This window comes from Pecten maximus, chromosome 8, assembly GCF_902652985.1.
Source record: "Pecten maximus chromosome 8, xPecMax1.1, whole genome shotgun sequence".
NCBI lineage: Eukaryota > Metazoa > Mollusca > Bivalvia > Pectinida > Pectinidae > Pecten > Pecten maximus.
This window is the reverse complement of record NC_047022.1, coordinates 33,532,576-33,601,407: the sequence shown is the minus strand read 5'-3', so window position 1 is coordinate 33,601,407 and position 68,832 is coordinate 33,532,576. Positions and strand designations below refer to the sequence as shown.

The 68,832-nt window shown below is 35.4% G+C and overlaps 4 protein-coding genes and 1 long non-coding RNA gene across 9 annotated transcripts in view; 3 read left to right on the top strand and 2 right to left on the bottom strand.

The window, feature by feature from the left end:
• LOC117333272 (arginine/serine-rich coiled-coil protein 2-like) overlaps window positions 1-6,789 on the top strand; it is a 19,259-nt gene extending 12,470 nt beyond the window's left edge. For all 5 annotated transcript variants that reach the window (XM_033892489.1, XM_033892488.1, XM_033892491.1 and 2 more), the window contains one exon: window positions 4,012-6,789. In XM_033892489.1, coding sequence (XP_033748380.1) covers window positions 4,012-4,347 — 336 coding nt within the window. In that variant the 3' untranslated portion in view covers window positions 4,348-6,789. The remainder of the gene's footprint in view (window positions 1-4,011) is intronic.
• A 2,597-nt stretch (window positions 6,790-9,386) lies between these two features.
• LOC117333271 lies at window positions 9,387-11,338 on the top strand. The gene is made up of 2 exons (XR_004533868.1): window positions 9,387-10,060; window positions 10,098-11,338. It is a non-coding gene; the product is annotated as an uncharacterized LOC117333271 (long non-coding RNA).
• A 4,871-nt stretch (window positions 11,339-16,209) lies between these two features.
• LOC117333269 lies at window positions 16,210-29,268 on the bottom strand. Its single transcript, XM_033892485.1, has 10 exons — window positions 29,121-29,268; window positions 28,479-28,678; window positions 27,514-27,617; window positions 26,755-26,900; window positions 25,758-25,873; window positions 22,822-22,966; window positions 21,260-21,417; window positions 19,489-19,620; window positions 17,408-17,645; window positions 16,210-17,246 (listed from the first exon to the last, which is right to left on the bottom strand). Exons 2-10 carry the CDS (start codon window positions 28,666-28,668, stop codon window positions 17,108-17,110), a joined length of 1,368 nt encoding a protein of 455 aa, XP_033748376.1. The 5' UTR covers window positions 28,669-28,678; window positions 29,121-29,268; the 3' UTR covers window positions 16,210-17,107.
• Window positions 29,269-29,302: 34 nt separating this feature from the next.
• LOC117333270 lies at window positions 29,303-35,459 on the top strand. Its single transcript, XM_033892486.1, has 4 exons — window positions 29,303-29,598; window positions 31,154-31,866; window positions 32,515-32,666; window positions 34,527-35,459. The coding sequence occupies exons 1-4, from the start codon at window positions 29,410-29,412 to the stop codon at window positions 34,706-34,708; spliced, it is 1,236 nt and encodes a 411-aa protein (XP_033748377.1). The 5' UTR covers window positions 29,303-29,409; the 3' UTR covers window positions 34,709-35,459.
• Window positions 35,460-56,874: 21,415 nt separating this feature from the next.
• Window positions 56,875-65,481, bottom strand: LOC117333268. Its single transcript, XM_033892484.1, is given in 3 exon segments — window positions 56,875-58,414; window positions 62,925-64,428; window positions 64,430-65,481. Coding segments are annotated over 3 exon segments (2,451 nt in total). The 5' UTR covers window positions 65,069-65,481; the 3' UTR covers window positions 56,875-58,106.
• Window positions 65,482-68,832: the final 3,351 nt, after the last annotated feature.

Here is a 68,832-nt window from a genome sequence, read left to right as displayed (position 1 = left end):
CACGTTTGCCCCTGGGGAGGGGTAAACTTTACTATAGTTTATATAGGGAAATCACACTTTTTGACTGATTTGTTGGATTTCTATTGGAATTCATTCTTATTCGGTCAACATTATCAGCTTGGGATGGCAGTTTGATGGTATGCACATGTTGACCCTGACTGACCCCCAGGGGCTGATTGGCAGGGCCAAAAAAGGGTCAAATTGGCTGAAATTTCAAAATCTTCAGATGACCTAAATAAGGTAGAATCAAACACTCTTCATAGGTGGAAGGGTCTTAAAGTGCTTTACTCAAATTGTGAATTTCATGACCCTTGGGTCACACGTTTGCCCCTGGTTTGCTATAGTTTATATAGGGAATTCACATTTTTGACTATGATTTGTTGGATTTCTATTAGAATTCATTTTAACTTTGTTAACATTATCAGCATGGAGTGACAGCTTAATGGTATGCACATGTTGGCCCTGCCTGACATCTTGGGACTGATGGGTGGGGCCAAAAAGGGTCAATTAAATTAACTGAAATATTTCAAATCTCAGGTGACTGTTAAGGCCCATGGGCCTCTTGTTTCATCCTGTCCCATCTTGTTCTGAACCATAGACATATTTTGAGGACCACTCAACAGATTTGGTGCATATTTTTTTACATCATAGTATCACAGCATCCAAGTTATGGTACATCCAAATTGTAAACTTGATAAATTATGGTGTTTTATTGGCCAAGGTAAAATGTAATCTGTGACCCTCTCTGCATTTGATGCATTTTGCCTGTAGCAGCTGGGGGCGTTCATATCTTACAGATGTTTTTTAGTTTTAGTTGATTAATTTAGCTTTTCGAGATTGTCAGCATTGAAGGTTAATGATGACAGCATGAAAAAGTCTTGTGTGCAAATGAATTTTATGTACAGTGGAACTTCGTTAACTCGAACTCGGATAACTCGAATACCCCGCTTAACTCGAAGTACCTCGCCGGTCCCGGCCGAATTCTCTCTTTATCTTAGTAAAATAAACTCGGATAATTCGAATTCGGATAACTCGAAAAACTCGGATAATACGAAGTAAAAATTTGGTCCCAACAATAAAAATCCTACTTGAAATGTTCGAATAACTCGAAGTATAATTTTCGTCGATCGGTGGCAAACGCCGACATTTTTTAAGAGCTAAATTCCGTTTGTAATACTGAACATATCAGCACTTGACGCTATTATAAGTGTTTCATAAATTCAAAAAAGAAATTGTCGGTTGAATCTTATAACAACAAGTCTTGGTGATAAAAAGTACTGCTTTACTTACATCAGGTAATTTCCCAAGGCGGTCGCCGATATCAGTACACACGATAGTCAACAACTCATCTACCCGTTCGCTCAAGCGGAACTAATCTCTGACACACCGGTAGATCTACCCGGCTGATGTTTTTACAGGTGTAGAAATGACACAGTCACGGCGCCTATTAAATCTTTAAACTGCTGAAACAATAGCGTAATTACTGCCGAGGTGTTCAGAGTACAACTGTAACGGTCAGTGCTGTCTATTAAATCGGATAAAACGCCAGCTCAGTTACAGTAACATTTTATACGCACATGCGCAGCCCAACTTCCGGTGCTAATACACATGGAAATGGCGTGGTTATCAATAAAAAGTAAGTAGGCCGATCAAACAGTATTTTATATATGTCCAATAAAAGGTTATGGTTCTGTTACGTTTTAAACTTAAACGGTTATTTGTTTTGACATTAATAACTTGTTATTTTGTCGAATTCCGTTTTATCGTTTACCTTTTGCAAACATGACTTGCACATCAGATCGTTATTGAAGTGACTAAGTAAAAGAAACTTTATCGTGACTGTATATCGGCAAAACTACACCAAATTACAAGTGACATAACGAAACATTACATATATATTTACATGTATTGACCAGTCTTCATACTAAACTGATGAGCGACAGAGCGAAGTTATAATGATTATTAGGTCATCTGACCCGAAGGGTCAGGATGACCTATAGCCATCATGCTTCGTCCGTCGTCGTCCGCCGTCCGCCGTCCGTAAACTTTTCACATTTCAATCTTCTTCTCAAGTTCCACCAGTGGGATTAAGATGAAACTTGCCTGAAATGATCCTGAGATGGTCCTGACCAAGTGTTGTTATTTTTTGGGTCGGTCCGAAATCCAAGATGGCCGCCAAAGCTGCCATTTTGAAAACACATTTTAAACTTCTTCTCAAGTTCCACCAGTGCTGTTGGGCTGAAACTTGCCAGAAATGATCCTGAAATGATCCCGACCAAGTGTTGTTATTTTTTGGGTCGGTCCGAAATCCAAGATGGCCGCCATAGCCGCCATCTTGAAAAACACATTTAAAACTTCTTCTCAAGTTTCACCAGTGCTATTGAGCTGAAACTTGCCTGAAATGATCCTGAAATGATCCCGACCAAGTGTTGTTATTTTTTGGGTCGGTCCGAAATCCAAGATGGCCGCCATAGCCGCCATCTTGAAAAACGCATTTTAAACTTCTTCTCAAGTTCCACCAGTGCTATTGAGCTGAAACTTGCCTGAAATGATCGTGATATGATCCCGACCAAGTGTTGTTATTTTTCGGGTCGGTCCAAAATCCAAGATGGCCACCATAGCCAACATCTTGAAAAACGCATTTTAAACTTCTTCTCAAGTTCCACCAGTGCTATTGAGCTGAAACTTGCCTGAAATGATCCTGATATGATCCCGACCAAGTGTTGTTATTTTTCGGGTCGGTCCGAAATCCAAGATGGCCGCTAAGCCGCCATCTTGAAAAACACATTTTAAACTTCTCAAGTTCCACCAGTGCTATTGAGCTGAAACTTGCCTGAAATGATCCTGATATGATCCCGACCAAGTGTAGTTATTTTTTAGATAGGTCTGAAATCCAAGATGGCCGCCATAGCCGCCATCTTGAAAAACACGTTTTAAACTTCTCAAGTTCCACCAGTGCTATTGAGCTGAAACTTGCCTGAAATGATCCTGATATGATCTCGACCAAGTGTAGTTATTTTTCCGGTCGGTCCGTAATCCAAGATGGCCGCTGAGGCCGCATTCTTGAAAAACACATTTTAAACTTCTTCTCAAGTTCCACCAGTGCTGTTGGGCTGAAACTTACCTGAAATGTTCCTGAGATGATCCCGACCAAGTGTTGTTATTTTTTAGATTGGTCTGAAATCCAAGATGGCCGCCATGGTAGCCATCTTGAAAAACACATTTTAAACTTCTTCTCCAGTTCCACTGGTGCCATTGAGCTCGAAATTGGTGAGGATGTTAAGGAAGGAGGGCCAACAAAGTGTTGTTATTTTTTCGGTCTCGTAAAAACTTTGACATGGCAGCAATGGCGGCCATTTTGTAACATGATTGCGCAATCATGGTTTTCCTGAACAACACCTATTTCAAACTTCTTCTCAAATTCCACCGGTGGGATTCAGCTCTAACTTACCAGAAATTATCCTTAGATGGTCCAGACCAAGTGTTGTTATTTATTGGGTCGGTCAGAATTCCAAGATGGCCACCATAGCCAACAGTGCCACTATATACTTGCTACAGAGAATGCATACTACAATAATATAAGGGTTTTAATTTAGAGTCAGATGACCGTTAAGGCCCCTGGGCCTCTTGTATAATGTTGACAAATATTGACCAAACTTTTCACCAAAAACGATAACTCGCTTAATTCGAACACTCGGATAACTCGAAGTTTTTTCGTGGTCCCGTCGACTTCGAGTTAACGAAGTTCCACTGTATTTAATATTATGATATTGTAGACAGGCTTTATCACTAGCCCTCTGGAGTTTGAAACCTACGTGGGGCAGTTGCCAGGTACTGACTGTGGGCAGGTGGTTTTTCTCCGGGTACTCCGGCTTTCCTCCACCTCCAAAACCTGGCATGTCCATAAATGACCCTGGCTGTTAATAATAGGATGTTAATCAAAACAAACCAAACAAAACAAAACAAATTGTAGACAATACCAGGTATTTCACCAGAGGTTTCTCATTTTAGGAGACAACAGCAACACCAGCAGCATCAGCAGTGCCATCAGCAACAGAACTACCAGCTGCAACATTACACAAGGGCAATGAATGGCAGAAGACTTCTTTTGCAGCAGATCAAGATGGAAAAATGGCTGCAAAATTCCGAAAGTTAATGGGAATGAAAGAAGGAGACAGTGATGAAGGCACATCAGCGGAGTTATCGGAGGAACAACAAAGGAAACAGCAAGAACTGTTTTCCAGATTAGACAAAGAATATGAATTCGCTCGTATGGCAACTCATACCCATCGTGGTGTAGGACTTGGTTTTGCCTCGCAGCTAAATCCTAATCCTGGTGGCACCTAATGATAAGAAATATATATGTGTAAGTGATGGTGAATGTTTATTTGACAGCAGAAGTTGCTTGTGATAAGATGTGTGTTTGTGATGAGTATGCTTTAGATTTGCCTGCATTCATGAAAGTTATTTATGTGAACAAGATATTATGATTGAGAGTGAGAATGAGCAGGAATAGTGATTATCCACTAGTAAATCATATAGATTGCTGAGGAGTGCTTCTTTTCAGATGTGAAGATGATTCCAATATTCAGAAAATAAAAATGCTGAAGACGTCAATATCCATGTATTGGATGTTGCAATACTATTTGGAGCCAATTGTGATGAATCTGAAGTGGACAACCTCTATATTTGGCAATATTTCATATATCAACTGATTGTGATGTAGTTCAGTATTTCAGTGTTATAACCTAAGTTGAACCTAAAAAAAATCTGAAAACTATACAGTCTATGGTTTATGTTCATTGTATTCATTGTCAAAATACGATCTGTAACATAATTGAACTGACCTAGATAGATCCTATCATTTATGTCCACTTCTGGTGGATTTGATTCTTTTTAGGCCCATGGATGGGCCTCTTGTTTGCTTTCCAAGCCGTGTGCTTTTATTACTTTAATATAACTTTCAAAGATGTTGTCTTTGTTTAATGAATTGATATGTTTGAAGATCTGAAGCACAATTACATTTAAAAAATTAGGTTAACTTCGAAACAGTTCAGCTTTTGTTTTGTATTGGTTGGAGATGGTGCATCTGCCAATTACATTTGTCTTTTTTTTTCACTACAGACAGAATTGTTAAGGATTAAGAAAAAATATAATGCCTTATTTTATAGATCTCCCTTTGAACTGTAAATTATTTCAGAATATGTTTAGTATTCATCAAATAACAAAATCTGTTTGAATATTTGCTTCCTGTTTATTTTATTTTATTTTTTTTTAATATTTGTAATTGTCTGAAATGGACACAGTAACGATTTGAAAAATGACAGTGATAAGATTTCACAAAATATTTGTACTTTCTAAACTCGATGAACTCTTTGACAGAGTGAAAGTAAATACATAAATGAAATATTACTATCAGTTGCTGATATAATATGATATTGTCTTATACAAGTGTATATTTCAAGTGATGAGATGTGGGTGTATCGGTTGGCCAATGGCTTATTGTCTTATACAAGTGTATATTTCAAGTGATGAGATGTGGGTGTATCGGTTGGCCAATGGCTTACACTTGTACATTTTGTTGATCTTAACAGTTCAAATATGACTCTCGGGGTAAGAGAACTTGAGCACAAAAATTCAATAAAAAAACAACTCTAGAAATATATGAAACCTTATGCTATTGTTTACATAGACATTGGGATAACATATGAACAGCTACAAATACTGGGTGTCAAAGTCATAGGATAATTGGTCTAGGAATGATAAGTTATGAGAATAGGAATAGAAACAGCAACAAAATTAAATCAGTTGTGTACATTTAGGCTTTTCTGCAGTGATGTTAGATAGAATGCTTTAATTTTCAGAGTTAATCCAAAATCATAGGGCATATAGCTGGTTGGAGTTGCAAAGTAAGCATGATCTTTATCTAGATGATTTAGCAATGGGAATATTTGGACTGTCAGGTGGTTCACTCATTTATCAACAGTTTCTGTCCCTTCCTTGAAAAATGTTTAACTTCTAGTACAGACATGAATCTGGTACAAGTTGAGCATTACAGCATCATGATTGGGATGCCAGTCTGAGTTGTGTTAGCCTGGTAAACCAATGGACCACCATGAGTAAGACTGTATTGCTGGTAAATCTTATATTAGGTGATTGTTAGCGTCTTTGGTTGAATGTTTGTAAAGGAATGGACAGATCTTGTTTGGATGATCTGAATACACAGTTGATGAAAATCTTCCAACATGGTCTTTTGATACGAAAGAATTTGTATTACAGTAATAAATTGAAAAAAAATGACCAAATATTTTTGTGTGATTTGATGATTTTCCATTTTCATGAATGTTTATCAGATGTAGTTTTTACACCTTTGAAAAAAACTCCAGATACATTGCTAGTTTTCCTTTTAAAGAAAGATATGCTATTTACTTAGTCAATCTATGAAAGTGAACATTCTTATGAAAGAAATTGCTTTTTTTTTTTTTTTAGTTTTTTAACCATCTGTTTTGTATGTTAACAATCAATTCTGATCAACTATATAGTTTTCTTTCAATACTATCATGAACTAATAATGATTCTCCCAGGTCTTTCAAATAAATGCGTTTATTGTCATATTTTTCAATATTTTGTGTAATGATAACATTCTTGATTTTTCAACTAATTCTTTGAATAAACCTCAGTGATAAGTTAATGATACTTCTCCACTATTGGAGACTAACTTGTATAACCTGTGTCCTTCACTGGACGTATTGGAAGATATGCAATCAAAAATAAAATCTCCAAAGTGATTGTAAATGTTTTGTCTTTTATGTCCAACCCAGGAAACGATTGAAGATCTGGCCCAAGTTTCATCAACTTTCATTAACATAAGGAAATTTCTTAGTTGAAAAAATCTTCGGGAAATTTATTTTTAGTAAGAAACCGGAATATTTTGTTGAAGGACCACACACATCTGCACAAGAAATCTCCATATGACTTAAGAGCTGATAAGCGTTATAACTGCTTGCATATGTAAAGTGAAAATTAATAGTATCTGCTTAACTGAAATAATATTTGATTTTAAACGCTGGAGACTTTATATTTTGGATAGCAAAAACTATGATTGATCAGTCTTTACTGATTAACAGTTTGACAGATGACCTACAAAAATATTAAATTTCTTGCTTGGTATGTAAATAAAGTGTACTATGTTGATCAATAATGATAGGGACCATTTCTCCTGTGAACTTGGATTACCCATGTACATATACGGCAATTGACAAAAATAACTTAACAAGATGCGTAAATGCATGGTACACTAAATTGATATGAGCTGCATTATTAAGATCTATGACGTGTTCATATGTATAACCTTTCGCAAACGAGAAGTACCAATTTATGAGAATTGATCAATAATTTGGTCGGTGACACATGACCTTTGTCATCACAATTCATGGTTTCTAAAATAAGGAAATGCACCTATCTGTAACCTAAATATTTTTCTTTCCAATGTTTGACGTGTAACCTCTGTTGACCTTTCAAGTAACTAGCATATAAAACGTTTTAACAGAAAAAAACAGTCTTGATAATAGTCGATGATTAGTTTAACCCGTGACCTTTGATGACCTTTATGTAATTAAAAAGCATTACGGTAATAACCATATTCCATGTTGATGACCCTAGTCGACATAACATGCAAATGTGTAAGTATGTACAAAACCAATTATATACGTTGAACTATGATGGAACATAGATTAATGATTTTGCGACTGCCATTTAAACAATGAACAGTGGTTTTAATGTTATAGTCGATATGGCAGCAAAATGTATGGTGGGCAAATGTCATGGGAACCCCATATCGACTATAACAACATTAAAACCACTGTTCAATACTTATATTTACACTGTCTTACCATTTTCGTCATCTTTGAAAAAAACTAAACCAAAACAAAAAAATCCCGCCTTTTTTAAAGTCACATGACCCACTGGGTTAACCCTGATGCACTGGGTATTATAGGCGTATGGGGGCAACTGCCTCTTAGCATTGTGTCAGTGGGGACATGCGGAGCAAATGTAAATATTGAAACTTAAAACATGCGGTCGGTTAAAATGGATGAAAGAAAAAAGAAAAATCCGAAAGTATGTTTCTTTGGAAGAAATTTTCACTCGGGGGGGGGGGGGGGGGGGGGGGACAAGAACCATCAGCATCAGAAACAATACTCCAATATTATTAGAGGTTTACACGACAGGAAACTTTTGACAGGCTGCCATGTTTCCACCAATGTAATCAGGTGGAATAAGAACTCGTATACGTATAGGAGTACAGAAACAAGTCAAAATGATAAACCTGATGTAACAAAGCTCCCAGCTGGAAGTCAGAATTGCAAAATGCTTAATCTAACAGTTCAGCAACATTTAGACATAAAAGATCAATGCCAAATTTATGCATTTTTTATATAAGCTAATTTCAACAAGTTATATGTATACATGAGAAGTATGAAACAAGTTCCAAAACTAACACGAACAAATTTTGTTTGGATATCCGACGGTTTCACAAAATAAGGGAAAATAAAAACAAATCCAAATAATTTCGTTGTTATTTTACTACAGAATCGGATCTACTTAAAACTCTAATATGTCAAATAATTGTGGGATACATAATTATAATTAATAATAACTTAAAAGCTTTTCGATGACTTTAAAATGAGCTTTAATGCAAAAACGGTAAGTCCTAAGCATGGGCAAACTCTGTTCCTATGGCAAACCAAGTTGTCATTACATTGATCCAGGGATTACCCAAATTATATAAGATATCTTATATGTTTAAAATATCTTATATGTTTATGAGATATCTTATTTAAAGTTGAGATATCTCATATTATATAAGATATTTAAAAAAAACTTAAAAAAAAGATATCTCATAAACATATACTATATCTCATAAACATATACTATATCTTATAAAGTTTATAAGATATCTTATATAATTACCTCCGTGAAGTTGATTACATATTCCTTATTCCTTATTCCATTACTTAATCGATTTCTCTTTACAAATTAACACTTTAAATGGTTCAAAACTAGTTAATAAGCATTCCCAATGCACATTCCACAATTACATTCCATATCCATACATTATTACTTGTTCAATTCCCCCATTACTTATTCGATTTTCTCATTACTTATTCGACACCATGTTAATAAGTGAAGAGAAAACGAATAGGTAATGAAGGAATCGAATAAGTAATGAGAAAATCGAATAAGTAATGAAGGAATTGAAGAAGAAATTAGGTATGGATAAGGAATGAAATGGTCGACTGGATGATGGGAATGCTTAATAATTAGTTCTGAACCATTTAAAGTGTTAATTAGTAAAGAGTAAACGAATAAGTAATGGAATAAGGAATAAGTAATCAACTGCACGGAGGTTATATAATTTGGTAAAATATCAACATTGCTCCGCGAATAAATGACAACTTGGCTTGCCATATGTTCCCCTTACCAGGGATGCTTCTTACTGAAATGGGTTCAAATCCATACACAACTGTATGACCAGTAGCAGTTTAAAGGAATTCATATTTCCTCTATTGGGCCCCGCCTCTCTGGCCCCTTATGGGTCAGAGTCACCGTTTATGCAAGATCTATTCCACTTACTCCAAGGATGTTTCTGACTAGATTGGGTTAAAATCCATTCAGTACTTTATGTTAAGTTTCCCGTATTGGACCTTACCCCTCTGGCACTAGGGGGTGTCAATCACAATTTATGCAAAAACTGTTCCACTTCCCCTAAAGATGTTTATGACCAAATTTGGTTCAAATCCATTCAGCACTTCATGACAAGTAGCAATTTGGGCCCCGTCTCTCTGGCCCCAGAGGAATCAGAGTCACCATTAATGCAAAATCTATTACCCTTACCATAAGGATCTTTTGGCCAAATTTACTTAAAATCTATTTAGTATTTTATGACTAGTAGCGATTTTAAGCAAATGTTGGCGAACGACGGACGACGAATGCCGCACCAAGGCATGATTAGCTCACCGGTCCTTTGGGCCAAGTGAGCTAAAAACTGAATTTGTAAAGGGTACGTATTTCTCTATCCTTCTCACGAATACTATAAGGATTTCCATTATTTTGTGCTACACAGATATACAAGGTACATGGATTGACCCTTCATACCATATTTTACGGATAGAAAAAATACAGAAAATAGTAACTCAGAATCGCTGAGACGACGTGGAAATGTAGATTTGTGTGGGGACCTTTGAAGTAGTACAAGGAGAAGAAGACCAGGTGTTCCGGAATGGTAAGCTGTTTTGCTTTGTTGACATTTAACAGCATCCGTGCAAATCTAGGTCAACAAGTAACCATAGAAAAATATAGATTTATTTGCACAAAAAATTCATAGAAATTCCACCATCACCCTTTTAGATGGTGAGCTGTTCAAGTTGCACTTCCCACGTCTCTAAACAATGTTTTCAGTATTTCTTGGGAGGCACTTTCTCAAATTTGATGACTACATAGATGGCCTTCTGTTCGTACGCAGATGAGTTCTATTTATTTTTGATTGACCAGGAAATTATCTCTCATTAAGGTATGGGCCTTTCTCAAATTCCATTTCTATATTTTCTGTTTCCATTCTTAATAGAAGTGCTGTTCAAAGATTAAGTGACCCTTGCTGTTAATAGGACGTTCAACAAAAACAAACCAAACCAAAATCAAAGATTAAGTGGACGTTGCTTTGAATGATTTTCTTTCTAGGGGAAATACTAGTCCTAATTTTAAATGGTTCTACCATTAGAAATGAAAATCCAGGCTTCAAAATATGATCAGCACAAACTGAGACTAAACAAATCATTATTTTTATTATTTTATTTTTGAAACAAATTACCTTAATCTACCATCCCTAACACATCAATGCCTTGTCTATGCACATACATATGGATACATGAAACAACCCCAAACTATAAAGTAATGTCACGATCATTTAATAAATAATATTGCAGTACATTTTGCCCCCCGTTTATCAACATTCATTAACTTAATATGTTCCATGGGAAAACATAATTGGATTTACGTTTTTTATAATGTTAAGGAGCTTCCCTTAAATTCTGTTATGCTTTTCTATTGAATATTTTGAGTTAAGGAAATATTTTTACAAGTGCTTAACACAACTGCCATACAGACATCTCGTTTTAAACTCTTTGAGAACCCAGATGTAGTTATTAATGTCATCGACACATGTTAAAACACCATACATAGTATAATTCAAAGTGCAGTTAGTTTTAGCTTCATGGGCGGCCCAGTTTTGTTGATTTTGTCGTGAGCTTGATCACTTGACCCTATTCATCTAGAGGTAAAACCCCAATATGCTCCAAAACTATAAAGGGTATCTTTTTGTTAAGCTATTAGTATCCATACTTATTACTTTTTATCATTTCCTATATGTGTAGTGAGACGAGTTTTAGCAGTAAATAACAAACCTATCAGTGTGGCTAAACTTCAAACATACATGTATATATATGAAGGATACGGTGTAATATTTACATTTGGTGTGGCAGTGCCCTTATATATTACTAGTAAATCCCTACCAAAAGCAGCTTCATCTATGAGAGTATAACTGAAGTTGCCCTGAGGGCGTATGAATATCTCACTTGCAAAAAATGTAAACAAAGATGGCCGCCATACATTGTAAAGTCACATTGACATGAGATTTTGATAAATTCTGAATAAATATGTTGTGGCAACCATCAAATAGAACGTAAATATAAGCGATAAACTGCCTAGATGCGGCAGACCTACTGGTATAACTGCCACATGTGTCACAGACAAACAATCATGGTGCGCTAGTGCGCACCATACAGTTTGTCTGTGACACATGTGGCAGTTATACCAGTAGGTCTGCCGCATCTAGGCAGTTTATTGCTTAAATATCATGTTTAATTTGATTATGGTCTCTTCTAATAGAGCTTAACATACATATTTATTAAACAGGAGTCTAACAATTAAACAGGAGTCTAACTATTAAACAGGAGGATAACTAATGATGTTGATAACAGCAAACAAACGTGCAAATCATCACTATGTCCGGTATACTGTTACGTGTAAGAAACATATTTTTTGCGTGCGATTAGTTTTCACGTATTTCACGGGCGATTAAAATTCGCGAAAATTAATCGACGCCAAGTAGTTTCAATCAGAGTTACAATAGGCTTTGTCAAAAGACGTATGCGTGAAAACGGAAAATTAAGCCGCCGCAACAATAAGTTTGTTGACAGTATAGGCAGTTTGGTATGTATCCATGCATAACGAATAAATCATTTTATGCACATTTCCATTATTCACGTCCACAACTTACAGAAAAACATACATTTCCTTCTTAGATTTATATACATATCTATAACAAAATAGATAAACAAATGGTATGGAGTAAGTACATATTATGCCAGCAAATGTCTTTTTTTATTTTTTACCAGACAAAAATCATGTTGATAATATCTCAAATCAAATCAATATATGTATATGCTTTTAAAAACTCAAAAAATAATCTGCATGCCTACTATCTAATGTCTGCCAAAAGGTAAATAAAGGGCTGCCATTATGTTGTTTTGAGCAATTTAAGCAATGCACATTGCCATAATTTTTTGACTGTAGATGAAGTCTTTTCACAAAATACAAACTAAAACAAGAAACAACATCAAAACTGTCAGATTGTAAATTTAAATTAACGTTCATGAATGAATGGGTTTTCTTCAAAAGGAAATAGATATATCAAATGAATAAATGCACTTCAGTAATCTTTAATTGAACTATCAACTAATGGTGCCATATTTTTCGGAAGACATGAGTTTTTGAAATCATCCATTAAATTCTTAGATTCATCTTCTACAAAAGGTATTCAACAGGTAGATAACAACAACTAAATAAAAAAAAAACAATTGAAATATATATAACAAAACCAACAAACAAAAATATATATGATTTAACACAGGAGTAGAAACTAGAAAATTGCAATACAATATTCATTTTAATTTTTAACAAAAATCACTTTTATTTCAGTTAGAGTTTACATGTCTAATAAAACACAAGACCTCTTTCCAAACTCGTCTGATTTTATAGATATAAAACTATTATATAATAAATAATATGATTTTCTGAAGTTTGAATAAGATTCATTTCGTATCAGTTTGAGTACATTAGACGGCTCACATTCTTCTCATTACCTTAATTGTTTTCACCTGGAAATGGAAAATATGTCAGATACACCCAAACACAGGTGTTCTCAGTAACAAGGTTTAAAAACCCATTGCATACTTTCATCTGGGTGAATAATAAATGAGATTAATGCAGGTTGAAAAAAAAAATTCTCAAAGACTGAAAAAGATTCCAAATGTTGAAAAATTGTGGTACATGTTTTCGATTAGAAACTAAAATGATTTTTCACGTAAGTCATAAAACTATGTGATGCATCTATTTTGGCTATATTTTTACATTATAAATGAACCGTCATTTTCATGCCATTAATAGCAAAGCCACAAAGTACCAGTAGTCTGGCATAAACACCCAAACCATCAGAAGACTGTCTTACTCTCGGTGATCTCAGTTATCATCAATCAACTTGTTTCAGCACGCCCCTATTCTGAATCGAAACCAGAATATTCTACACATTTTAAATACATTTAACAATTGAGATTCATTTCAAAATTCAAATTACATAGATCATTTCATATTGCTTATTAAAAGAATTCAAAGTAAAGAGCTTTTGACAACAACAACAACAACAACAACAACAAAACAGAAATATAAGATATGGTATATAATTTCTTATACAAATATCATGCAAAAGTTTTGCCTATTGAAATATATACAGTTGTAAACAAACATTACATTTTGACTGCACAACATCAATAATGAAGCATGCAATGTTGAAGGGATCCTCTATAACAAATAAATCGTCCCTTGCTGTATAAATGCACACTTAATTTTAACCCTTTTAACAAAGTTTTAAACCCCATCTCCTCGCCTCATCTGAAGGGAAATAATTGTACAAAATGTTTTCAAAATTGAACAGATTTTGTTGTTAAATTTTAACCATTTTGGTTATAATAAATTCCTGAGCAAAAATTAGAATTTAAACAATATGAAGAGTTGATTATCTGTTATTCAGCATCACAGAAACAGCATATCATACATTATTATAACTGCATTGCATCTATCACATTAATTTAATATATCAAAGAAGAAATTTACTGTAAATAACCAAAGAGCACCGAAGTGTCAGTTAAGTGCTGACACATTGAAAAAACTTATATTCATTAAAGATGAATTATTATACATTGTATGGGTATACATTGTATGGGTATACATTGTATAAATTGTATGGGTATACATTGTATACATTGTATGGGTATACATTGTATGGGTAAATTAAATAAATAATTTGAATTGGAGAAATTAGGACTAGAAGTGTCCTGCTGTATACGTTTAATTTCTTAAAATATCAATTGATTGAAAAAATACATCTGAATATTCATATCTTCACATTTTCCAAACTGACTATAATAGTACAAAAACTCAACCCAAAATTGTAAAATTTGTTAAATCAAATAAGTTGATCACAAATTAAGAAACAAAACATTGAAAATAAATTATTAGATTATAATAATCAATATTTATGTAACTTAAGTCAAAAACGAATTTCAAACTACATTTGTATACTACTAGATATAAATTCTTGTACGATTATATTTACAAGTAAAAATTCTGCAGCAAAATCTCTGAATATATGTGTACAAACATACAATTTTTGCAAAAATGAAAAATGTTTCATATGTATACTGTCCGCTTATTAGCAGACATATTGTGATCCCATACAGAATATATTAACTCCATTCGGAAATAACTTAATATAATCATTATTCATATTTAAACAAAACAAATCCTTACTCAATCAGTTCATAAAATCTTCATGCATTTATTTTTAGAATTTGAGTAAGCAAGCAGGTAGAAGTCATACAAAAACTATCAAAGGTTTAGTAAGTACAGATGTGCAAGTCATGACGAGATGCCAATAAACAAGTTGGAATGTGGAGAGTTAATTGATGTTATGTACAACATTCAATTATCACATAAAGGTTAACTATCACTTATATATATATATACATTGTAAATGCATTTAACAAGTTAGTGTGTATATGGAATTCTCTAGTATAAAAAAGATAAGTTTTTAATAGATAGGCAAGTCTTACAAATATTCAAACATAGATTTATAATACGATTTGAGCACAAGAAAGCTTTGATATGTTAAAACCGCATATATAAATATATCAATACATGAACACTGTTTATACAAATAATACACAAGGTGGTTATATATATTTCTCAATATCGTACCATCTGTATTAATTATTGGCTAATGTGAAGTATATGCTAACATGACTTTGCACAATATCTATAGGTCAACATGTACTTACGACATATCATATAAAGGAATAAAAAAAATAGCTTTATATAAGTATTTAATGGATAGCTTTAACAGTGGCTTCACAAGTGAAAATCCCTAATACCAATTACATCACCAATTGTGAGAACTTTAATCAGTAACAGTTGAGTTGAAGGAGGTTGACATTTTTACTGACATAACATCATGTTAGTACATTAGTGTATCTATCATTATTGGTGAAGGACGATGCTCCACTATGTATAATAAATGGAACTCTGGTTTTCTCCTAATGGACTCGCACAACTAAATAATTTACTATGTGTTATTACTAGTGACCCCATATCCCTTCATTCCCTCGTTTGAAGTTCAAATGATGTGAAATTTATATCAAATTAAAGTTTTTTCTATCGGATAAACGCCGTTATTGTGTAGGTTTAATGGCATGTAAGTACAGTGCACAGGGGAACCCCCATCTGGGGAATTCCCGCCTTTTTACACCTCAAATCCTACATCATTCTATTTTCAGTAGGAGTGTATATTTTTGATTTTCCAAATCTCAAAACCCTACTCTTTATTCTCGTATATATAGAAAGTAGCTATTTCATATGTTATATACTCAGGAAAACAGCTACAAACCTAAGAAACACATTGTGCTCTGGGACTTGTTTCAGGTGAAACACCAGCTGATTTAGTTGTGCGAGTCCTAAATTAAGCCAACTGCACACTTTCATCCGGACCAACAAGAGTTTTAGAACAAGTTTCATACCTGTAAAAACTTGTATAGTAGTATTTCCAGCCACTTTTCTTAAAGCCCATATAAACCCAATGCCACACCTCCCAAGACTTCCAATTTGGAACGAATTAGTACATAATTTATTTAATTGATTATCTGACGTAATTTTTGCCATTAGTGTTCAAATTATTTGAGGAAAAAATCGTTTTTATCATTACCATTTAACTTTTTGTTATCATGTACAATTGTTTTTAGAATAGTTACATACATAACTGGAAATACAAAATATAACTACAAACTATCGTTTTCATTTCAAATACAAAATGTACATACATATCAAGACCAATTCATTGCCATTATCCATACATATTTTTGCCTGCTTCATCCTATAACTTAATTTTATTCCATCCTTTAACTTGATTTAATAAGCTCGGTCTAGAAATGTCCAATTGCTTTTGAGAAAAAGTTTAAAGAATAGAAAGGGGATGTTGGTACATGGCAAAAGCTTTGAGCATGTTTGAAATAAGTTGTCATTGGGGGCAACAGATGAGTAAAACTATATATTCTCATAATCAAGATCTGAATTATGTCACTTAAATCGGAATAAAAATATTCTTATTATAGAAATTAGACCCCAAATAATTACTGGCATTATGGTTTATTGCTTTCTAAAAAAAAATCCTGTTTTCTACGTACTGCTATAATTTACTCAAGTTTAATAATGAAAAATATCACTTTAATTGTTCATATGTGCTACTGATATATATATGCGTGTCTATTGTTATTACATGTATATACGTGCACCAAGTTCTGCTAATCTCTAACTACGGATGATAATAATATATCACAGAATGCTCCCTTAAAGAAGGCTAACTTTTCCTGAGTAAGAAGCCTGATTTCGTCTGCTAACACCTTCGTAATATGCATGGTATTACAGAATGTTTCCTTACAGAAGATTAATTTTCCTGGGTAAGAAGCCTGATTTCGTCTGCTAACACCTTCGTAATATGCATGGCCTGTTCCACTTCCTCCCCACCGATCAGTTCCAGAGCAGCTTTGGCCGCCTCTCTGACGTGTGAAATAAAGTCATTTCGCCTACAACACACAATATTCAGAGGTATAAGAGCAAATTTATAATACATATACCAGTAATATGACAGATTTTCTCTTACAACCCCCATGGAAAGAATTTGTTTATTGCAGGAGTCCTCTCATATGATACATTATATATTTTACTACAGTACAAAGCTTCTTACCAAATACGTAGTAGTGTTGGTACAGCTTCCTTAGCTTTGATGTGACCAAGAGCTAGGCATGCAGCCTCCCTCACCAGACGATCTTTGTCATTGAGAGACTTCATCAATCGTTTGATTGTTGACTTGTCAGAGTTGCCCGTCTTTGCCAATGATACACTCGCCACTGCACGCACATTAGGGTCTTCACTGTACAGCAGATCTCGTAGGGATTCAATCACCCGAGGACTTTGAAACTGCCCTATAATAGTAAAACATCTCCATAATTGAATCACCTGATAGTTGAGGTTAATAATTCCCACGGAGGCTTGGCACAAATTTTTGACCCATGATCCATATAAACGTATATTATCACTACAAACATATGGACCATGCTTGGGAATTTGTGCGAAGATCCAGTGCTATTAGCCTGTAAGATACAAATATTCTATTACAAACACTGTTATCTTCCAATGCCCACAAGAGATCAAACATACATTTGTATTTATCTCTGACTCAGAATACATTACTTATACATGTACTCAAATAATCCTCTCCCTTGTAGAAAGCTTGTAATAATTAAAGTTTAGGAGGGCATATTTGTGAACCACTTTTACCTTACTATTTTGAAATAAATGATTCTGCAAAAATGAAGAAGGGAGATTACTTGCAGACAGTGGTTTATTTGTGGAAAAATACAGTAATTGAATGAGCATGATACGATGGTCCAATTCATTTGGGATAGAATGCAGCATTGATGGGCAATTGAAAATAATTTGTGGCAGTATAACTGGTAGCTATTATATATTGTATACGACTTTCTCCATTAAATGATTATAAAGCATATTATCAGCCAAATCGACACCACCAATGCCACCAACTGACCTTTAAAGTGACGTCATGAGCATAGCATTAACTGAACGGTCAGTGAATTTTTTTGGTGTTCAGAATTCTAGATGAGTGAATAAGATTTCAGAGAACCCAAGAAAACAAAAAATAATTCTTTCATTTTTCAGGGCTTCCAGTAGGTTCTTAAGAACTTACTTTTGACTCCTGTTTGGATTTAAGGGACTAATTAACCTATACTTTGACCCTTCAGACTTCAGAGAAATGGCGACTTGATTTCTGATATCGCCAATAACCAAGATTTTACTTGTTGTCCTATTTTCGATTATTTATACTTCGCTGAATTCGATTGAGAATATCCCTACTTCACTTTTAAATTAGCGACAGTATAATAATAAAAAATATCAAGATTGCCCCCTTGATTTATAGCCGACACACAATTGTTATGAAATATTTTTACCCAATTTCTAATATCAAAATCAAAATTAAGTAAGTAAGCACTTTATCAATGAAGGTCGTACTGACCGAATCAAACGTATTTTCAAATTCAATAATTAACAGCATTCCTGGTACATGTATATAGTTTTCCTCTGCAGAGTGCATGATGTCATAAATTTATCTAGAATTTTCTCCTATGAATCTACCATAAATAAAACCAGTCTGGTCTGTATTAATCAACTTGTCTAAAACTTCTTGCAATCTATTAGCAATGGAACCAGATGCAATTTTGTATATGATATCAAGCAGACAGATATGTCTCCAGTTTTTCAAAAATGTCTCCTTTAGGTAAACATGTGATAATTCCCTGTCTTTGTGTAATGGACAACATTCCATGTTTATCAGCATACCTAATAGATCTTGCAATAAATTTGCCTAAGTATTTCCAAAAAATCAACAGTGAATCCATCTGATCCTGGGCTTTTGTTATTTTTCATATTTTTAGAAGTTTTTGAAGCTACAATGAATGATGTATTTCCTTCTAGTGACATAGACTCTGTATGATTTTTTATGGTAATATCAGGATCAGATAAAAACTGGTGAAGGTCCACATCCACAATATTGCTGTTGCTACAGTACAATTTTTCAAAAAATAATTTTATCTCTTCTAAAATATCCTTTTGTTCCCTTATAAACCTTAATACTAAACTTGTTCGCTAAAGGAAGGGGCTTATTTGAGGGTAGATATGGCAGTGTAAAGAAGATATCCAGGATAAACTTTTAATTTAAGAACTGATAATCTATATCTAAAAAAGATATACCTAGATGATCAATAGCTTGCACTCTAACAGAAGAGTCCATTCCAAAAACTTCATGTATTGCAAACATTTCCTTGACAAAGACCTCAGTGCTCTCCCATAGGGATAATGTGTCTCCATACCGAGTTGTAAAACCTGAAGGAAAAAACATTTTAAATCAATTAAAAAATGTTTATCATCTTACTGTGTCTACTTCAAAGTAATAGCTCTGTTAGAATCCCTAAATGCAGGTTTAGTATTTTCAGAAAAAGTAACCACCTTGTCAGATAAAAAACAATGATAGAACATCTTACACTTAAACCTATGAGACATTAGACACACTTTATATTAAATTATTTGTAAGTAGAGCTGTCACCGATGGGGTGACAAGTATACCCCCACTTTTCCATGATTTGTTTGGATACTTTGTGAAGCTGCCTATTTATGGTATTATAACCAAATCAAACATGTTCTTTGTTTAGGTAAGAACTAAGTGAATGCATAGCCGAACAAAATTTGGCTCGTTTTTAAAGAAAAAAGGGGCAAAACTCTTCTAGAACAGGTAATTCGACAAAATCTTTGCATAGAGCACAGCCTCATAGGGTCCTCTAACTATATACCAAATTTTAGTAAAATCCATTGAAAACAAAGCAAATGCATAGCCGGACAAGCTAGTAACCATTTTTTACATAAAGGGGCATAACTCTGTAAAAAGTGTTTTTTCGGAAGAAGCCATTACTGGAGACACAACTTCATGCCATCCTTCAACTCTGTATAAAGTTTCAAGAAAATCCATCAAAAACTAAGTGAATGCATAACCTGACAAATTTACGACACATTTTGTATGAAAAAGGGGCATAACTCTGTTAAAAAGGGCTAAAGTGGCATAATTTGTTTAAAAGAAATACTTGGGAAAAATCACAACACCATATGGCCTTTTAACTATACACCAATTTTGTGAAAACTGAGGAAATGCATAACTGGACAACATTATAACCATTTTTCAAATAAAGGGTCATAACTATGTAAAAAGCATTTACTGGAGGCACAAGTGCATGCAGTCCTTCAATTGTGTAAAAAGTTTCAAGAAAATCCATTGAAAACAAAGCAAATGCATTGCCGGACAAGCTGGTAACCATTTTTTTACATAAAGGGGCATAACTCTGTAAAAAGGGTTTTTTTCGGAAGAAGCCGTTACTGGAGACACAACTTCATGCCATCCTTCAACTCTGTATAAAGTTTCAAGAAAATCCATCAAAAACTAAGTGAATGCATAGCCGGACAAAATTATGACACATTTTGTATGAAAAAGGGGCAGAACTCTGTTAAAAAGGACAAAATTATGACACATTTTGTATGAAAAAGGGGCATAACTCTGTTAAAAAGGCTAAATCGCAAAATCACTGCAGGGGACACAAGTTCATATGGTCTTCTAACTATATACCAAATTTGAGTGAAATCCATCAAGAAATGAGCGAATGCATAGCCGGACAAATTTTGTGACGGACGGACAGACAGACAAGGTGATTCCAGTATACCCCCCATATCCTCGTTACAGGGGGTATAATTATAATAACATAATTACAGAAGGAATTATGGCTACATGTGTAACTATAAACACAAATGATATTATGATTAAAACGAGGAACTATAACTACATGTGTAACCCTAACTACAGAGATTGAATTACAGGAGTAACTAAACTGTTTAACCATAATTACTGGTCAATGTTGCTATAGTTATGGGTGGGTCTATAATTATATGCATAACTATAATTATTGGTACTGCTAATTACCGATCAGATTATTTTTTAACAACATATCCACAGAATCTTCATCATTGAGTAGTTCTAATTCCTCTCTCAAGTTTGTCCAAAGGAAGTCGAACTCTTCAGTTTCAGTAAAAAGGTTGGCAATCTGTTCTTGGAAATACTTTGAAAAATCCTCCTTGAACCTAAACAAAGAATATATTTTATACAAAAAATCATATACATGTATAACTACAATGGGGAATGTCTGATAATAATGATATTCTTCAAAATGGAAAAAATTCTGATAAATATAAAGCTTTTTAACAGAAAAAATATCTGATAACATTCAATTCTCCCAAATAGAAAAAAAATCTGATATAAAATAAAATTTTCCATAATTGGAAAACTATTTGATAATATTAAATTCTTCCAAATTGAGAAATTTTTGATCAACATAAAAATTTCTCTAATAGGGATACTGTCTGATAATTACAACTTTCCATAAAAAATATGTCTGACAATAGAAAATATTACCTTATAGGAGATATTGATATTTAAGAAATAATTAACGATGATTCGTGTATTATTGTAGGATATACAACGAGGACGAGGATATTTTGCAATTGAATTAATAACGAAGGCCGCAGGCCTGAGTTATTATTTAAAATTGCAAAATATCCTCGTCCTCGTTATATATCCTGCAATAATACGTTGCATAGCAAACATGGTAGAATTACTATTCTACCATGTTTGCTTTGCAATGCCAGTTTTGATTGGTTTAAAACCATGTATCATTTTCCAATAATACACGCTCGTGCCAATAATACACGCTCGTGAGTCACGGCTGTTACAACTTTATATATCTAATATTCACTTATTTCTTATAAGGTTACAATAGCCGAGTGGGCTAATGGGTTAGTCTTTCATTAAATTTTTATCACGACGCGAGTTCGAATCCTACGGAGGCCCCCTTTTTTTCTTTTTTTTTTCTTTTCTTTATCCCCTTTTTTTCAAATTTTCATAATCAATGCCATATTGCTCTTGATCGTAGTACTGTAGTGCCTGTAAAGAAATGTATTTTATCAACAAATAATGCAATACTCAAGAAATAAATTACAAGGTTTTCCCGGGGTTTCTTTGCTGTTTTTCTATTAGAAAGAGGTCAATCTCAGAATTAAACAGTACATGGTAGAATAGAAATAATCAATTTTGACTCGTGTATTGTTGCAGGATATACAACTCGGACTCAGATATTTTGCAATTTTAATTAATAACTCAGGCCTGCGGCCTTCGTTATTAATTTAATTGCAAAATATCCTTGTCCTCGTTGTATATCCTGCAACAATACACGAGTCATCGTTAATTATTTCTTAAGTAATTCTCTCGAATAGATTAATTGTCTGATAATATAAATTTTTGATAATAAAAAAACTCTCTGATAATACAAAATTCTCCTCAATGGAATTGATTAAATTTCCCTAAAAAAATATATGATAATATAAAAAGTCTCCAATAAGAAAAATGTCCGAAAATATTTTTATTCTTCCTAAATAGGTCTGGTGTCTGATAATATAATAATTCACCGATTGTTTTTCAATAGTACCAACCTCTCCCATGCGACCATGTCCTGTTTATTATATTGTTTTTTCCAGAAATCTTCAGCGTCTTCCTTCACCTTTGGGTCTTTTTTCTTTTGAGTTTTACTTGATTGACGAGAAATAAAAGGTTTAGCACTGACATCAGTTTTCTCATCTGTAATGACAGAGTTGTGAATTTTCTTACCTGAGTATGAAGTAATTATTCTTTCACAGCAACTAATTCAACAGTTTGTAAAATTATATTCCTTTTTTGATTCCTAACAATATGTATTCTTATTGAATTCATGTCATGATAAAATGTACATGTTATTCTGAATGTAACACACACATTTAAAAAATTAAGAAAACAAACAATTTTGTCAATATCATTTCAGATTTTTCTTTAGATTTAAATTTCAACCCATAGTTTGTTATGCTCACATAAATATTCATGAAATGATTGCAAAATATTTTGTATTTAAAGTAATATTGCAACTATACTTTCCACATTTAAGCTCTAGTTATTTCTTTCTATTGCCACAGTGATTCTTCATAGTAATTTATATATGTATTGTACAAGTTCCAATCAATGCAATTTACTGTAAATTGCATTGATTGGAACTTGTACAATACATATAAAAGAGGATATTGAATAGTTCCCAGTGAATATAACAAATATTTTACAAGTATTGCAGAATATCGCGCCCTTGAAAATTATCGAAATATTCTGCCATACGACTGAAATATAAGCTATATTTAATGGGAAACCATTTTCTTTTTATTGCATTTTAATGCTAAAAACCAAAATGAAAAACATCAAAAAGTTAATAGTGTCAAAAAGTGCAGGAACCAGTAACATAATTCATGACGTCGTCTTTTTGTGACGTTACTCTACGTCGACTTGACAGAGCCATTTTGAAAGGACTGATGAACACAAAATTAAGTGTTTTCTGCTATTATCAGAGAATCTGTGCATGAAAAGTTACTGTAAAGTGAGTATTTTGTCAAAAACAAGAGGCCTAATGGCCTTAACGGTCATCAGACTCTAAATTAAAGGCCCTTATATTATTGTAGTATGCATTCTCTGTATTGTGGCACTGTTGGCCATGGTGGCCATCTTGGAATTTGGATCAACCCGAAAAATCAAGACTATCTCAGGATCATTTCTGGTAAGTTAGAGCTGAATCCCACTTGTGGAATTGGAGAAGAAGTTTGAAATAGGTGTTGTTCAGTAAAACCAGGATTGCGCAATCATGTTACAAAATCATGGCTGCCGTGGCTGCCATGTTCAAGTTTTTACGAGGCCGAAAAAAACAACACTTTGTTGACTCTCTTTCCTTAACATCCTCACCAATATCCTGCTCAATGGCACCAGTGGAACTGGAGAATAAGTCTAAAATGTGTTTTTCAAGTTGGCTGACAGGGCGGCCATCTTGGATTTCTGACCGACCAGAAAAATAACAACACTTGGTAAGGACCATCTCAGGATCATTTCTGGTAAGTTACAGCTGAATCCCACACGTGGAATTTGAGAAGAAGTTTGAAATAGGTGTTGCTCAGGAAAACCAGGATTGCGCAATCATGTTACAAAATGGACACAGTGGCTGTCATGTCAAAGTTTTTACGAAGCCGGAAAATAACAACACTTTGTTGGCTCTCCTTCCTTAGCATCCTCACCAATTTCCAGCTCAATGGCACGAGTGGAACAGAAGAAGTTCAAAATGTGTTTTTTGAAGATGGCTGCCATGGCGGCCATCTCGGATTTCAGACCGACCCTAAAAATAACAACACTTGATCAGGACCATTGGCATCATTTCAGGCAAGTTTCAGCTCAATCCCACTGGTGAAAAGTTTACGCATGGTGGACGGCGCACAACGACGGACAAAACATGATGACTATGTGTTTTCAAAATGGCGGCTATGGCGGCCATCTTGGATTTCGGACTGACCCGAAAAATAACAACACTTGGTCCGGATCATATCAGGAGCATTTCAGGCAAGTTTCTGCTCAATAGCACTGGTGAAAAGTTTCCGCATGGTGGACGGCGCACGGCGCACAACGACGGACAAAACATGACGACTATAGGTCAGATGACCTTACTAGTCTGAATATTTCAGAATTACAGCAAAATAACTCAGTTATCTATCTTTGCTTCGATCAGAAAAATCACTAGCACTGGTGGAACTTGAGAAGAAGTTTAAAATGTGTTTTTCAAGATGGCGGCTTTGGCGGCCATCTTGGATTTCGGACTGACCCGAAAAATAACAACACTTGGTCGGAATCATATCAGGAGCATTTCAGGCAAGTTTCAGCTCAATAGCACTGGTGGAACTTGAGAAGTTTAAAATGTGTTTTTCAAGATGGCGGTCACGGCGGCCATCTTGGATTTCGGACCGACCCGAAAAATAACAACACTTGGTCGGAATCATATCAGGATCATTTCAGGCAAGTTTCAGCTCAATAGCAATGGTGGAACTTGAGAAGAAGTATAAAATTTGTTTTTCAAGATGGCGGATATGGCGGCTATCTTGGATTTCGGACCGACCCGAAAAATAACAACACTTGGTCGTGATCATATCAGGATCATTCGGGCAAGTTTCGGCGGCTATGGCGGCCATCTTGGATTTCGGACCGACCCGAAAAATAACAATACTTGGTCAGGACCATCTCAGGATCATTTCCGGCAAGTTTCAGCTCAATCCCACTGGTGGAACTTGAGAAGAAGTTTGAAATGTGAAAATGTTTACGCACGGCGGACGGCGCACGACGACGGACAAAGCATGATGACTATAGTTCATCCTGACCCTTCGGGTCAGATGACCTAAAAACTGAAGGAAAATCTCATGTAAGGTATAAATCTTTAAATAATTTCTCGAATCTGGATTTAGTTGACCTTGAAAATTTAATCATATCTGAACAGGTAATCATGATATCACTTAATTCACGATTGAAAAACCTTAATTACCTGCTTTCTGTGCCTCTAGTTCTACTTTCAATCGTGAGAGTAACTCTGCAAAATCATCCTCAAATGTTTCCGATTGAAGAGAGAATGTCCATTCAATGCCGGAAAGTTGTAGCTTCCTGTAGAATTTGATAAGCATGTATATATTGCAAAACAATTGTCATGTTTTCAAACTCTAAAACTGAATTTAAAATTTAAAAAATAAAGACATGCTAGGGGTCTTCTATTGACTACAATTTAAAAAACAAGAACACAAAAAAAAATTGGCTTGCAATATTTCCAAACACATATACATGTACATCAAATAGTAATGATGTTCATGAAAAGGATTATATAGATATGTTGTGGATATACATGCAGTCATTAAGACAAAAAAAATCAGCCCCAAGTCTACTGTCTCCATTTTCCTGGCATATTAAACTGATTTAAGTGCTCCCTTTCCCACTATATCCACCTTCCCTGCCCACTGACATGATATTAGTACATGTACTACAATATATTTTGTTTTGATATTTCAGTCTTGTGTTTTAGAATAAGGAGTGTTCTAGGATTGTCTCTAACATTCTCAAATAACCTTATACACACCACAGGCGCCTGCTTCAGGATAGTATTAAAAGAAAAAACTATTTGTAGGGATTAATATTTTTTTGATCAATACTTACCAGAAGCAGATGCCTGTGTACATTCTGACTGTCATAACTAATGTTCTATTGTTTTAACAAACACACAGTCACCTGTCATTTTTTCCTTCAAGCACCCAATGTGTGAATTAAGGAGATGATACAAATCACTTCTGAATATACAGCATCCATTAAATAAACACAATATAGCCCAACAAATAAAACAAAATGTGCTTTTTAACATTTTTTTTACAGTATCATGGGAGTAAGTGACATGTTTCTCCATACCAAAAAAAATCCCATGAAACTAGATTGTTATAATTTGTTTCAATTTACCCATGAGCTCATCATCATTCCAGATCTCTGTTAATTATACTCACATTCCTGTCCCCATGCAGCCATAGACCTCCTGTTGTGAGTGGATGGCGAACGGGAATATTGCTTTCTGTGATACATATGCCAATGCAACCTCGTCTTGGCAGTACTTGGACTTTACAGAGGATGTACTCAGTAATGATATGAATAACTGTACAAAAAAATACAGTATGTCACATGTGCATGCTAATTAATACTTGACTGACATACTATATATATATAGTATACTCAAAATGATTAATTCATTAGACTAGATTTATTTACATTATAGGCTCGTAAAATGTGTTTAATTTTCCTTATCCATCTTAATTTAGATTCATTTTTTATTATACTTGATACCAACAAAATAGTAATATGTTGTTCAAAATTACATATCAAATTAAGTTGTTGACTCCATGGAGTAAAATGGTATAAAAACAACTAAATATTGAAGATCTAAATAACTTTAAAATTAAATTTGATGTAAAATAATTTTGGTATACATGTATATAGATATGTAAATCACAGGCTATATCAAGGCACACAAAACATCTTATATTTGACTGAATAAGGACTGTGGTCTATAGTATAGTAGTATACTGTTAAGATTGGTCTCCTAGGAATACCTTTACTCAATACTCATTCTTTTGACAGATTATTCAATGTATATATATACTAAAGTTAAAACTTTCATAGTAATATTTTGCAATCAACCTTTTTTAATCCCTACAGACCATTTCACAATTTTTTTATCATACACATATAAAAAGGTATGTGAGATTTACTTTGGCATCAAGAATAGCTTGTCCAATTTTGCCAAGGAAATCTACACCAGCTTGTAGCCCTGCAACATCAACCCAAACTGTGATTCCATTGTCTTCTAGCCTCTCTGTGAAACAGAATATAGGAGAAAATATTAAAAGTAGATTTTACTGGTAGACCTTTAACTTAACTGAAATATTTTAACTGAGATAACTCTGTTTAATTAATTGACTTACTAGAATCATATACATGTATGTACATGTACCATAAATCTACGGGGTATTTTTTCTGGATACATTCAACAGATTTTGAAGTTTTTTCCATGTTTTGTCGAAAATTGTACAAAATCACCAAAAGTAATCTTGCCTATAACCCTCTCCATACTATTATTTTAGATTGAGAAATTGTTGATAAAAGAAGATATACATGTATATGTAATTGAAAACGTCACACAAAGATTTAAATCCAATTATGAAATATCACAATAAATTAGAAGTGGCTGTACAGTGTCATTGATTGATTTTAAAATTATGATTTATCACAAAAACAACACTTAATAACATCTGAATATCTTTTGCAGCATTTACCAGAATTACCAGGTATAAGTAAAGTTGAATCTCAGAGGTATTTTTTAAAAAGCAGATGTCCATGCATTTTTTTTTTTTTAAACCCAAAGTCGGCTGAGGGAAATTAACTTTTAAGGAACATGCAGTTAAATAAATCTGACTGAATATATATACCTTGGATTACAATGTTATTTATAATTGAAATCATATCTTATTATTAACTAGGGTAGATGTACGTAATATAATCCTAATTATGCTAGTTTTGATCTAAAAGAAAAAAAAGAAACAGAAAATCAGATCCACAAGACTAATTACACTTAAAAGCTATATTTTTTGTATTCATAAATAATTTGATGAAATCTTTATGATTTTTTACTTAGATTACACCACTTCCTTTATTTCCTCTATTTAGAATTCCTTACCTCTGAGTTTGGCCATTATCTCCTTATCTTGGTGGCTATAACTGATCATCACATCCTTTGGACCATCACTTGATGCCTTTTCACTTCCTTGTCCTTTACTATTTTTGTTTTTGTCATTTTTCACATCAACAGTCGATGTAGGCCTATTTGCGTTTTGTTTGGCTCGCGGAGTACTTGGTTTTGACCCCATTTATGTTCTCCTGAAATAATAAATTACAGAATGTTTAATCAGTGTCTCTGGTTTAATATGCTGAGACATAAACCTCAATATATTGTTTTTGCATTTTGTTTCTCACGAGAATGTCCGTCTATGCAAAATTCCAAGTCCCCAATACACATACGGCGTAGGAAAGACTTTACAATATTCTGTAACAAATTATTTCCCAATACCTGTATGTACGCCTAGTGAATATTGATGACATAATATCGCTCAGTGATTTAGGTAATAAATGCAAATACAATTACATTCATCAATAATAAACAGGCCAAATTGAAGGTTTACAAATATGATATCACACACATCAATTGATAATGTTTGAAAGATTATTTCTGTCAATGTTTTTTTTCTGGATTAGATTTTAAGATCTCAAGCTGTTTAGGAAGGTGTTCGTTTCTTTATTTTAGTAAAAATATGTCACTCACGTTCTTCCCTTCTTGGTTTACCTTTACCACTGTTGTTTCATTATATATTCGCTATATAAATATACAATATAGACACGTAATCAGCAAATAAGTTCTTTAACACATATTTTGAACTCTTCCTTCCATTTTTGTTTTCCTTGGATATGGATTTTTCACTTCCGGTTTAAAGTAAATCAGAGTTATCCCCCTTCCAGACACGTAATTGCTTCTTCTCAAGTAGCTAGAGCTTGAAGTCATTGGAAATATTTTCCAATGAAAATCATGGATGAATGTCGTGTATATGTGAATAATGATTATCCCAAACGCAGTCACATTTACAGAAGCATCGGTGAATGTCGTTATCAGACTTTTTGCAATTATATTCTTTTGCCAAAATTCACTGCAACTTATCCAAGCAACTAATCATCAAAGTGAAACTAAATCAGCAACAACTTCCGACATAAAAACTTTGGACAGATTACACCAACTGCGAATCCAGGTAACAATGCAACTGACGGTTTAAAGACGGGTCTGTGAAGTACATTTAGTTTGTCTACATGCATGAAATTTCAGAATAATTTTAATCACCGATCTGTGATCATGAACGATTTTAAATTTAATCGTTTGGTTTGTTAAAGAAAGTGGGGTCCAATTTTGTATGCTTTGCGTAATAAAAGTTATGAGTAACTTTTTATTACCAATTAGAATATATTTCAATTTGTTTTCAAATATATGACTGAACTTCTCCATTCCAAAGAATTGTTTTTCTTTTGTACTGAACAAATTCTATTGATTAAAAGATTTTAAGGACAAATTAAAAAAAAAAAGAATATATACATGCAGCGGGACTGGACTGGGTCGATCATCGGTGACCAGGTAGCTCAATTGGTAGAGTATCTGGCTAGTGTTTGGAGGTCCCGGGTTCGAACCCCGGTCTGGCCGCTACATTTTCTCCTCTCCTGTTACAAAATTAGCGCCCAACTAAAATACCCCCGGTGGTGGTATAAGGGTCTCGTGTGTCTTCGAGGGCGAAGACTTGGAAATAAGGAGGGAGGTGTGTAGCGGGACTGGACTGGGTCGATCATCGGTGACCAGGTAGCTCAATTGGTAGAGCATCCAGCTAGTGTTCGGAGGTCCCGGGTTCGAACCCCGGTCTGGCCGCTACATTTTCTCCTCTCCTGTTACATACATATATAATGTTAAAGCTTTGAATATATTAAATGTTAATGAACATTAATTGTCATCTCCTTAGTTACTCCAAACTGTTTGAGGATCACACAGCGAGAAATTTATGGCAAATGCTTTTGTTGGCATAATGTGACAATTAAATGTGTAAATGTAGCTGGTGGGTGTGGTTTGTACATGTGGTCATTTGCTGGTTACCTGATGGAGAATGCTTTGTTGGCTTAGGAGGTAAAGCTGTAGATTAGCATGCCAGAGATTGAGATACCATGTTTGTCTGGGTACTCGGCAGTTATATGTTTTTCCTGGAGTTATTTTACATTTGTGCCAAAATAACATCCCTTGGTGTTGGTATTGGGAGTCTCGAGTTTAGATTTAGGAAATCTCAAGAAAAACTGAAAGTAGTGTACAAGGAGTAGGTTGGTTTGGTTATTATAAATGTACATAGTGTTAAATTTGATATCTAGTGTCACTCAGCATGCTTCTTAAATAATGGCTCAGGAGGTAAAGCAGTGTATAAACATGATGGTATGATGGTTACTGGGGTTCAATTCCTGTTGGGACACTCAGCAGGAATGTGTTTTCCCCTGTTTTTCACCATAATTAAATATGTCGCCTCCTACATGTAGTTTTGTAATAGAATGAATTTTCATAATGTAGTGCAGCAGATTAAAGTGAAGCTGGTTGGGGGTGATTTTCAATGGAAGCCACCTATACTCCTGTTGCAATATTAATGTAGGATTTGTTATTGAAAAGTACGATAGATATCAGGTAAAATTTGGTCAGAATGGCTATAGCTAATTAGCATTAGAGTTTGGAAATGTGCACCTGGGACTCTGTATTTGATATTTTTGTTAATTATTATATTTCAGAATTTTGATAAAAGACCTCAACATGATGGCAGTAAGAAGCATGATATCAATGAAACATTATCCATCAAGCAAAGACCATCGAAGATCCAAAAATGGAAAGAATTGTACACAAATAATCTGGGCAGGACAGATAAATATTTCAACAGTCAACATAAATACTTCACCATCAGACCAGTTAGATCAGATGACAATACAGTTATTGTTGACGTATGGAAAGGATACTGTCCAACACTGATGCCATGGTTGATTAAGGCATTTAATAGAGCTACTTACAGTACAGAATCAAGGGAAGAAGTCATTAAAGTGATTTTACACAAAAGAAAAGAGCGGACTAAAAGCAATGTTTGCATCAAGAATAGTTGCTGTATTTTTTCAAGTGTTGCATCAATGGAACTTTTGCTAGCATGGTTGATGAAAGATTATACATCTTTCAACTCAGCTTCATTATGTTGTAATATGTCGGTGCTCTCTTTTGATGAGCATATGCTCAGATATGACTTGGATATTCCTAACATAGATTTAGACAGATTTGAAACGAATATGGAACTTGGACATGTACGAATAAAAGTAAATGTTTTTAATGAATTGGAGAAAGATGCCAGCACTTTCAATAATTCAACTAACTTCCATGTTAGGAACAAACGGGATGTGTTCATCTTCAATTCTAGTAGAGATTTCAACACCACTATTTTTCATCAAATTTCAATACAGAAGTAAGTTTATGATTACAGAGTGGTTGTATTCAATATTAAATTATAAAGTCAATATTTTTATTTTTATATTCCTCAAAAAAAATATCAAATATATATGTATATTTATGTACATGGACATTGGATACTTATTTTTTTCCTATTACAAAAGACAAGTATGAATAATGCATGAAATTATGTAATAAAGGATATTAGTAATAGATATGTTGTTACAATAAAACTATTAACAAGGTAAAATTCGTTATTGATAAATGACTATAGTGATGATTATCGGGACACTGAATGTGACCCCTTCATGTAGTACCTTACCTGAAGAACTTACGGTACATGTACACTGTCCTCATTTTGAAAAGTACATGTATGTTAATGCCCAGCATCATGACCCTGGACTTTTAGCAATTTCAGAAGTCAAATCACTATTTCTCAGATATCTGCAGAGTCAAAACATCTCAAATAGACATGTTCCTTAAACCCAAGAGTCAAATTGGATTTTGGGGAGTCAAAAAATAAAGGGTCTGCTGGATGTCCTGTTCATGATTTACTAAAACAGTGCCGTAGAAAAATCAATAGGAAAATAATGAAAACCAATCAGGTTGTCATTCAAGTAGACATACTGAATTATTTATTGATTACATGTTTTCTTGGTTACAGCAATATAGATGCCAGTTGGGGCGTGGTATGTATATTTGTTGTCATGATGTTTGTGATTGTGGTTGGCTGTTGTTTGAGGATGTTTGACGTGAAGCAGAATACCAAAGTACATTTCCAGTATCATGACGGGATTCATCTCATGTATGTGAATGGTAAGTTGTTTTCAAGCTGTTTGAATATCCAAGGTTGTAAACTTTATTTATTTTACAATTGCGACACCAGATTAATCACTCTTGTTTGCCCAATTAAAGCACACAAGGAGTTTTATATAATTACTGTGGGAGGAACCGGGAGTACCTGGGGGGAAAGCCCACGTGGTCAGACTGGTGACTTATACCTTCTCATGTCCTGTCTGGAAATTGAATCCTGGTTACCTAGGTTAAAGGCATGCATGTACTACTGTGCCACCCGACCACCCAATATCCAAGCTTCAAAATGTTGTACTGCTTAGCTTTGTCAAGTTGTAACATTTTATAAGAAGTATTTATTAAATGAAATATATAAGAACATGGTACCAGGTAACTAAATCTTACTTGTTCATTCTTTGATAATTTCATTTTACTTCAAAGAAGAGGGAGAGCTTATGTTGTCACCCTGGCGTCGGCGTTGGTTTTTCAAATGTTAATTTTTTGGTGCAAGTGTTGAAAGGCATAGTAATTTATGGTAATATGGTCCCTATGAAGGTTAAACTATCCCCTGCCGGGGTCAAACTAAAAGATTTTTTGGGGAAAAAAACAGATTTTTCAAGTTTTTGGAATATTTCTGCGTTAAGTTTTAGGTGCAAGTGTTGAAATGTATTAATACATCACTTTACAATTGTACTAGGGTGCTGATATTTGGCAATATAGTCCAGCTAGAGTAAAACTAAAAAAGGCATAGTGATGCATGGTATTAGGGTCACTGTGGGGATTAAACTATCCATTGCCGGAGTTAAACTGAAAGATTAAAAAAAATATTTATTTTGTGTAAGTGTTGAAACTTACTATTAACACATCACTTTATAATTATACTAGGGTGCTGATATTTGGTGAAAGAGTCCCTCTAAAGTTACACTATCCGTTCTTGGAGTGAAACTGAAAAAAAACAATGTGAAAATGCTCATGTTAGACAATTGATACTGTTACTCATTTTTACAAGGGTGACAACTCTAATTAAAATAAGTTTTTATAAAAAATTAAAAGAAATAGGTCTAAAAGAAATTATTTAATATATGTATTCAATTAACAACAGCATAGCTTGTCTCCTGAATATTTGTCAATAAATAATTTACATATATATATATATAAATTGGTAGGGTTTTGAAAATTGCATGAATACACAATACACCATCTGATCAAGTAAACAATATAGATATTATTACTGTAAATTTGCGAAACCATACCAATTCATATATTTTAATTATTTATTGACAAACATTTGCTGACGAGGTATGCTGTTCTCCAACAGCTCTTGTTGTAAGTAACTATACTATAAGAATTGACATCATTGTTTATCAAACTGAAATTTTGTGAGGTCAGTAGATCTGTTAAATACTTTTTTTAAGAAATTAGCTTAAGTCTGTTAATAAAAGTCAATTTTGTTTTGTTAATAATGTCAATGTTGTTTTCATAAGCTAGGTAAAATATAACATCAACTTAAAATAAAAATAATTTCTTTAAAACTAAGAACTTAGAAGGCTCAACCATTTTCTAATTAACCAGGAAAAATCCATACAACTCTTCTCACATACAAAATGTAGTCAGTGCATATTCAATATTAATTTGCAGATGATTTTATGATAGTATAAATTTAATACATTCTTATGAATTAATTTTTTGTAAAAAAACTCAAATAAGTGGGTTTTTATTTTTTTTTTTTTTTTCAATTTCCTTCATTAGTAGTTTAATATAGTTTTTTTTCTTGTATTGCTCCATATCATAGAAATAATTCAAGTTTATCTTAAAGTGTTTGTGGCTTTTTTACCAATCTGTTGGACACTATTTATGTTAAATTGTTTCATGATGTATTTACAGATCTGATACGACGAAAAGCAAGGCTTTTGCCAATGTTCCAGTCTGCCTGGAGACAGCACGATGAAGAAATATTATTCCAGCGAGGAAGAAAAGGTCAGGTGCCTTTGGCGTCGGTTGTTGAAGAAGATGAGGGGAACCAAGTAGAAAATTCCAGTGAGGAGGAACAGTATTTAGATTATTAACAGACAGTATTAGTGTCATATATTTCACAAATTTGGCTTGGAGTACTTAAAACAGTTCTGTTTACCTATGTACCGGTATGTATTTACCGTACATTCAAAATGCTTTGTGAACTTGATTTCAAAAGAGAAGGTTAATGGTGCTATCCACAAGGACGGCAAACATTCCGAACCCACAGTCCAAATATACCCGGTATATATATATATGTTTATTGGATTGTTGGGTGTCATGGATGTCCCTGTGGTATTGTTGTACCTTTTAAGTTCTTAATCCGCTCTTACTGGTACTCTTAAACATATGTGTGTCAGAGTTTTGGAACTACAAAGGTTTATTGATTTAATAGAAAGTTAAAAATGAAAGTTATGAATGTTAAAAAGAAGACAACAAAGTACATTCCATTTGATTACTCTTATAACAAAATTCTACATATTAATTAGATTCTAATTATAAGAGACCTGGATAAGCTTACCTACCTGAGTAGTCTAATACTTCTATAGTTTGTCATCAAAAGGTAAACAGAGGGATAACCTTCAATGTCAGAGGAACTGAAGGATATTAACTGGAACATAAAAACAAACTGATATTTTCCTATTTGCCTTTTTACAATTTCACATAAAATCCTAACAGATAATTACAATGCTGAAACAAAATCATTTTCTTTTCTTTTTTAACCAGAACCTCTGAGTTTCAGCTGTTCAACTTGTTTTTGTTCTGTTATACACCATGACCATGTCATAACGGAATCAAGCTTCCTTTTTAGGTCATCTGACCCAAAGGGTCAGGATGACCTATAGTCATCGTGCTTCGTCCCTCGTCGTCCGCCGTGCGCCGTGCGTTGTGCGCCGTGCGCCGTCCGTAAACTTTTTCTTTCAAAACGCTACTCCTCCTTAACGCTTGGGTGGATTACTTCCAAATTTGGTTTGAAGCATCATTAGGGGAGGGCAATCATATTTTATATAAATGAGGCTGGTCTGACCCCTGGGGCCAGAAGGGCGGGGCCCCAAAAAGGGAACTTAGGTGAATATTGCTATAAAATCCTACTCCTCCTTTACCCTTGGGTGGATTACAACTAAATTTGGTGTGAAACATCATTGGAGGAGGGCGGTCATATTTTATATAAATGAAGTTGGTGTGACCCCTGGGGCCTGAGGGGCGGGGCCCCAAAAGGGGAACTTTGATGAAATTTTGCTATAAAATCCTACTCCTCCTTAACCCTTTAGTGGATTTCAACCAGATATGTTGTGAAACATCATTTGGGGAGGGCGGTCATATTTTATATAAATGAGGCTGGTGTGACCACTAGGGCCTGAGGGGCGGGCCCCAAATGGGGAACTTTGATGAAATTTTGCTATAAAATCCTACTCCTCCTTAACCCTTTAGTGGATTTCTACCAGATATGTTGTGAAACATCATTTGGGGAGGGCGGTCATATTTTATATAAATGAGGCTAGTGTGACCCCTGGGGCCTGAGGGGTGGGGCCCCAAATGGGGAACTTTGATGAAATTTTGCTATAAAATCCTACTCCTCCTTAACCCTTTAGTAGATTTCAACCAGATATGTTGTGAAACATCATTGGGGGAGGGTGGTCATATTTTATACAAATGAGGCTGGTGTGAGCCCTGGGGCCAGAGTGACGGGCCCAAAAAAGGGAACTTTGATGAAATTTTGCTATAAAATCCTACTCGTCCTTAACCCTTTGGTGGATTTCAACCAGATATTGTGTGAAACATCATTGGTGGAGGGTGGTCATATTTTATATAAATGAGGCTGGTGTGGCCCCTGGGGCCAGAGGGGCGGGGCCCCAAAAGGGGAACTTTGATGAAATTTTGCTATAAAATCCTACTCCTCCTAACACCCATAGTGAATTATTACCAAATTTGGTGTGAAACATCATTGGAGGAGGACAATCATATTTTATATAAATGAGGCTGGTTTGACCCCTTGGGCCAGAGGGGCGGGGCCCCAAAAGGGGAACTTTGGTGAATTTTTGCTATAAATCCTACTTCTCTCTAACCCTTGGGTGGATTAATACGAAATATGGTGTGAAACATCCTTTGGGAAGGGTGGTCATATTTTATATAAACGAGGCTAGTGTGACCCCTGGGGCCTGAGGGGCAGGGCCCCAAAAGGGGAACTTTGGTGAATATTTGCTGTTAAATCCTAATCCTCCCTAACCTTTTGGTGGATTACAGCCAAATTTGATGTGAAACATAAGGTGACGGCAACCATATTTTTTAATGAGACAGGTTTGACCCCTGGGGAAAAAAAGATGGGGCAAAAGGAGCGCTTAGGTTGAACATTTCTTAAAAATGCAATTCCTCCTTAATGCCTTAATTGATTACAACCATATTTAGTATGAAACATCATTGGGGAAAGGCAATCCTAATTGATATAAATGAGTCTTGTCTGACCCATTGGGACAGAGGGGCATGCCCCAAAAATGGGAACTTGGCTAAAATTTTGCTTTATGATGCTGCTCTTCCTGGACAAGCTAAATGGATAAAAACCAAATTTGATCTAAAACATAACTGGCTGCGATAAATAATTTATGGTAATAATGCTGGATTGGGGTGTGTGTCCCTGCTGTAAGTGTAAGTGTTTGTCAGATGACCGTTAAGGCCCATGGGCCTCTTGTTATTCATTAGTAAGAATTTTCCACAAAGTACTATCATATGTTTTTCTTTTATGTATACTGGTATCTACTTGTGTATGTTAGTAGTATTTGCCATTTGTTCATATATCAAACAAACATTTAGTTTTGTCATGGATAAACATTTGTTCATCTAGATCAGGGATTTTTAGTGTAATATGGAGACAGTATTTATATTTAGAATCTAATTTGATGTACATGTAGATATATACAGTATATATACACTACATTAGGTTTTGTGATAGCACTTTAATGTATTTGTATCCAAATTTATATCCTGTGTATAAAGATATACGTTAATATACAAAAATGTAACAAAATATAATAATGTATATTCATTTACACAAATGTAGTTGAATTACACTCTACACACACTAGGTATGAATGTGTTACCTCCCCTTAAATTTAAAATTCAAAGTAGATGTATTTACTACTAGTAATTACTGCTAATGACTTTTATCTAAAGGGAAATTGCTTACAGTTCAAATTCAAAATAGCTGTATTCACTAATTAATGACTATTGTCTAAAGGGATATTCCATGCATGACTGGGATAATTTAAGATTTAAAAAAGAAACTAAGAAACACAGGAAAGATTTTTTGATGCCGACATTTTTTGGAAAAAAATTATTAGCAAGGGTTCTTAAGAGGTGTACAAAACAACTAGGAATTTTCCAGTGTGCAGGATATCCCTTTTCAACTGTCAATACATAAATTTTGTGTTATTTCTTATTATATGTACCAAAATACTTTAGGTTTCCTTCTATTCTGTCATAGATAAAATTTACCAAAAATGTTTTTTGTTCTTTATTATATTAAGGGTTGTCTAAATATTGATACATATACATCATACTGCAAACATGGTTATTTCCGCTGGGATTATAATAGGTAAACTAAATTGGTTATTTTTCCACAAAATTTTCTGGTGCACCTGTTCCATAAATACCTCATACATCAACTAGGCAACTAGGCAAATCCCCCCCTCTAATAAATTTCCATGTTTACAGTACTAAACTAGCATATCACTTATCCTTCATATTTCATGTCAAAGTTTTCATCGGTATTCCATTTTGTTCATGGCGTGTATGCATTGATGTTATAGTAATTTTAAATACAGTCACCAAGTGTTTTGCAGACATATAGAAGCATTTTATCCCTGCATGACTAAATATTCTTGTGAAATTGACTTTAGTCCTAGCTTGTTCACTTGATTCGTTCTGTAAACTTCATTTATTTCACAACAATGCAAAACAAATTATATTGGATTGGATTAATTCTTGCTGGCCTGCAAAGAATTGAGTGAGGGGTCATGTTGTAGGAGAAAATCAAGTTATTTACCCTGAGAATGTGATCAGGCAGGCGAGTTGTATACATATTCCACATCAGAACAGCAAATCACATCTATCAACTTGGTGAAGATGAAGTGTATTACCACTGTGTCACCCGACCACACTCTGTTCTACTTAATGGCATCTTGTGTGTGAAAGGAACAAATATGTAGGTATTATGGGATGATATAATATTTTCCAAAATGTTCTCATATTTTATTTCGTCTACCTAGTCAAATCATTGGGAATATTATGTGTTCAGGTGTTTGAGATTACTACAGAGGGAATCAATAAAAGGATCACAATTATGAGAAATCTGGATGATTTTTTTTTCTTTCATAAATGTTTGAATGTCATATCCTGAGATATAGAACTTGGTTGTTCTGTGAGGTTCATTTGATTTGTACTTTTATCTATTGCATATTGTTGATGAATGGATCAAATATGTAATATAAGATGGTATACTATGTTTACATTTTGCATCTTAGTATACACAGAAAAACTACTGAGGTGTTCAGACGTTGGGACTTATTATAGAGGGAAAACAAAAAAATGTGTCTGTATTATGGGACAATTTGAAGAAAAAATTTGTTATTATAAATATTGTTTATTGAATGACATATTCTGGAGTATTGAAAATGGGTACATGTATTTACCAACTTGGCAAACTTATGTTTAAAGTACAATGTATATGGTTACTTTATGAGGTATTTGAAATAAGGCACCAAATAGAAGTTGTCATTTTGTAATGTGAATGTCAAAGTATTGATGAATGGTACAAATTTCTAGCATATCAGAAGAATCACAATACATATCACTATTCTTTATTTGCATACGTAAGATTATATATATTGTTTGGTATGAACCCTTTATTTCAGAGTCAATATACCCGAGTATTCGATAATAGACCGATGGTTGGTAATTTTTGCCCAGCCCGGTGAATAGTAAGCCTTTTTTGTTTTGATTTTATACGCCCATTAAGAGGAATATTATGGTAAGACATGGTATGTCCTTCCCTCGGGTGTAAACTTAAGTTTGTCTGGAGATCTCCTCCGACATTTTTGACCAATATCTTTTAAACTTGGTACGCATTATAATCAATATATATGATACGTAATGGTGTTTCCCTGTACCGAATTTGAATACATCTATTTTTTGCAAGAGTTATTCCCCTTTGGTAGAAATCGTGATTCTGTTTTATTCAGCATTTCATTTTTGTCCCGAGATCTACATCTTTTTATTGATTTCATAAAAAAAAACTTAGAAGATTTTATAATTATGATACATGTGTATAGTTGTATTTTTCTGAGTAATTTTTTTATTATACTTTTTTCATTGAAGAGAGTTCATGATATATGCCCAGTAAGTCTTGTTTTATATCTGGCTATATATCTTGATAAAACCAAAATAAATATGAACGAATCTACAGTAAATGAAGATGAGATAATTTGTTCATAGCCCCATCTGTCTGTAGATGTCCGAAGACCTTCATCAACAATGTTACATAATTGCACAATCCTATTGGTATTTGTCCATATGCATGTGTTCAAGAAATGAATTGAAGATGAAAGATGAAGAGTGTCAGTATATATGCCTTTGGTAGGTGTTGTTTATGCAAAATTTCTAATGGTTGAATAATGTCAACATTTATGTGTACATGTATTTTGTTATATAGAAGTATGGGTTTTAACCTGAGGTGAAAATCGGAGTGCGTTGTTTGACGATCCCTACCGGGGTCAGTTTATAGTGTTTGTCAGGAAACTGAGAAACCGGCTGGTCTGTCCTGTCGTGGTTGTGTCCATAGGCAATACACTTTAACCTAATTGCTTTGGATAGAATGCGACGGGCCTCCAGTATGTTGTTCAGTGAAGTAGTCACCAACTACTACAAGGAGACCCCACCTCCAAATGAATCTGGCTATTCATGAGGTGATAAACCCAACAAACTAAGAAAGTATGGATTCCTGATTGGTTCACAGCTACACAATATTTGTTTTCTTCAGTTTTTGCAATGCGGTTTAGGTAGGTGCTATGCCATCCCTAGAGACATGAGATAGATCTATATTTCATTCTTGAATCTTTATCTTTTCCATGTCCCAATTCACAGAAGAAGAAAAATATATATTTAATTACAATTCGATAGAAACTGACATTCTGTCTATTTATTTTCTTCCTCTTTAAGACTGTAGATAAGTGTTATTCCTCTGACTTGTTAAAACATTACCTTGTTTGGAAGTTTTTCCTTTTCTATGAAGCAATGCATAGCTTGATGGACATGGTGTTCACCCGGGTGTAATATGTTTATGTAATGTAATAGGTGCAATATATAGTTTTGTAGAGGAAACATGACATAAGTTTGTACATATTGATTCAAATAAAGTGATTTTGCATACTGGTTATAGATACTTATTGTCACATATTAAGAGGTTTGTAAATATCAATTGTTACTTTTAATTTGTTCTATGATATTAAGAATTATTTTAAATATTACTAAAATTATTAAAAAAAAACAAACTTATAAGAACTATATTTGTCTTTCTTATTTCAATTTTTAGGTCATCTGACCCGAAGGGTCAGGATGACCTATAGCCATCATGCTTCGTCCGTCGTCGTCCGCCGTGCGCCGTGCGCCGTCCGTAAACTTTTCACATTTCAATCTTCTTCTCAAGTTCCACCAGTGGGATTAAGCTGAAACTTGCCAGAAATGATCCTGAGATGATCCCGACCAAGTGTTGTTATTTTTCGGGTCAGTCCAAAATCCAAGATGGCCGCCATAGCTGCCATCTTGAAAAACACATTTTAAACTTCTTCTCAAGTTCCACCAGTGCTATTGAGCTGAAACTTGCCTGAAATGATCCTGAGATGATCCCGACCAAGTGTTGTTATTTTTCGGGTCGGTCCGAAATCCAAGATGGCCGCCATAGCCGCCATCTTAAAAAACACATTTTAAACTTCTTCTCCAGTTCCACTGGTGCCATTGAGCTTGAAATTGGTGAGGATGTTAAGGAAGGAGTGCCAACAAAGTGTTGCTATTTTTTCGGCCTTGTAAAAACTTTGGCATGGCAGCAATGGCGGCCATTTTGTAACATGATTGCGCAATCATGGTTTTCCTGAACAACACCTATTTCAAACTTCTTCTCAAATTCCACTGGTGGGATTCAGCTCTAACTTACCAGAAATGATCCTTAGATGGTCCAGACCAAGTGTTATTATTTATTGGGTCGGTCAGATATCCAAGATGGCCACCATGGCAAACAGTGCCACTATATACTTGCTACAGAGAATGCATACTTCAATAATATAAGGGTTTTAATTTAGAGTCAGATGACCGTTAAGGCCCCTGGGCCTCTTGTTATACACAATACAGATATTTCAACTTTAGAAAGGTAAGGTATAATTTTCCTGAATTTGATATTTTTGGATATTAATTATATGTTAATTCTGAACTTATCTCCTGTTCAGGGGACGCTGAAGAGCCCTAGAATAAGGTCCACTGTATCCCATAAAGAATCAGGTTATTTTTTCGGTGTCTTCTATTTCGGGGACATTTAAGAAATCAAATAGATCTTCTGCCCCCATTGCAACATTGGGATCTTAAATGTTTCCTTTGTTCCGCTTTCTGTACTTTTTCTTCTATAGATTCTATATAGTTTCAGGAAATTTTCTGCCTTTGTTTCATAAGTGAGTTTTTTTGTTTTGTTTTTTTTTTTTTTTTTTTTTTAATTTAGTCACTCCCCATCTATTTCTTCACAGATTTCTGACTAAAATCTTGAACTTGATGGTATGGTAGAAGTTGAGGTATCTGTCCCACTTTGTGTAACAGCTCATATTCCTTTTCCGTATATCTTCATGTCTTTCCTCTTTGATTTAATTTCATTTCATCAACTTTTATTGACGAAGTGGTTTTCAGTCAATTGGATATAGACCTATATAAATTCTCACTAGAAATGGCCAAAGTATTATTAACAATTATATGATGTTTTAGACATACAGGTTTTAGAAATGAAAAATAATATATACATACTGTACTGTATATATAAGACAAACTCATAACACAGGGCATAGGTGCTTAGCACGTTTATAAGTCCAAAACCGATTATAGACTACATGTATATTAGTCTATAATCGGTCTTGGACTTATAAACGTGCTAAGTACCTATGCACAGGGCAAGGGTAAGTAACTCTTGATGGAACAAGTACAGATCAGTCTATATACTATTATAGAAAGTTGTTGGCAGACTTAGAACATAAGCTTGCTAATTTCAGATAAACTGGTTTTGTATTGTTATTTGAACTTCTGTGGTTCTATTTCAATTTCTTAGCAACATGATCGTCTGGTGAGATGGAAACCAGTAATTGATGGTTTCGAGAAAAACTATAGCTGGAAAGGAACAAGCCGTCTAAAATATGATATATATTGTGATAACACAATAGATACACCATTGAGTGAGGTCGGAAGAGATTTATTTGAGCACGGGTGCCTGACTCGTTTTATAAAATAATAACATATAGAGTACATATAAATGAGAATATGTACTCTATATGTTATTATTTTATAAAACGAGTCAGGCACCTGTGATTTGAGGAATCGATTTTCTCAAAACACTTGTTTCTGACAAAACACGTTGGAGCATATAGATCCGTACTGAAACGCCAAATAATTATATAGATATATAAATCAACCAGGTCCGAGGGGAAAACGACAAAATTTGCCGACACTAAAATATCCAAATTTACGGTACATAATTCATCAGAATATTTAAACACACATTTTTTCATTTGTATTATATTAAATGTGCTTATATTCTATATAATCATTTGTAAGTTAAAACATATGAGGATGATGAAGTTATACTCTACATGTATTTGGTATGAAAATGTACTGATACAGTAATGATGAGATAATTATAACTACTTTAATATATTTTAATGATTAATAATGATATACAACAAATAGTGCGCTATCTAATTTGTAAAATTACTCTAATGCGCTTCAAATTACATAAAATAATAATACATTTATAATTTCAAGTGTATATACAATGCACAGAACATATATACATGTATTGACTCGAGCAATTTAATAATAATATATACAGGTCGTCTCCGATCGTAGTCATCGTGACGGCTGTTAAAGAGTGACAGGTGCCTGTAAATACTCCGGAACTATGCCATATATTACATTTTACCTGTACATCAAAATCTTGTACTGTGAATTGTAATGCAATAGTAGCCAAAGCAATGAATACAACACCGACGTGAGGTACCCCCAGATGATGACGACGACGACGACGACGACGACGACGACGATGATGATGATGATGATGATGATGATGATGATGACGACGACGACGACGACGATGATGATGATGATGATGATGATGATGATGATGATGATGATGACGACGACGACGACGACGACGACGACGACGATGATGATGATGATGATGATGATGATGATGATAAAAAAAAAGTAACGAAATCAAAAGCATTGAAAAATCCACAGAATTCCACAACCATTCAACCATATCAAATTCATCTTGATAATGTAATATTTCCTTCTACACGACAGTTCTATATTGTTGAAGTTGTCTCCCATGGTAGCGACCATATTTGTCAAATTCCTCCTGAATATGAAATAATAACATATAAGAGTCTATATAAATTATATGTACTCTTATATGTTATTATTTTATAAAACGAGTCCGGCACCTGTGAATATACCGACTACAAAGACCATACAGAATTTATTCTCGGCAGACTGTCGGAAGAGGTGAATTTATCGGAAAATAAGTTATAGAAGTGATAAAATGCATAGCAAAATCGATACCCAAAATGTACTTGAAAATTGACGCAATATTATAAGAGATGATTGAAACATAAATTATTCTATCACTGAATTGTTATGTGAACTTTGTATATTTAAATTAAATACTGATAATTTTGACTCCCCTGTACCCAACAAGGATTGTACCCTGTACTGGGCTAAATAATTAAAACTTCTCAAAATGTGCTATACACACTAGGGAAGGTCCAATACATGTAGAATGCCCCCTCCTACAACATTGCACACGGTATGCTAATCTATATATGCATATACTTACATGCACAGGATACACATATATATATTGCAAGGTGAAGGAAGTATATCCTGACAAACGATCTGATTTTGGAATTCGGAGGTTTTTTGTGACTTGTAATTTACATATAGAACACTATATACATGTAGAACTGTGACAGAAATTGTCTTCATATTGTACACCAATATGGAAATCAACAACACCTATCCTCTCTTGTTTGATTTTAGCTACCAATTTTGAAAGTAACTGCGTAAGGGGTAAACTTAGACTGGCCACCAGCCCCTAAGTTTTTTGTTAGAACTGCTTCACTAAATTTTAATACTAGATTATCTCCCCTAGTTTCAAACTTAGTCTAGAATCAGACATATCCTACAGGGACCAAATCATAATGCTCAATTTTATTTATAGTTTTAATATTCTAGAGACAGGGGTCCAGTCTAGGGGTAAACTTAATACAAGCCAAAGCAACAACCGGGAAAACCCGGTACAATTGACAGAAAGTTAAAACATAGGATTATGTAGATTGCAGAGGACATTTCCTATAAACTACTCCTTAGATTTCTGATGTGTTTCAAACGTCAATAAAGACGGCACAAGGCAGAAGTTTCGTGATACGTTATCTATAAAATTATGAGTATGCTGGTTGTGCTCTGATTAACTATAACAGGTAAGATAATGAGGCAACGGAACGCGTATAGATATTATTAAGAAAGACCTGAAATAATATGAGCAGTTAGAAATGTGTATTAGCTTTGCGTTTGATCTGAACCATTTAACATACATTTGTATGTACACTAGAGATCTTCCTTCCTTGATACTATTAGCAGGTCACATACCCATAATCGTCGTCTGGTGGGGTTCCCTATGGGGGAATTTATACGGGATACTAGTAACTAATTATTTTTTAAATTTTTCTTTGTGCAGAACGGCGTCGGTCAGGTAGCTCAACTGCCTTGGGAAACCGGGGTCCCGGGTTCGAGTCCTGGTGTAATCGTTGCATTTCCCTCTCTTATTACACTATTTCTTGTTAATTTAGGTCTACCATAGCAATCTAGATTATCAATTGGAAAGAAGAAGGAAGAAGAACAACCTGTCAGTGCCCCATTCATTGCAGGGAGATAATCTGCCTTTGGCACTCTGTGAAATAAGAGAAATGGGAATACAACTTTCAGGATAGAGAGCTAAATAACATTGTAATGGAATTGACTCTTAAATCCTTAATACATTAAAGCAACAATCCTGACAGGATTTCAGTATAAATTCAGATATTTTGCAATATGTTAAAGAAATATTTTATGACAAGGTTCGAATTTTTTGTTTGTTTGTTTGCATCATCCATACACACCCAAATTATTATCATAGTCATACATCGTCACCATTTTCATTGCATGAGCAATTATGGTTATTTTCTAAAATAAAAACTTTATGATTAATATTTTATTAGTTGCCATGGAAACCTGATTCTGGCGTACGTAACCTCTCTCAGTTACAGCACATAAAGGCATTTCAAACTTGTTACATTTTGTACTTCATATTTGAAAGTTGCACAAGAAAATTTGACATTGGCATGTTGAAATGACAACCTATGTATATACTGGTGCTCCTACTTGACCGCCTTATATTGACGACCGTCATAAAATATAATGGACATTATTTCGATAGCTTGAAAGAGAATGTAATAAAATATACAATAAATAAAACACTACTGCTTTTATGTCAGGCTTTTAACTTATGTACACTCGACCCCGTCGAAACACAGTTTTCTTGATTTACGATAACGGTTATATAAATGTCGGCTTATTCGGACCGGATACAGTCCCTATCATTCTACATTGATCTAGATCGGTATCACACGATCCTAGCTATGATGTGTTTATCTATTGTGTACTTTATCTGCCGATCGAATATTGGTTTGTGTTTTCTCACAGGGACTTGATACATGTTCTGTTTACATTATATATATGTACGGAAGGTTTGTTTGAGATTTGTTTCCAATTCCTCTATTGACATAAGAATAAGTTCATGTACGTGTTGGTTCTACAGTTAGCCTTTTGTAAGCTTAAACCATATACGAATGACGTTTTTAATATGAAGATGTATTGACATTGATGTTGCCGAGTGGTTAAGGTGTCCTGACACTCTATCACTAGCCCTCCACCTGTGGGTTGCGAGTTCGAAACCCGCGTGGGGCAATTGCCAGGTACTGACCGTAGGCCGGTGGTTTTTCTCCGGATACTCCGGCTTTCCTCCACCTCCAAAACATGGCACGTCCATAAATGACACTGGTTGTTAATAGGACGTGGAACAAAATACACCAATACACCAAACCGATGATAAAGTACTTTGGCATGTCGTTTTAAGACAGCGATAAAGGTTAGGTGGATGCGTAATACTTCTGACTTTTCCACATCAGGCACTTGTATATCATCTGATATACAAGTCTCTGTCCACATCAACCGCTTACTTCAGTATATCTTACAACTACTGTAGGTTGTATGAATTATCACGAGGGTTTCAATTAATTTCCTATTATGTAACTATTCATTTCTAAACAGCAATCATGTGTTCCTTTATTTGGTTCGTACCAGTTGTAGTGAATAGGTATTGTACCATATAATGGAACGCAATTGAATCTCAAGTGAATTTCAAAGATGTCGGCCGTCTCTACCAAGTATATAACCCTCCAAACGTAAAAAGTGATTTTCTTTTTACAATGATAACGTGTGTAAAATCAATACCCGAATAGTTCCGTCATATATTAACCCGTAACATTTATACAATTTCATCGCAAATGAAGATCCCTCGTCTTGTTTTTAACAAAAAGTACATTACGCCCAACATGACGAATAAAGCATCACAGTTCCGCCATCTTGAATTCAAATGAACCTATTCGGTTAGACCGCGCTCCATTACGTTTGTACCAGTACAACTGAAAGGAACGCACGGGAGCTTCACGATTTTGTTCCCACTACAACGATTCCGTCGGTTGATGCGGGGAAGTTTTTTGTCTCACTGAGTGTAAAATTATACTGATCATCGATACTCCAGGGATCTACACCCCCGTAATGTGTCCAACCTCGATACTCCAGGGTTCAACACCCCCGTAATGTGTCCAACCTCGATACTCCAGGGTTCTACACCCCCGGAATGTGTCCATCCTCGATACTCCAGGGATCTACACCCCCGGAATGTGTCCAACCTCGATACTCCAGGGATCTACATCCCCGGAATGTGTCCATCATCGATACTCCAGGGTTCTACACCCCCGAAATGTGTCCATCCTCGATACTCCAGGGATCTACACCCCCGGAATGTGTCCAACCTCGATACTCCAGGGTTCAACACCCCCGTAATGTGTCCAACCTCGATACTCCAGGGTTCAACACCCCCGTAATGTGTCCAACCTCGATACTCCAGGGTTCAACACCCCCGTAATGTGTCCATCCTCGATACTCCAGGGATATACACCCCCGGAATGTGTCCATCCTCGATACTCCAGGGTTCTACACCCCCGGAATGTGTCCAACCTCGATACTCCAGGGTTCAACACCCCCGTAATGTGTCCAACCTCGATACTCCAGGGTTCAACACCCCCGTAATGTGTCCATCCTCGATACTCCAGGGATATACACCCCCGGAATGTGTCCATCCTCGATACTCCAGGGTTCTACACCCCCGGAATGTGTCCATCCTCGATACTCCAGGGATCTACACCCCTGGAATGTGTCCAACCTCGATACTCCAGGGATCTACACCCCGGAATGTGTCCATCCTCGATACTCCAGGGTTCTACACCCCCGGAATGTGTCCATCCTCGATACTCCAGGGTTCTACATCCCCGGAATGTGTCCATCCTCGATACTCCAGGGTTCTACACCCCCGGAATGTGTCCAACCTCGATACTCAAGGGATCTACACCCCCGGAATGTGTCCATCCTCGATACTCCAGGGTTCTACACCCCCGGAATGTGTCCAACCTCGATACTCCAGGGATCTACATCCCCGGAATGTGTCCATCCTCGATACTCCAGGGTTCTACACCCCCGGAATTTGTCCATCCTCGATACTCCAGGGTTCTACACCCCCGGAATGTGTCCATCCTCGATACTCCAGGGTTCTACACCCCCGGAATGTGTCCATCCTCGATACTCCAGGGATCTACACCCCCGGAATGTGTCCATCCTCGATACTCCAGGGTTCTACACCCCCGGAATATGTCCATCCTCGATACTCCAGGGATCTACAACCCCGGAATGTGTCCATCCTCGATACTCCAGGGATCTACAACCCCGGAATGTGTCCATCCTCGATACTCCAGGGATCTACACCCCCGGAATGTGTCCAACCTCGATACTCCAGGGATCTACACCCCCGGAATGTGTCCATCCTCGATACTCCAGGGATCTACACCCCCGGAATGTGTCCATCCTCGATACTCCAGGGATCTACACCCCCGGAATGTGTCCAATCCTCGATACTCCAGGGATCTACACCCCCGGAATGTGTCCATCCTCGATACTCCAGGGATCTACACCCCCGGAATGTGTCCATCCTCGATACTCCAGGGATCTACAACCCCCGGAATGTGTCCATCCTCGATACTCCAGGGATCTACACCCCCGGAATGTGTCCATCCTCGATACTCCAGGGATCTACACCCCCGGAATGTGTCCATCCTCGATACTCCAGGGTTCTACACCCCCGTAATGTGTCCATCCTCGATACTCCAGGGTTCTACACCCCCGGAATGTGTCCATCCTCGATACTCCAGGGATCTACACCCCCGGAATGTGTCCATCCTCGATACTCCAGGGTTCTACACCCCCGGAATATGTCCATCCTCGATACTCCAGGGATCTACACCCCCGGAATGTGTCCATCCTCGATACTCCAGGGATCTACACCCCCGGAATGTGTCCATCCTCGATACTCCAGGGTTCTACACCCCCGGAATGTGTCCATCCTCGATACTCCAGGGATCTACACCCCCGGAATGTGTCCATCCTCGATACTCCAGGGATCTACAACCCCGGAATGTGTCCATCCTCGATACTCCAGGGTTCTACACCCCCGGAATGTGTCCATCCTCGATACTCCAGGGATCTACACCCCCGGAATGTGTCCATCCTCGATACTCCAGGGATCTACATCCCCGGAATGTGTCCATCCTCGATACTCCAGGGATCTACACCCCCGGAATGTGTCCATCCTCGATACTCCAGGGATCTACATCCCCGGAATGTGTCCATCCTCGATACTCCAGGGATCTACACCCCCCGGAATGTGTCCATCCTCGATACTCCATGGATCTACACCCCCGGAATGTGTCCATCCTCGATACTCCAGGGTTCTACACCCCCGTAATGTGTCCATCCTCGATACTCCAGGGATATACACCCCCGGAATGTGTCCATCCTCGATACTCCAGGGTTCTACACCCCCGGAATGTGTCCATCCTCGATACTCCAGGGATCTACATCCCCGGAATGTGTCCATCATCGATACTCCAGGGATCTACATCCCCGGAATATGTCCATCCTCGATACTCCAGGGTTCTACACCCCCGGAATGTGTCCATCCTCGATACTCCAGGGATCTACATCCCCGGAATGTGTCCATCCTCGATACTCCAGGGATCTACACCCCCGGAATGTGTCCATCCTCGATACTCCATGGATTACGTTCACTCTCGCTCTCTGCACCCCTTGAATACAAAGTATGTCTATCTTCTGTACTCCATGGCATATCCCAGGGATGCAGGCGGCGAAAGTGAATATAACACCAGGATTATCGAGGAAGGATTCAGGTAGTCCTGTTTAATACTCTCTCATTATGCCTTGTACTTCCGTTATCACATCCCTGTTTTCCTTTTGAGAACGCGACATTTCCTAGATGCCTTCCAGTTGCTAACATTGTTACATTGCCATTGCATTTTGATTTATATTAAAACAGTCGTATCCAACCACAAAATCTGAATAAATACTGATTTCAAATTACAATCGGATGTATACCTCCTCAAATAAATGTTCCATACGTAGTGCACACATATACTCAGCACAACCAAAGTCGTCTTTATTGAGGTAGTATAGACAAATAAACCATTGATTTGAGGACAACTGATACAGCCGACACGGAAGGTAGTGCGTGTTGGTCTTTGTATCTATAACCAAGATATCACGAATTACTAAATACAACATAGGGAGTAACCATAGTAAATGTAAGAGAAAGGATTGACTTGTATTTTTTGGTATAGCCGTATAATATTCTTTTTGTCCCGGATATGACGCGACAGGTGGCGTTACTGGTCAAGATGAAGTATGTGACTGGTCAATGTAGCGGTAAATGCAAAATGCAGATATGCAGTTAAAAACGAAACAAAGTTAAGATAGAATGCAAGCTGAATAAGTGGATGTGTCTTTTCAAATGACACATTAATAAAATTATATTCCTGATTCAAATGCAGTCTTATTATCACCAAAAATGATTCAAACTGATATAATTTTGTTATCCGTGCTGAAACGCATTAGTTTGTTAATTTATTTCACCAGCAGTTTTAACCACTATCATTAAAACTATGCCGTTTATCTTTTTAAGGGAGATATAAGGACGAATAAAAGTTATTTAGAATGAGGAGAAAATACGATATCCCATAATGGGCGCAGCATGTAGATAAAGAAAGGTGCTTCCGGCACGAATTTTAGTCATACTGCTGTTGGACATAATGTGCATGGTAAAGTTTATCGCTGCAAACATTTGAAGCTACTATTTAGAAATCGGGTCAAAATGACAACCTTAGCGTGTCATCCTTGAAGTACAATACACAATGTAGATTTTGTCGTGATTGGATGAGGACAGATGTCAACACTGTTAGCAGACAGAGGTCACGTGCTGTTTCAATTAAAACTGGAATGGGTTAACCTCGTCCCGTAATGTATATATTCATGTGAAACAGAATTTAAAACTCCTCAGAATAACCAATACAAAACCTCATCTGTATATTACATGTAGCAGCTTTGACATTCCTATTTTTTTTCTCTCTCTAAGGAATAGACACCTCAGTGTGTGTTTAAATGCAGGATATTGCACATGTAATATAAAAGAACGATATAGGACATGGCTTTTTGCCCGAGGTGGTGCATGCATTCATCATGAGAACGTTATCCAATAAATGTGAGAGGTCACGAATGAGTCATTCGATATGCCTTACCTTATACGTGTAGGTAATGATGAAACTGTTTATCCAGCTTTAGACTTGTTATGTGTATAATTTCAATGGTTAGTTTTTGTGCAACAGCGGTATATACTCCTTAACTGCTTGTAATGGCTATATATAAAGTCTAATCTCAATCAGCAATCTCGTTAATAATCATAGGGAAATATGTCCATTCGGTTTTATTGTAGGCTCTATGTAATTGATAGGATTAATTATAATTTGAATTCATAACATTTTTATTGGAATATAAAATACGTACTTACTGTAGAATTATCATTTGTAGTATTATGGCAATAATGAAAAAACCTCTGTGTGTGATGTCGATAGTGACAAAAAGACAGGACTCGTTGTTTGGTAATTATCTACATTAAAGGAACGTACGGCCTTAATGTATACATTTGCCGAATCTATTGGGAATATCGCGGTGTGCTGAGAATAAATTGTCAAAAGCCATGATAATTTTATATCCTTATATTGGTCTTCAGGACAACTTGTAGATATATCACTTGGGAATTGGCTGATGTTATCTCAGACTTAGAACAGCAATTTAGTTACTCACTTTGATATTAATGATGTTAGGTCAGGAGCTGCTTGAATGTGGGATTATTTGACAGATAAATGTTTGGCCTTTTAATTTCCAAATGACGTGAGATTAACCTATCATATACAGCGATAACATCACTGTGGATCGTTACTATACTGTACCTATACTATCCAGATTTAATACAAGACGAGTATAGAGCAGATAAACAAATCCGATAGATGAAGTTAAATTATTGTACCAAAGACACACACACACAGGTAGATATCGGACTTAGACATACTGTTAATAACTTATATTTCGCTTGGGATTTATTTTCGCGTCAATACGCGAAGAGACTCAATCGCGAATTCGGATCCTTCGCGATTATTTCTACATATAGGTGGATGACGGCCTAGATATCTGTTACCTGCATAGTCCAGGACTCTAATAGCTCCTAATTCGTCAATTAAAGCCATTTCTAGATCAGCGTTCGCGATATCATGTCTTCATGTACATTTTGTGTATGTCTGAAGAGGTAAGTTCCCGAAATAAAGTACTTACGGAATCTAAGTGATGTAAGTGAAGTATAGAAACGGTATAAAAAAAAAACATTATACAGCTGCTTTGTTCTTTAAAGACTATGCCAGAACTAGACCGACAGTGTATTGGATATATCAGGATGATAAAGCATTTAAATACTTCTGATATTCAGAAAACAGGAAAACAGAATGAGTCTTAAAAATGTTGAATTATAGGAGAGGAAGCCACCATATAAACCATGTAACTATACTATTTCTGCTAATGTCGTTTTATACAAAAATCCCTCGACACAACAGTCTCGGAGTACCTGAGTAGCTTACCATTCTGTTACACCTAGTATAGTTGGGGGGTTTTCGTTTGTGTTTTTGTCTGTTTGTTATGAAGGCACATCTGTACGGTTTATTTTTTTATTGGCTTTAAGCCCATGCGTTGTATCTATGTTTGTTTATAATGTTTTATATAATTTTCATTCATCCTTCTCGTACAGAAACACGTCTTATTATATAACACGTATTAGAACACGTTAAAAAAGCGACTTTCACCAAGACGGGCCGAGCTCTCTTCCCGTTCGAACAGTATGGACACCTGGACTAGGCGTACTTTCTTCATACACTCTACAGTATATCTGTATTCCTGAAAGGGGATTTAGTGTCGAAATAATGAATTATGGTATTAAACTTATTATTTTAGTTTATTTGTTTCCATGAATTCAGCAAAATATTCATGATCTTTTGAGTTTCACTAAACGTATCACTTTTTTTTTTATTTCATTCAATGTCTCCGATTTCTGATTAGATATTACCCTGTAGTAGACTACACAGCCGTGTTTATAGTGCTATATATAAGGTATGTGGTTATTATCCATCTAAATTTTACAGCAGCGTTATAGAAAACAAATTGTGTTAACAGTTCAGTGCGAGCGAAAATAAATTGACCATGGAAAAGTATTCCTTTAACTGCTTTGTCATTCCGATAGATCCTATCGATTTTTACAATATTGCCTTAAAGTTCAACCTTCCCTAAAATGTTAAATGTCATCATACACCATCTAAACAGATATAGCGTATCGTTAGAAAATTAATAATAGATTTTTATTGTATATTACCATATAGTCGAATCTGATATATTTTGCATAAAGTGAATGGAATTGGTATGCTTGTTCGGTCCTGTGTTAATAGTAATAAAACCGTATAGCCAAAGCAACACGGATACCATACTTATTATAAAAGCGCTGGCCCAGAAGGTGTAATATATATGGTAATCTACACAAATCTATTGGTCATGTTTTTGTCCATTATTCCGACACTGTGGTACTGACGTGTGTTATAGCGTATACCTGATCTATGTACTTTAAACCATATTGGATCATTCCCCAACTGGATGTCTTCCAGGAATACATTTTCGGTGTATTAGAGTATTACGCAGCCGCTACTTCAGTCATTCTTATTAGTGCCAGTCCTTATATTATAGGTGTCTGTCGATTTCGTTTGTAAACCTTCCAATGATAATATACTACAATATGTTCATATATCATACAACATTAATGATAAGAGTGTCTGTGGTTCGTTCTGTAGACATCCTCTTCAGTTTGTTTCATATACAGTAAAACTTTCTTAAGACGAACCTGCTTGATACGAATTTCTAAATTCTAAATGTATAAATTAACACAGAGTATATCTATCTGTAGCGTAACTCCCTACAAAAAGTATATCTTATATTTTAAACCAGAATGGAGAAGAATTTTGTAAAAACATGATGAGCAATATTGTGTTAGAGTGTACGTGATGGTATGCATTATTGGAGATTAAATACCATTATACGGGGAACGCATCAACCAAAGAGAGTTTGTGGTTGACGAATTTACCCTGCTGTATTGTTTTATATTTGTTTAGGGAGATTTCCAGTCATTCCCCTGGCATTGCTGAATCCTAGAAGGACGAAACAATTGTATGATGTTGTTAACACTACTTTATATGTGCCGTATCTACAGTCAAACTTCATAAACTCGAACACCCTGCTTTACTTTAAGTAAAAAATCAATCCCGTCAGTACCATTTTGATATGAAATATGCTCAGTTACCTTGGATACTCCCACTGATTTCGAGATAGTGAGGCTCTCTACAGTTCTCTACCGCTCTCTACCGTTCTCTACCGTTCTCACAAGGATTGAACAAAACACACACAAAATATTCACACTTTTGAAAACGAAACCGAGTAGATACAGTGGAGCCAAAGTGGACTAAACTACATCATATAACTGTTTTGTTCTTTTATTACTCGTCCCTGATGCTAAGGGAGAACAAAAACAAGAAACAGGCCAAAAGAAATGTCGAAATCTGGATGGGGAGGGAAGAAGGACCCAAAATTCATTTAAAATGTTCTCTGCAATTATAAAAACAGCCTGCTTACGGTTCTTAATCAATGAAGTGGTATTATTCATCAACATTTTAACAAATAACATAACAAAGCAATGTAACAGAAATATGTTGCTGTAAACACGAGAACTGAAATAAATAGGCCGAATGTTAGTAAGATACATGCTATTGTTGTATATAGGTACCGTTGTGTAAGTCTACGACATTTAGCCATTTACCCTTGCCCTATTTGAAGGTTAACGTAAAGAAAACACGGCTCAGATTTAAGGTCAATATTGGAACAAGTGTTCACCGCTACACTTTGCATAGGAATACTTTCATTGATTAATGGATGTGTTGATATAACGGTCAACCATTGGCCATTCCGTTATGGACTTTTTGTACACATAATCATGTACAATAACAGAGTTAATATCAGTTCATTTGGCATCAAGTGACGAAAATAATCCTCGGTAAAGTTCATGGTAAATGGTACAACGAGCGTGAAGCACTAATCCAGTGAGTTGTTTACGACGATTATTCAATACAGGAGGACATTTTCTCAACCTAGTATAAATTCTGATTTTACCGTACCCTTCTGACACGAGCCAAGAACATATATTAAGTAATGACCATGAGAAAATGTATACGATTTCCGTTTTACTAAAGCGATTTATTCGCCAATGACAATATGGTATCATATTTACGTTTCTTAGTTATTGAATGTGTTCCAATTTCTTATTTTACACATACAATTGTATACAATTAAAACAAAATTATTTGTTTGATACATATTCCCATGCTACTGATCAAAATTAAAATCGGAAAACATTGTTAAAACATTACACCCAGGTTTTTACGTCTTAATTACACAACATTGGCGTACAGGAATTTGTATGCATCGAAAACCCTCACGATTTTCAATATGTAGGGATATCATCATTTAGCAAATAATTAAAAATCCAAGTCGCGCTTATTTGGCAACTTAAAACATGAAATGTGCATTCTAGATTCCAGAGTGTCCTACCAAGTTTTTTTCAAATACCGGGTGATCAAATGAATAGAATACCAAAACGTATGCAATCTTAATTTCATTTGTATATGTGGGATATAGTTCATTATCAGAGGTTTGATGGCATGTAAACATGATGAGGCGGTGCATTACGGTATACCCCGGTTCTCCTTACTTCCTAGTCATAGACTTTCCGTTAACTCAGCGATGAAGGTGAATGACTGAGATCTAAACCAGAAATATACTACACTGATCATAGAATCGGCCTCACTCTTCTGAAATGTTTGGTTAATGTACGTTTTACTGAGTAGATATATCTTCCATATTTCTTGCCTAGTTTTGTCGATTTTTGAGTTAGAATTAAGGTCTTGTATACAATTAGTATATATTGTATACAATCAAGAGGACAGTGTTCAATATATATTTCTGATATTATGCAATAAAATAAAATAAACATTTAACAATCAACAATGTTCGAAATGATTTGGTTTATTGCCCCAGATCGGGGTATAATAATATCATCACATCTTGACACAAGCTATATAGCCATTTTCAAATAAATATATATGTATGTACAAATAAATATATAACTATTTGAATATAACAAATTCAAAATGTAACACTAATCTTAATTAGCTGCAGGATTTTCAATTAAGTATACTTGGCCTTAACAATATTGAAACATGCATTTTTATCGTTTGGCCTTAGTCATTTTATCACAGTCAAAATGTGCAAATTTGGTCCAGATTTAACAAGAAATTTGGATAAATTCACTATCACAGTAATATGATATAGTATTTCAATATTCGGTAATTCAAATTGTAGTTCATTACGCCTAATGTAAATACTTTTCTGACAAAAAGTGTAATTATGCGCTTTGTATATAACAACCTATGTCCTTTAGTATAATATATTGACTAAATATCAGAAAACGACTTACAATAGGTTTAATTCCGTATTTTTATTAGGTATTGTAAATAATATTTGATTAAAAGTGTATGAGGAAATGGGTTTTAGTCGTGCAATTTATACATTTTTTTTTCATTAATTCATTAATAATACACATTTTCTGAAGTTCAAGATAAAATTCGACCATTATAAGAAATTATTTTCTGATATGTTTTATACCATAAATTATGATTTTTTCTTTTAAAGCTCTTGTAGGCATAATATAATGCAATTGTAATGCATTGTACTATTAACACTTTATTTACATATTTGAATTTAAGGTTATTTTAAGAAAGCTAAACTAGTAGACTGATTATTTATATTCTATTTACTGTCTACTAGAGTGAAATTATGTATCAATTTAAATTTGTGAACAATACAAACCTAGTAAAAACCATAAAATAGCATGGATATCAACAATGATGCTGGACTAATGAAACATTTAAAATCAAATTCAATAATTAAGTATACATAGGTTTATAATTTTGTAATAACAATCGTGATTCTAATTAACATGTGCACCGTATTTAGCAAATTGAACATCGTTATCAAACAGGATGCTACGCAGCTACGCGGTATTTAAATATGTCGAAGTCATAAAATAGTTTATGTACTCTGGAAACAGCACATTTTATACTCTTCAATTAAATAATGACAATATTGTAATCCAACACTGGCAGGCTTCACTTTCCTTTCAACATGTTAGCCTCGTTCTGAATCATACATATAACGCGAAGATAATTTTCCATGAATTTACACAAACACTTCCACGACTTTCTTCTTTGACCCAATTTTTGAGGGCGGCAGTGTCCCTCCAAATGGGGAAAAGGGTCTAGGCGTTTCACTTCCTTCCGGCGATCCAGTTGGAGGGCGCCATATTTGATTTGTGCGTTTTTTCACAAGAATAGTCCTTCCATTTGGTTTCCCTGCCATGCGAGAATCTTTGCCAGCTTCGGCATGAATAGAGTGATGCGCGCGCATAGGCATTTGACTAGTTCGTCTGGGAGACATAGAGTGTTCGTGAAGAGTCTTTTTGATGTCTTTTTCATCTTGTCGATCTGCTGTAACAGGAAAAGAGAATTGATTAAAATTTGTTTCATGTTTAAGCTCACATTTAATCCACATATAGTATGTATAGACGATTTTACACAACGCAGCATTGTTTTCCGGTTTGACCCCGATTTCTTTCCTAATTAGTGTACTTGGTATAATTCCTTTGTTATGGAATCATTTGCTGACATCTCCCCTCCATCCTAAGGAATCATTAAGGGTCAATATGCATGGAATACGGGATTATTTGCTTTAAATACTGCCCCTTTTGGTTCTACAAAGAGTCGACAAAATATGCATATAAATGATACCAAACTGGCAGCAAGATATATGGTGGACAAATGCCACGATAACTCGTTGGGTTCCCATTCTGCATTTGCCCAATATACATCCTACTTCCACATCGACTATAACAAATGAAAACCACTGTTCAATACTTATATTTACATAACGTCACCATTTTCGTCAATTTTGAAAACTGAACTAACAAAAAGATTACCGCCTTTTCAATGTCACGTGACCCAGTGGTTGTTATAGGCGTAGGGTGCCTCTGAGCATTGTGTCAATGGCAAAATGCGGAGCAAATCTAAACATTGATCAATTGAAAAAGCGATCTTATGGATGAGAATACCAACGAATATGAACTTAGTTTGGATTTAAAGGGAAAATAAAATCGTTACGTCAGTCTTTTCGGTAGAATCAATGTCGTTGAACATGTACGTTCATTTACATGTCTAGCATACTTACTATGTACACAGTTTTGATATTATCATATTAAAACTAACAAGCTCTTTTCGTGCCATGGAATATTTTCAAAGACAATAAAGTATGTGCTTGTGATAGATACACGTATGTCAACACCTGTTTCACCAACTTGAAGAAATACACACATTTTAGATTTTTTCAAAATGAAGCTAATCCTTTGGGCACATATCTGGCCAGCGATACGATACGCATATATGCTAAAGAATTATCAACACACGTATACACAGATCAATAAACGCGAGGTGTTTACTCTCAACAAATATTTATTACGGGGAGTTGTTTGCTTTTCTTAATGGCGGTTACACCCTTTTTAAAGTTCATGTTGAACTACGAATATAAGAATATATTAGCGGCGGGCTATACCGTACTACACTATGGTAATTATATGAAATGCTTTCGCCAGTGTAGATTGTTTAAAGTTCTTCAATACATTTTTGTGTATATCTGTGTCCAGGCCACCATTTAACACTCAACTATGCGGACATTAAAACATGACCATGTAGCAATATATAATTTTATCATCGAACAAGAATCATTCAAAAGACATTCCATTTTGAAAAGCCATGGTAGAAATAACATAATGCAAAAGAGAGTTCCGAGAATTTTCGCTGCAACTCTCCCCAAAGTAAATTTCTAGGAATTCCACTATTTATCTCAGAGGCAGGACGCTATACATGTATGAAAGGTCATGTTATTGTTAAACTTTGTATTGTCAAGGCCAGTTGTCAAGAAAGGAAATGACGAATTATCAGAATACTTATTCTCCGATTTCCCCTAGCACTATCTCGTGAACTGTTTTAAATTCAACATCTATTATCGTGCTGATAGATACACCCAATATTCAACGGTTAAAGGCAAATTCATTTGATATGCAATATCTTTTCTGTTACATGATATATTAACCTTCTTGTCTGTTACATGATATATTAACCTTATCAAATAAAGAACCGAATCTAATAAACATATACATACTCTTATTCGAACATTTTACACATGAACTAAATGTCACATGCTTAATGAAAAGAGGTATTAAGTATACACAATCATTTTTATCTGTTTATTTGGAAATCTTGGTTGAGTAGACAACCACTTGTTTGCTTTAGAAGTGGAAGGAAACAAAGCCTTGTGTATGGATTTTTGTATAGTGTACTTCGTCATGTGATTTGTAACGGGAATAATAGTAATCTTGTACAGGTCGTTGCTCTATCAGATTACAAAGTTTCAAATACCGAGGTTAAGGCTGTGTTCACCCTATTTTTTTAACATGTTTACAGTATATTACATTAGTATAAAAGCAATCAATGTGTATTACTCGACTGTCGACTGCTTACGTCATCTCGTCGAACCGAATATCTCCTATTGGGATGATCACGTGGCTTACACCAATACAGCATGGCCATTTCATGCAAAATAAATTTATAGAAGCTCGACGTCTCATTATTACGTCTTCTTTTTCAAGAATGTAACTTATCCACCATTATAATATCATGGATGGATATGGCGTCATCATTACGTTATATTTCGGTGTGTCATCAAAAATTTGGGCGATAATGCCAATTAAGTAAAGCAGGATAATCCATTTTCACGTTTATTGTTTGGGATTGATATACGAAGCGTTCCTACATTTCACTGACCACAATATATTTAGTTTCATATTAAGGACAAATCTAGAGTGGTGACTTCAGTGATATAAGGTATATCAAAAATGAATTTGTATATTTGCTGAATGAAATTTGGTCAACATTTCAAATACGTTTTTTCATCAGATCCCCCATACTATTAAAACGTTAATATGAGCAAAGATTTCAAAAGGATTAAAACGTAATGTTACAAAAGTGAAAAACCAATAAATGGCTTTCAGCCCACGTTTCACAGAAGGTGGGATAGAAAACGGCTTTTGTACGCGAGGTCATTGAGAGTTCAGGTATGAATGGCTGAATCTACCTGGTTGGTATACAGATACAAATCACAGGTACTGAATCTAATTAATATCCAGGGTGTTTTATCAACGGATTTAGAAACTGTGCTTGGTAGTACAGTCTCGTTTATTTATAGTAGATTTGTGGGTGGGTATATGTGAGAAAGCTTTTTATATCCTCTTTTTTGATCAAACGAAAGTTTAACTTATATTATTGTAATATGTTTAATGTTACATTGTTTTATTCTGTTGCAAAGGTAAAACAAAATCGCTCTCCACGCGTCTATTTCAAAGACATTATTTAAAATTCACATATTATGATTGTATAGTCAATGTGTTATTATGTTTTTATCAATTATAGAAAGGACTTGATTTCTTTTTTGCAATGGAAGTGTATATGAAATTATATACATCTTTTTTTTCGGTTTGAAGTTATATTGATATTGTATGTAGCATTTGTCTATGTAGTATGACTAATAAAAGAACAGCTCTAACAGTTGTTGTACATATACTGATACACACGATGTAGGTAGTACTAAGTGATAAAGAAAACGGTGATTTACACATACCAGTGTAACACAATGTAGATAAGTGGATGCGAAATATAAGCTTATTTTGATAACACGATTTAACAAATTAAACCTCGCTCTATTAAACTCCAGTATTCCACGTGTGGACTGTTCGCATGGCGGGCATTGTTCATGTGCACAATGACCCTGAACCGTTCGATCGTAATTACCACCGTGAGTTAGGCTTTAATCTATAGGAATCTATAAACCGTGGCCATATTTAAACGCTCCCGATGTCAAAAATTGTATACCAAGTGCTATCAGTTATCATGTTATTTGTTTGTATTATTGAAGGACTGGTAAGGACTTTACCAACCAATACCTGGTAAATGTCTTTGTAGTTACCCATCCGATAACACGGATCCGGGGCTTATATCTATGTCCAATCGTGAAAATATCAGGACTGGATAAATCATAAATGTATTTTACATACGAACGGAAAGAATAATTTATAGGACATTATGTGAGCGCTGATGTATGATTAAATCGCATTATTACAAATGGTAGGTCTCTGATGGGATTCTAGGTAGAAATTGTATTGTATTGTTAAGGGTTTGTGAATATTGCAAGAGAATATCAAAGACATTACTGAGATATTGGGACCTTATGTTTTCATAAAGAGCCCGATTCCGATGAATGTTGTTGTGTTTCAACGTTAACTCTATCTATTGTTGCCCTATAATAAAACCAGTAATATAAAAGGTATGATGTACTGAAAGAAACTAGGCTCTTTTTGACTTAGAAACATAATCATTTTTTGTACAGTGAAACCTGACTTAACCGACCACCGACTTACACTTTAACAACATCTCGTAATATCTAACCCAATCCACCAGACATGTCCACGGTCATTGTTGACACTGATTTAACCGACACACTGTCATATCTGACACGTAGACAAAGTCCTATACAGTGTCGTTAAAGTCAGGTTTCACTATATATCCAGCTTTATAAATCACAACTTCGTTTCATATCGTCTCTACTATTATATTTACAGTCAAGCTGTAGCAGAAATCGCTAGATACAACACTATTTTACAATATTTCTGAGTGTTATCTAACCATGTTTTCTCCTTAAATATTAAGATTTGTATCAACTTATATCATTAGCGCGCATTAAAACTCATTTTTTCCGCGTATAGACTAGTACATATAATGTTCATAATACAAGGTGATCACATTTGACGTGACGTGTGTAAACATTATTATATTGATATTGTTTTATGATAGACATCCAAATTCAGTTATTATTTAACATGATAAGACTTACCATTGGTTCTGGCCGGTGTGACAGGCTGCTGACGTCTTGCAACTACCATCTTGTCGCCCATTGGTGGGGCGATAGTGATGATAGAAGGACGAATTTTTGTTCTAGGCTCCTCTTCACGCTTGTTGTTGTTAACAGAACTGACCATAGCTGTGGTAGTGTGTTGACGCGTCCGAAGAGCTGGCGACACCATAAGTTTATTTGGCAATGTTTGTATCTTTGGTCGATTTCCCAACACCATAAGGTTTGCCCTGAAGTCGAAATGCTTTGGTGTGGCCGGTAATGTTTTGCTGCTGTGAGAGTTTTCGGACTTAGCACCATTGTTGCTTCTGTCGGATTCAGACGGTTTTGATACAGCATCATTACTACTCTTCAAATTCCTGCTTGCTGAAATATCACTTACGTCCACTGATGAGTTGGTTTGAAGCGTCCGGTCTAACAAATCGCCAGACGACAGATTCACAGAAGGAATTAATAAGTCTTGATCATTCATGGACGAATTACTAAACCCGCCTAAAAGGTCAACACCGTTCCCATCGGGAGATAATGCAGTCGGAGATGCAAGGTCACTCAAACCGCTATGGGACCTGACCCCTTCATCAGACGATGGGTAAGAACTTTCGGATACTCGCTTTACACACAAATCACTTTCACTATCATACAACTTTCCGTCAGCTCCGAGAAATTTATCAGGTTCCGAGCTTTCTACACTGCCTTCTGAACTAGCAAATCCACTGGTAGTTCTACTACCCTGTCTCATGAAATCCTCATCCGGATTTCCCATATCCGGCTGAAGAAGAGGATCAAAGAATGTTTGATCATCGTTGAACACGTGGTTATAGGGAGTTGTCAGCGTTTTGTCGTTCCATGCCATCTTACTGTCATATTTAGGCACGGTAGGAAGCGTTCTCGTCCCTGGCGCCCTGTTAATGACCCCAGACGGCTTTTCCTGTACGATCACCGACTCGACCTTGTCCGGGCTCTCCATGTCCGAGTCCTTTCCCCCTGACGTTAGATCTATCAGAGGCGGGGGAGAGGAGCTTGGTAGTGGAGGCGGACAATCATCGTCATCACTATTAACCTGTCTATCACATTGTTCCTCGCGTTCATTTTCCATATGTTCCCCAGCCCCTTTAAGGGTTTCACGCGAAGCTATATCATCTTTTCGTTCAACACTTTCTTCGGAATCCGAATCACTCACTGTGTCCAGTTTCAGATCCCGATTATTTGTATAAACGGTTGACATTGAATTTTCACCTTGAAGTTTTAAATACTGTTTTAGAGCATTGCACTGTTCACAATTTGCACGGAGATTTTTAAGTATATTTTCGGCTGGATCATATTTTTTTGACAACTCAATATGGTTAATATCGTTACGATAAGCTTTGTCACGGCTGACAGAAGGATCTGTGCTTAACTTCGATAGTAATTCCTGTATTGTATATGACGGTGTTGCGTTAAGTAGCTTACGTGATTGTAAATCGGCTTTACCTCCGTTAGAATTTGATCAAACCCTGAACTTGTGAGGGAAGTCGATTGATGTATCGTCCACATATATCACAGGTCGCTATTACCGTACCCCCGTTCACACTTTCGGCTTCAACGCTAGGGACTGGGAAAGTTACACTGCTTGGCCGCTTAAAAGATTCCAGCGGAATATATATCTCCTTGGGAACTTTATTCAACTCACTGAATTTTGTATGAATGTTACCCCCGTGTTCTATTAATCCTAAAGATGAATCATCCGATATTTTATCCTCTACCGAATACACATCCGGTTTGTCTTCTGGTGTTTGTGAAACACCAATCAGTGTGTCCTTTATGGTAACATGCTTGCCAATAGAGTTCAATGCCTCCCCTGTTGTGAGCAATTCTGACGTACCACCTTCAGTGGAACAGCTATTTTCACCTGTTAAAGGAACACAAATGTCAGCAGGGATATATCCAGATTCTCCCTCAGCTGACGTTACGAACACCCATGTGTCCACCCTATATTCCAGACGAACAGTTTCACCTTCAGAGACGAATATTTCCGTCTGTTCGTTCTCATGTGGAAGGAACGTGTATAGCACCCGGGCCGAATATCCTAATGGCACAATTTTTGGCGCCGTGCCCGAAGAGTCACGTGATCCACTAGCAGACGACATTTGTGTAAACTTATCTGCTCGCCTATGTAGGACCTGCAAATAGATCAATGGACGGTTGGGTGACGGCGATTCAAGTTCATATCTACCATAACCTTATATCTCCTAGTAAGTAAAGGGATAAGTAAATATCCTACCACGCATACAAGTAGTCGATAAAACAGACTGATTGCATTTTAACTTGGGTCATTTGAACTGTTGTCAAATATCCCATTTGTTCAGTAGATTGAAATTACCACATTGATATACACATATATCGGTGTAAAATATTTAAAGCATGTCTATATTGTAGTCAAACTCTTGTTAACAAATACATTACTATATGAACAACAATACTCCGTGTATGTGTGATGAGTGACATTAAATTTATCTGCATTCAAACACACAAGAGCAAACACCATTTGAATAGACAATGTCAATAAGTGTTGATTTGGTTATTTGAAGCAACACTTAAATTATACTAGTCCTATTTTAGTGAATATGTTAATGCATACACACACTCAAACACACACACATACATACATATCCTGTTCAGCGGACTAGTACAGGTATATTAACTTTTTGTACCTACGTATGGTAAGCCTATATGCAGCATTCAAATATCAATACCCTATTGGTTTTAACACGCACTGTATCCAGTGTGGATTTCGATTACAGTGGCTTACATTTCTATAGACGTTGAAATATGTATGACCTTCATTCATCACAAAAGCCATCATTATACATTTACTTTTGACTCGTGACGAGACAATATACTGTATAATTGGTAATATTCGTGGGGAATATAATTTCGCTATACTCACTGGCTTTAATTAATAATAACGCGAAAACATTTATATACACAGAAGTGTTTTATGTAGTATGTTAACAAGGTTAGTTGGGTGATATATCGCGAACTAGGTCGACTGGCACACCCGCGAAATATCATCTCCGTGAAAATACAGTATTCGTATGCATTTGAACTTATATGTAAAATCTCTGTATCTATCAAACGCTTAGTATTATTAGTGTTGTAATGATCACACCGAACAGATTACCAGACAAAATTACAATTGTAGTTATTATCGTTTTTTGACATATTTGTTACTGAACAAGTAGACACTTTGGCGTACTAAAATTTTAGCGCATTCTCAAATTTTCACAGATTCTACGAAAGATAAGCACTCAAATATGTTCGTATATTTACATTTTGGTGGCAAAGCCACGACATAAAATAAGTAAAAAGATTTGCAGTCTATGTGAGCATAACTGACACCCAAAACGTTACATCAATCCATGCCGCGCATGAATATATTCACCCACCGGAACTAATATGTTAATTAAAAAGTATCAAAACGAAATTTTATACAATTTTGTTACCCAAATAATAAAAAGAATTGAACAGACTGTGTTTTTTTTCGTATTATTTCAATGCACTTTTTTGTTAGCCAATCTGCACGTGACAAATGAATTTCGAAAAAATAGGCTGTTCCATTTGTCGAACCCCATTGACGAAGTCGCTTAATATTGGCATTTTTTATGCCAAATCAATTTTAATTTTCAAAAATACAAACAAACAAAAATGTCGATGTAAACATAAGCATTAAACTGTCTTTTTTGGTGTCTAGCGCACAATATGACATTTGTTTGCAAAGCTCTGGCATCTATATCGACCATAGACACACAAAAAAGACAGTTTAACCCTTAACTACAGTATCGATATAATAAGACTGTTAAGTATAATCCCTCCGGACGAAGTAATACATTAGGAAAAAGAAAAGCTCGACAACAAGTCTGAATAATCGCCAAGATGCGACGAAAGTACAAAAGACGTGCTGTCGAGTTTTTTTTCTTTATATACATATACAAATTGTACATATACATATTTTAATTGTGATTCCCTGACACCCTTACAATATTAAATAAGTTAATACCTTAACAGATAAGTGAATGAAAAAAAACCGAATGGAAGTCATTCGTGGACACAAAATCGCCATTCACTAAGGCGGCTGGGATTCAATTCCCCAATCAGGCGGAAGGAATGGGGTCACCTGGCAGACTACGTTGTGCAGGAACTCCGGTTTTCTCTTAATCTCATATCATGGACGGGACTACAATATAGTTTGGGAGAGATTTGTTACCTCCCACAATAACACCCATCGGTACTCTCGTTTTTTTTAATATGCTCCAGACCCAAATACAACATCACGACATATACAAAGACTTTCGTAATTAAAATAAAATGTAGACCTGTTTGTTCAACATAAATAATATCACAGAAACCCAAGGGAAAGGATTGTAATAAAATATCAAAAACATTCAATGCAAGACAGTAGAGGCAAAATGAAACAAATGGCACCACACATCCGCCGCGTCCCTCCAGGAACCACCTTCAACGCCAAGGACCCACAGCGCAGATACCCAGAAGGCGACTAAAATACGTCCAAAGAGATGTCCAAATCTACACCGAGAGGTGCAATAGCCGCATGATTAAAAATGATTTCAAAATAACGTGTAAAGTAAATGCGTGCATACGGAAACATGTCACTATTCAGATGATTTAAAGCGTACCATACAAGTTAACAGAATACTACATACTACATATTCGTCACAAGTATAGACCATTTTTATTAGTAAATATAACAAACAAACAACATGACACTCACAGATCAGCTCTATATGACATACCATTTATTATAGTGATGAGGAACCAATGTTCTCTTTTGTTATACTCTATCAATATATAATGGTAAACATTGTTACAGCGAAGCGTTTTAACTGGATTAGCCATTTCAAAGCGCACAATATTGGTTCAGCACAAATGACTTTTCCTTTAGAGTATGATTTTCATAACACAGCACCTAAATACATGTGTGAGGTTCCATAACGCTAGGTTATATCTATATCAAATGGTCAACAAAACGCTTGAATCAAATTATAAGTATCTACATTACATACAAACTTTTACCAGGCATATGTATAGCTTTTCATGTTTAAGAACAAATGGTTCAAGCATAAAGCAACATATTACTAACCACTAAGTAAATGTGCACATACGGAAAAGTGCATTAATTAGATGCTGTGTCCTATTAGGACTCGTCAGTGAAGTTAGGAACCAAATTTTGTAAATCCATAAGCGGCTTAGCACGTAAAGCAAATAAAAACAAACGTAAACAAAAAATTGGAGTGATTAGGGTATCAAAGTCATTACACGTTATTTTCATCACTCGTCTGTGTTATCATATTCGTTCGTTTACGGGTACAGACATGTATAAAGTCCCATTAGAATATAACAATCATTATTACATATTAGACAGTAGCTATAAATACACAGAAACATGCACAATTTCTATTGATGAAATCTATGTCCGAACGATGATTATATGAGTATCTATGCCTACATGTAATGAAATTAACGCCGAAATGTACAAGAAAAGTGCGTATCGTATACAAATACCGTATGTCTTTGCGGTAATTAATGATACTTCAGGTCGAATTAAGATTTTTCATGACTTAATACTCGAAGAACTTTGGTTTATCTTGAGAGTAAAACTGCCTTATTAATGTTAAGATTAGAACTTTTACTACTTGACGACCTAAATTTTATTCAAACGTAGGAATGCCCCTTTAATGGTTGTAAATTGAAAGGGTCTTTTTGTGGGGGTGGGTGGGGGGATACGCTAAAATCGGAAAAATATATACCTTGAAAATAATAGAAAAATAAGTGCCGTTTGTATAAAAATATACAATGTACATTCCTTTATTTTGGACTAATGAAATAGCCTTCG

Excerpts from the sequence above, each read along its gene's own strand:
- LOC117333269 (XM_033892485.1), bottom strand. The coding sequence starts at position 28,668 with ATGGGGTCAAAACCAAGTACTCCGCGAGCCAAACAAAACGCAAATAGG. Across the intron at positions 22,967-25,757 it reads ACTAGAGGCACAGAAAGCAG|ATGAGAAAACTGATGTCAGT; the intron begins GTAATTAAGGTT and ends CTGTCATTACAG. Across the intron at positions 21,418-22,821 it reads GACATGGTCGCATGGGAGAG|GTTCAAGGAGGATTTTTCAA; the intron begins GTTGGTACTATT and ends TTCTTTGTTTAG.
- LOC117333270 (XM_033892486.1), top strand. The coding sequence starts at position 29,410 with ATGATTATCCCAAACGCAGTCACATTTACAGAAGCATCGGTGAATGTC. Across the intron at positions 31,867-32,514 it reads CATCAAATTTCAATACAGAA|CAATATAGATGCCAGTTGGG; the intron begins GTAAGTTTATGA and ends TCTTGGTTACAG. Across the intron at positions 32,667-34,526 it reads TCATCTCATGTATGTGAATG|ATCTGATACGACGAAAAGCA; the intron begins GTAAGTTGTTTT and ends ATGTATTTACAG.